Consider the following 72,089-nt stretch of genomic DNA (forward strand, 5'->3'; position numbering starts at 1 on the left):
TAGACTTAGCCTTGAATCACTTTTACATTCGTCTCTTTCTTTTATCCGCCTGGTTCTTAACCATCCGGCTTCTTTTTGCAAGCCATGCTGCGCGTCCAAGGGCTCGAAAAACCCCTCAAGGAGAAGTCCAAAGAGGTAAAAGCTGCTAAGGCTCAGGCCGAGTCCGCCTTGGATAGGGCTCAATTTGATATTGCTCAGAATGAATTTCTGACGCTTGATATGATGTATTCGCAGTCGGAGGCCAATCTGCAGGTGAAGAAGGATCTGGACTCGGCCCGCCTTCAGGTCTCCAACCTCAAGAAGGAGATCAAATCCCTTAAGGCGGAGCTCGAGCCCCTTCAGGACGCCAAGGATGAGGCCGAGAGGGCCCAGGATAGGGTGAGCCGCCTGGAGCAGCGTCTCACCAACCAGGAGCACCAGCTGAGGGCCAAGTTTGAGTCCCGTGCCGAGCAAGATAGATCTGAACTGGTCAAACAAATGATCAGGGACAATGAGATCATCATGCAGGACACTTGGGCGGCCGTTCAGCCAGGCTCGGACTATCAGATTTGGAAGTCCAAGTTTGATGAGCTCAGCAAAGCTCTCGACGATCGCCTCCTTGAGGAGATGGAAGAAGCTTCCAAGGCTGATGCTGAGGCCGAGGCTGCTGAAGGCTCTGGGTCCGACTCTTCTGAGGAGTCGTCCTCTGGGGAGGAGGAGGGAGATCAGGCGGAGGAGCGAGAGAAAGATGATGAAGAGCAGCCGAAGGATAACAGGTCGGCTGCCAATGAAGAGGCTCTCCCCTGATCACTTAAGCTTTTTATTTTCTGTTTCTGCGGCCGAATGGCCATGTACTTGCTTTTCCGGCCTGTGTGCCGAGTATTTATGTATTTTTACCGACCGAGGGGTCGGGTAATTTGACAATTCCTCTGGCTCTGCCAGATAACAATTTCAACCAATCGTCTGGTGGCGATTGGTCATTTTAATTTGAATCATTCGGCCATTTGGCTGAAGTTTTTCATATTCTGTCCTTTGAATTGTTAATTTTTGCATGTTTTTTGGCTAAGTATTATAACCTGTATACCATGCGAATGTTCTTGCCCCTGGACGGATGTCGTGTGGTTTCGGTTTATGAGATTGATTGACTTGGAAATTATTGATACTTAGAAGAGTATTCATGGTTTCTAGGTCAATCAATCACTATGGTGATTGCCCCAAACCACGCGGCAGACGTCCATCCAGAATTTGGCAAAAATAAGTGTTCATTCGGCCATTGGCTCGAACAGAACTCAAGTTTCCAACTTAGCTGTTATGCTAGGGAAAAATCCCCGCCTGTTCTGCCCCATAGGCAAAAACAGGCGCATCCGGCCATTGGCCTCATTGAGATTAAAGTGTTAAGTCTGGGACTTGACTGATTTTGGTTAAAGTAATTCGTCCGCCTGTCTTGCCCCATAGGTAAGGATCAGGCGACATCCGGCTGATAGCCTCAAATAAGTGCTAAGTAGTTAACCTAACGCATTTTTATAAAATTATTCCGCCTGTTTTGCCCCTGAGCTGAAACAGGCGCATCCGGCTTTATGCCTCGGTTAGCCTCTACTTATGAAACAGTGACCATTTCCGAACTGTACTAGAACAGATAGAAAATTCTGGCCTTTTAGATTTCACTTTCGATTAAAACAAACGACTGCGAGTGCTGCCTTAGCATTCGGTTGGGCCGCTTGTATATTCGTAGAGCAATGTGCCACCCAAATGGGAGATGCTTCTCCTCGACAAATTCACCCAAATGGGCGTCGTCGGTTATCTGACTCATGTTGGAGCAGACGGTCATACTCATGTTGGAGCAGACTGTGACCATTCGGTCTCTTTTTATTTTTATCTGGCCTTAGGCCTCGTAATTGATTAAGTAAATGTTGGTATAAACTTAATAAAATTTCGTAGGAACGACTGTTTAGAACAATTGGCTCCTTCAAAGGGTTTGGGGCGTCTGTTGTTGAGACAGACGCCTTTCAAACATATTGGCCGTCTGTAGCTGGTACAGACGGTGCTGAAAATAATAAAAGTTGAAAAAGGGAAGCATATTCTCATTAGCAAATCTTTGAGATAACAAAATTGAAGCATTTACATTCGTACTTAGAAGTAGTACTTTTTCAAGTTGTCTACATTCCAAGTTCTGGGCAGCTGCCTGCCGTCTGGTTCTTCCAGGCGGTAGGTGCCGTCTCTTATTTCCTCATAGATTCGGTAGGGGCCTTCCCAATTTGGGGTTAGCTTTCCTTGCTCATTCGCCCTACCGACTGCTTCCATTTTTCGTAGCACAAAGTCCCCCACTTTGAGAGGACGCTTGTGTACTCTTTTGTTGTAAGCCCGAGTCATTCTCAGACGGTATATCTCATGGCGCAAGGCAGCATTGCCCCTGCGCTCTGGTAGTGAGTCCAATGCTAGACGCATGGCCTCCCAGTTCACCTCCTCGTCATACAACATGATTCGAAGAGTCGGCTCATAGTGCTCAATGGGCAGGACAGCTTCTGCACCATACACCATAAGAAATGGGGTCTCTCCAGTGGCCCCTTTAGCAGTCGTCCTGATGGACCATAGGACGTGTGGTAATTCATCCGCCCAAAGGCCACCAGCCCGTTCAATTTTCTTTTTAATCCCGTCTGAGATTAACTTGTTAAAAGCCTCGACCTGGCCGTTTGCTTGAGGCCGGCCGACTGATGCGAAGAAGCTAGAGATCCCTTGGTCTCTCAGCCAAGTCTTGAGTTGAGGCGTTTCAAATTGAGGACCATTGTCAAAAACCATAGACATGGGCACCCCGAAACGAGTGATTATGTTCCTCCAGATGAAGGAAATGACATCTTTTGTCTTAATGTTTTTGACCGCCTCCGCCTCTACCCACTTAGTAAAGTAATCCACAGCCACCAATATGTAGCGCTTGCCGCCTGGTGCGGCTGTATATGGCCCCAGAATGTCCATGCCCCATTTGTCGAAGGGTATTGGGCTGTGGATGGCCGACAGGTCTGTAGCCGGACGATGAACGAGCTTGCCAAATTTTTGACATTTGTCACATTTTTTCACCAATTCCATTGCATCTGACTCCAGTGTAGGCCAGAAGTAAAGCCGCCTGGCTTTGGCAGCAAGGGATCTGCCCCCTATATGGGAGGCGCAGAATCCTGCATGCAACTCTTCGAGGACTTCCTTACCTTCTCAGGGGTAACACACTTCAACAGAGGCTTCAGAAAACCAGCCCTGAAGAGTTCTCCTTGTCGCAACTCGAAGTTAGCCGCTCGTTTTTTCAAAACAGCCGCCTCCTGTGGTGAGTCAGGGAGCTTGCCGTCTGTAAGGTAAGTCCGGATGCTGTCCATCCAGGTTGAGCTTCGATCAAGAACTCCAATCACTACAAAAAAACAAGACACATTTTGACACTTTTTTGTACATATATTGACCTTAAAAAGCGTCATAATTTTCTATTATGACGCTTTAAAAAGCGTCAAAATTTTTGAAGCCATAATATTTTGACGCTTTTTTGTGTCAATTTATAATTATAATATGTCGCTTTTGTGTGTCAATGTTAAATTATTATGACACTTTTTTGTATCATTACTAAAAAAATTATGACGTTTTTTTGAGTCATTACTATCAAATTATGACACTTTTGTGTGTCAAATTGGGGGCATGTTAATGCCCACAAAATTGTGACCTTTTTGTTAGTCATTGTTAAAAAAAAAATTGTCACTTTTGTGGGTCAAAATGATGATATATTATTTCCACCCATTTAAATACCCACCAATAACTTTGATGTATAAAAGCGTCACTATTTCCCCCCTTTTTGTTTTTTGGGGGACGAAAATTGGTAAAATTAAGTTAATAAATTAAGTACTTGTATAAAACTCTGAACAAAAAAAATTATAATAATAAATAAAATCATAAGTAATGAAAATGTATTTACAAAAAGTAAATTATATATATATATATATAAAAAGCACACATATATACATACATACATACATATATATATATATATATATATATATATATATATATATATATATATATATATATATATATATATATATATATATATATATATATATATATATATCTGTTAACATAATATCGTTATACATCCAAGTCAACTAAACAAGTCTAGCATTTGAATACATAGATATAGATATTTTCCTAAAAAAGATGTCCAAACTAATTACACACAACGCTATCAAAGCTACTAATTAAATACCCACACATATATACTAAGAGTGCTTGAAGCCATATCACGCTCTTCATTTACTTTTTACCATTGCTGCCTACATCATCAACAACCTGCGAAGAAAATTTGATATGTGAACAATTATTGTAGTAGTATAATTGCAAATTTAGAGAATTTAAACATAAAATATTCATCATGGAGAAACATAAACCAAGCATAACTGTCCAGCTATATGCTTAGCTAACAAGAATCTTTGTACTAATAGTCAATTTCTTCCATAGCACAAGTAATTAACTCATTGCTAGTAAAGGAAGTATATGTGCTCGGCCAATAACAAATGACGTTCCTATTCAAATGCTAAGCTAGGGATAAAGATAACAACCTGCAATTTTTCTGCTCATTATGGTCCAAGTATACAGATATAGAAATAAAATATATCAAAAATTCTAAGATATATATCATTATATGTATAATGAATATGCATAAGTTTATATTCATCGCTAATTAACAAGTACAAACATAAAATACTAGAGAGTAGTTGAATCACATTATATACATATCCAACGCAATAATGTGATCAAAAAACAAATAAATTTACATATTTATTTTTATGGGTAATTCTAAATGGTGCTATCTAATTTTTTAATTTTCTATATATGGTGGATATTTTTTTTTACTGTATTCTTTATCGCTAATCTAGCTATGTAAAATGATTAACTTTCAAACATTTACCTAAAACGTACTAACTTGCTTCTGACTAACACCACTGCCCCCTAATCAAACCTAAAACTAGCAATCCAGCAATGAACACACGGTCACCACCAGTCAGCAAGGGAAAAAAGCAGCAGCAGCAGGGGAAAGGGGAAGGCAGGGGAAAGGGGAAGGCTGACAACACTTCTCCACCGAGGGCAGCAGTAAAGGTTCACTAAATAAAGTAGCAGCAAAAGCAAGGGAAAGGGGAAGGCTCACAACAAATTCTACATACGATTTCATATCAATATTACCAAAACAGCAAGACCCTACAGATTTTACCACCAGTACCCACAAACCCATGCTCTACAACTTCTTGTTGAATAACCTTGAGGTCTATGCAACTGTAGTAGTTGCTTTCCAAGTTCATTAATGTGCACTACTTTTAATTTGGAGGGCTTCATGAGAATTTCTAAGGTTTTTTTTTTTTATTTCTTTTTTTAGTTTGTTTTATTTCAGACAATACGTATAAATAAAGATGTTCTAAGTTCAACTAAGTTAAAATAAGTGCTAGTTAGTTCAGATAATGAAGGTTTAAATTAATTTAGATAAAACAAGTTCTGACACACTCACATATAGCTATAGAAGCTATGCTACTCTGAAAATTATTTATGATAACATAAGCTTAGATGACTTAAGTTCAGATCATATAATTTCAACCAAATACAGTTGAACCAAATAGAGTTTAATTACATCAATCAAACACATTTTTACCTTTCTTTTATTATGTCTATACAGATTCCCAACCCCAAGGAATGATCAAAGTGTACCGATTAATTAATGCTACTTGCTACATGTTAATGTTTGTTAATACTGTGGCACGGTGGCAGCTTATACTCAAGCTTAGTTAATTGTTTTTTGTACTGAGTTGTATAGAGAGTTTGGATCATTGTTTTGTCAGAATTATGACTAGCATTAAGTCATCTGTTTATCCTGATATTAATTAAAATTCTAATTATCTCTATGTAAGCATCAGTAAATGTCCTAAATGACATCTCAAACACAAAATTTGTTCATCAGCTGGGCTAGTAATTATAGATGACTAGATGTTATAAATGGCTAATGACCACCAGTAGCCTTTTTTTTTTTTTTTTACTATATTTGGGTGCTTTAGCTTAACAGGAATGATAATCCCTTTCAAAAAAAAAAAAAAGCTTGACAGGAATGATAGGATTTTCCCAGAACTGGTACATTCTTTTTCAGTGCTTATGGATCAAGTGGTTAATATTGCTCAAATACACAATTGGTTCTTCAGCTAGGCAACAACAAAATCAATACAACAACTAGGAAACAACAAACTCAAGACAGCAACCCGGCAACAATAAGATTATTGTAATTTAACATTCACTGGTAATGCATGTAATTGATTTCATTTTTTTTTTTCAAAAATAAGATATGTACTTGCCTCTCCCTTATCTCTTTCAATATACCAAGCATGGTTTGAGTTGCTTAATTCAACTAGTAATACTCTTATTAAGGATATTGTAAGGGAATTTAAAGACAAGTAAAGTTGATTTTAATGAATAATTTCCACAGCATGTAATTCTAAGTAATTCCTCTTACATTATTCATGCATGCAATTTTAATCTTGCTACAGATAATGAAAGGAAATTTTTTAAAAAAGGAAGTGGATGAAAAAAGAAATAGTTTAATCCATACATGAGAATCAAGCAGTTGTATTGCATTATCTATAACTTGTAATGAAACATTTCCACTGCGTGTTTCCTTTAAAACCTGTGCTATCATAGAACCAACTGCATCAAATTTTGTTCCCAATATTTGATTTTGTTCTGCAAGATCCTCATTTTGCTTCTTCATATCTAACAGTGCAACCTTCAACTTCTCCACTTCCATATCTCTATTGTTGACATGGTTAGACCCTTCTTTCCTTAAATGTCCTTCCACTCCAAAGATGTCGCTTTGCTTCACACTAAAGCCATAATTTAGAGGACGCTTAGGGATTTGGCCTTGATACATAAGTTGATTGAAAACTTCATTTTCAATATCAACCTTGGGAATGGAAGAAGAGGAGCTATCAAAGCTTTCTTGCACCTTCTTGATTGCATCCTCCTGTTACATGATAAGAAAACTATAAGACTTGGCAAAGAGCTAATAAATTAGTGGTTAAACTAATTTTCATTGGTATATATACCACAAACTGACGAGATGTTGTGCCCTCTTTGAAACTTCCATCTCCTTCGCTATAAACACTTTTAAAAAAGTCCAATTCACTGAAATCTCCTTTTCATTTTTTCTGCAATGTGAGAAACACACAAATATCTGCCATTTAACTTTTGCTATTTTAAGTCTTTTAAATTACCGAAGTTACATTTTCTTCCAAATCTTGTAAGATAGTCAAACAGAAAAAAAAACTAAATACAGTTATTAGGACTAAATAAAATGAAGGATAATAATACCAGAATAGCTCTGCGATTTGCAAAGCTTTTAGCACCGCTCTTGAGCACGAGAACTTGCGACGCACGAGCAGCTTTTCCGAGTTCAGACATTTTCTGTTTAATTAAAATCATGGTTAGCATGACATAGAAATAAAGTTACATCACACTAAAACCACTATAATCACAATATAACGAGTCTGCTTGTGTGATTAGGTAGTGAGTTGGTCTGATGAAAGCTAGCCTCTGTTCATTTATTATCTCCTACCAAAATGTTAATAAAAACTTCACAAGATACAAAAAGGTTATACAAAGCTAATCTATAAACAAAAAATTCCCGTAAAAATCAGAATGCAAACCTTGGCGTCTGATGAAAGCCAATAATCAACCAGAAAACTCCAATTTTGAGTTGTGATTCCATCAGGTATACTAGCATAATTTTGTTCACGCGTTTTTTCCACAGGATCGAAATAATCCTTCTTCAATGCATATCTATGATTCTTCCATGCTTTGCCAATACGCTTCAAAATAGCATTCCTCATTTCCTTTCCTTCGGGTAATAGAAAATGTGCCTTAAAGTAAATGTACAAATAAAGTTACATTAAGATTAATCTATATAGCATATATAACTTATAGCATGTCATACTACATGTGAGATATTATTGTGGCAGTCATAATTATATCATATGTCATATATCAGAGAGCCATCGCATATGTCAGGCATGTAATAGATTATAGGTGTGTAGTAATGAAAGAAAGATTAAATATTCATAGTGAACGATTAAATGGCGTACCCGAACAAGGTTAACAATATTGCCTCTCATATTCGAGCTCAACTTATGCCAATTTAAAATTCCCACAGGACAAAATTCTTCTCGTTTAGCAATGTCTCCTAAGAAACTCACAAGGATGGAGCCACCTTTGTGAAGAGGTTGGTTGAATTCATTAAATTGGATGAAGTACTTAAATCCTGGTGCATCATTCCACACATCTCGAGGCTGAACAGAACCCTTCACAAGGTGTCGTGTTCCATCGACATCTTTGAAAACAATGAAATTAGGTATGTGTTAAACAATAAAAAAAATATATATATCCGGAAGCATGATTCACCAATGATTGTAGCAACAATAGAGCAACTACATATTTTAACAGAGCAGCCAAATTAATAAGTACAGGACAAGGGGTTAAGTGGGATCCTTACAACAGCTTAGGGGCTAATTGACTTTAGTAGCTAATGTCAAAAGCTGGAAAAAAAAGGCTTGAAAAAAGAAAGACAAAAAATAAAGAGAAAGGGGAAAACAATACAAATAACAAAGAGTGGGAAAAAGAAAAGAGAAAACCGAAAAGGGAAAAAAGGAAGCATATAATATTACATATGCATTTACACTTACCAAATGCCACAACCTCTTCTTCCTCATCAAAATTGACATGCTCTGGCCAATTTTTCACAATACTTCGGCGTCTAAATTTCGTTCTTTTCACACCACTGTCCATTCCACCTGACTCAGTGAACTCTTCTTCACTCTCTGACTGAGATTCAGGTTCGTCAGAGTCAAAATTTGACCTTCTGTTGCTTTCAGCATGAATATATGCATGAGACCTCTCCTTTTGGAGTTCCTCTGAACCAGTTGTATTCATTTGAGGTTGTGTCAAGGGTTCACCTCCAAAAAAGGAAGACGTCATAGGATGCTTCTTTTGAGTTTGTTGCATAGCTTCCAGGGGTGAAACAACTCTTCTTTCTAATTGGGATTTATCTCCTGTCAAAGGACAGACAATAGGTTGTTGTGTAGCTCCCACAAGCAGTGCACCAGTTTTAGCTCCAGTAAAAGGTTGTTTACTCGGATGTTCTGTAGCTTTTTGAGGTTGCTTAGACGCTTTAGTCGGCTGAGTTGTTTCTTTGTGAGGGAATTGTGTTGTATCTTGTGAGGGCAGTGCACCAGTTTTAGCTCTAGTAAAAGGTGGATTAGTTGGATGCTCTGTAGCCTTTTGATGTTGCTTTGATGCTTTAGTAGGTTGAGTTGTTCCTTTGTGAGGCTGTAGTGTTTCTTTATGAGGGAGTTGTGATGTTTGTGGTGTTACAGATTGTAACATAGGAAACGATCTAGGTTGTGATGGGGTTAAAGGAGGTCTTGATGATATCTTATGTTGGGAGTTTGATGGCATTATAGTTGGCATACCTGTTTTTGATGCAGCTACAGATGAAGATGATGTAGATATGGGTTTTGATGCATTGATAGAAGATTTGATTGGTTGCGATATGTGCCCAAAAGTATGTGATCTTCCAAGTGTCGGAGGGCTAAATGGTCCCCATTGGGTGGATGGGTTAGAAGACTCAGATAAGTGTGATTGTGACACTGCAATATGGCTGGACTTAGATTGTAAGGATGTCAAAGTGGGTTTCTTATTTGAAGAAAATTGTGCCTCGCCAGGAGTTAAAGCAGTTCTTTTACTTCTGTAACTCATTCTGAGACACCTATTAACAGAAACAAATACAACTAGTCAGCTACTATGTTAGTTGTTGATATTCACATCAAGAGCTTTTAAATAGAAAATAAAAAATTAGTACTTATTATTCAGTGCTAATTAATAATAATAATTTATCCAAAATACTATTAGTTTGATAATATGTATATCTGCATTTAGAAATCAGGCTAGTTATAAAAATCTGAAAGGTTATTTAAGACCAAATTTCGTTATTAAGTTATCTGACTCATAATTGAACAATGGTTTCATACTTTCATGTGATGCCATATGCAATAGAATCAGGAATTTCTTACAAATCCTTCTGTTTATCAAATTATTGCCGATGGTTACTAATATTAAATTTTCAGTTATTCTGTAAACAGTAAAAAAGAAGTTTCATTAAATGATTGATTACATTATGATTATTTATCTAACGTAAAAATTATCAAGCAAGTGCATATAATTTTTCAATGAAGTAAGCTTGACAAGTTGGAAATATTGAAAAGGGGAAAGTATTTACCTAATTCAACCTCTTTGTTCTCTCTCTTTTTGACAGGAAGTTCTACACCTGAACAATGAGAATATATGAGATTGATAGGAAAGAAAAAAAAATAGAGTGTTAATTAAGAGAAAACCCAAATCATAAGAAAAACCACTATAATTGTCAAATGGTATGAGAAAATTGATTGTAATTCACAAATAGAATTAACAAAAAGTAAAGGGATAAATTCAGCAAAAGGAAGCATTAATTAATGACAAATATAAACTCATAATTAAATTCAGCAATTACAAATCCAAATTAAATAATAAAATAGGAAACTAATCATTCATTGTCGTTATCTACTTCGGGTAACTCATCCCCTAAATCAAACAAGTCTCTAGGCTTAGTCTTTACAACATGAAACCATCCTTTTCGTATCTCATCCTCAATGTAGAAAACTTGTTTTGCTTGAGATGAGAAAATAAAAGGATCATCTTGCAAATTTCTTCCTGTATGCATCAGTTTAGAGAAATTAACACATATAGAGCCATTTTGATCTGATTTAACACCCCTATGTATATCTACCCAAACACAATGAAACAATACAACTTTGTATGTCCCATAATAGTCCAATTCATATATATCCTTCACTTTCCCATAGTATGCTTCTCCATCAGCTTCAACCATGATTCCAGAATTTTGGGTTGTCAAACGGCTATCACGGTCCATGATCTGAAATTTATACCCATTGATCATAAAGCCCTTCATTTTTTACCATAACAATTCAATCCACCTGCCAGAATTTTTCTAAGTTTCCCATCTTCGGTGGTTTCATCTATTGAGTGTACCTATCATGATAGAATATAAAGTCAAAAACAATCTGTTATATTTGTAAGAAAATTGAACACATTAGGATACATCACCTGACTTCGCAACCACTCTCCGAACTCGTTGATGATCCAATTACTTTCAACACTTTCAGTGATTGGGTTATGTGTATTCGTTTGTCGCTTTAGATATAAAAATTCTCTTCAAAGAAAGGAAAAAAAATTATGATGATATATTATAATAATTTGTTACTCATAAAATAGAATAATACTTGCTACTTACTCGAGAAGTTCTTGAATTTCATCAGAATGATGCAGTAAAACATAGCGATGAGCTTGTTTTAAGCTTTTGTCATCTAGACGAAAATTGACCTCTTTCCCAACTACTCGACCGCCAGAATTACATAAGTACATTCCAGAATTGGGACTATCATCATCAGTTCGTTTAGGTTTGTTAAAGACAGTCTTAACACCTTCAAGATATCTTGAACAAAACCTAATGGTCTCCTCTAAAAGGTAGCCTTCTGCAATTGAACCTTCAGGTTGGGCTTTATTAGCTACATGTGACTTTAGATGGGCCAAGTACCTTTTCAAAAAGTCAAATTATAATTACAATACAATACACTTATAGATTTCATAAATGAATTTAGATATGTCACATTTAAATAATCTAACCTCTCAATGGGATACATCCATCTATACTGCACTGGTCCACCAAGTTTAACCTCCTCCACTAAGTGAATTAGCAAATGAACCATGATTGTGAAAAAAGAAGGCAAAAACTCCATTTCCAACTCACAAAGGGTTAGTACAATTCCTTTTTGAAGAGCATCTAGATCGTCGGGATCGATAGCAGTGGAGCATAATTGCTTGAAAAAGTAAGACAATTTTGCAAGCAAATCAATTACTTTTGTTGCATTAGAAGCTCTTAATGCGACGGGAAGGATGTCTTGCATCAACACATGGTTGTCATGGCTCTTAAGGTTAATCAACCTTCTTTGCTTCATGTTCACACATCTAGAAAGGTTAGATCCATAGCCATCGGGGACTCTGAGTTTTTGTAAAACTTTTAAGAACCTCTCTTTCTCCTCTACAGACATAGAATAAGAAGTTGAAGGCATATGATTATCTTGAACCCAAAGATGTGGCTTTATGCCCCATCCTTGAAGGGCATCTCGATCATCCTTCTTATCTCTGCTTTTATCGGTATTTAAGAGAGTATTTAAAATATTGTCACACACATTTTTTTCTATGTGCATTACATCAAGATTATGCCTCAACAAATTATGCTCCCAATACTCCAAATCATAAAATATGCTTCTCTTGGTACCAATCACAACATCTTCTTCATTGTTTCCCTCATTGCCTCTCTTTCTTTTTGATGCCTTCCCATAAACATACCCAACGTTTTCTTGTAGCCCCAATATCTCAGTCCCACTAGGCCGAGGTGGAGCTTCACCATGCTCTTCGCTTCCGTCAAAACTGTCACTCTCAAATCTATATGGATGACATGATGGAAGCCATTTTCGATACCCACAATAACAAGTCTTACTCCCAAATTTTTTAGAAGGAGTCGAATCAATGCATATAGGGCATGCCATATAGCCTTTGGTGCTCAGACCGGAGAGCATTGCATAACCAGGAAAGTCATTAATAGTCCAAAGCAAAGCGGCTCGCAATTTAAATTTCTCTCCATCATAAGCATCAAAAGCATCAACCCCACTCCATAACAATTTCAATTCATGGACCAGTGGTTGCAAATACACATCGATGTCAATTCCGGGACTTGTTTTACCAGGAATGATAATAGACAACATGAGTGAAGATGGTTTCATACATAACCACGGTGGAAGATTATAGGGAATCAACACCACAGGCCATGTACTATAAGTCGTGTTCATCAAACGATATGGATTAAACCCATCACTTGCAAGTCCTAATCGAGCACTACGAGGATCTGAGGCAAAATCCTCATAACGTTGATCAAATGATTTCCAAGCTAATGCATCTGAAGGGTGCCTTAACATCTTCTTATCAACATCATTCAATTTATCATTATGAGTATAATGCCATCGCATATCTTCTGCTGTTTTTGAGGACATGTAAATTCTCTTCAGTCTAGGGATAAGAGGAAAGTAACGCATTACCTTAGCTGGCTCACCACTCCTAGAATTAGTCTTATCTTGATCTCTGACATTATCATTTGTACCCTTATTTTTCTTCCATCTTGATGTACCACAAACATGACACTTGTCTTCCTTTGAAAAATCACCCCAATACAACATATAGTTATTTGGACAAGCATCAATCTTCTCATACCCAAGGCCAAGGTCTTTTATTATTCTCTTACTTTGATAATAAGACGAAGGGAAATCCAAAATTTAGGGAAATGCGTCTATGAGAAGCTCGAGTAGCATATTAAAGGATTCAGCAGACCAATGGCTCATACATTTTATGTGAAAAAGGTGTAAAAGAAAAGATAGTTTGGAATATTTAGTACACCCGTCATACAATTTCTCATCAGAAACATCAAGTAATTTCTTATACTTAGCTTCATCTTCCGTTGTTGAAAATTTTAAATCAATATCCTCTTCATAGAAGACAGGTTCTTCAAGATACTTGTTATTTTCATTATTTTCATGTGGTTCAAAGGTTTGGTCATTTGAGGGTTTTTCAAAACTAAAAGCAGATCTCAATAGGCCTCCCATATCATCTCGACCTTCAAACCTTGTTTGATCTAGAGGGGATCCTTGGCTAGTACTCCCTCCATCACACCCAATCATACGCTGAAGCAAATCCCCTTGACCATGAAAAATCCATTTCTTATATGATTTATAAAACCCATTAAACAAGATATGTCTTTCTACATCATTTACACAAAGCCATTTATCCACTTTACATGTCTTACATGGACACCGAATCTTTCCTTCTACCTGAGCTACCTTAGCAAAGTTAATGAATTGCATACAACCTTTGACATACTGAGTGTGGCATCGTGGAAGTTCTATCCAACTTGTATCCATATCTATACATAATTAATACTTTAATAAGGGAACTATAATTTAATACCAAAAAATAGAAAATTTTAAAACATACGTCACATAATAAATATCAATTTTTTCACAAACTAAAATACACAACATAGCAGATTGTGGTAGCATACTTTTAGTTCATATGTTCTAATCATAAAACTGAGGAAAGGTCAATCATTATAGCCATGCAACAAGAATAAAAGTTATAGGTATAGGATTTAATATATGAAATATAACCTATCGATGCAATTTTCATTGAAAACTATTTAAAACTCACTATATAATAATAAAAAAAAATCACCCACAAATATATAATTAAATCAACAAAAGCAAGGATGATGAACTATTGAAGATACCAAAAAGTTATAAATCACTAAGTTGCTTTGTAAAAGTCATTACAAACCATACAAACAAAATTACAGCATGCTTACTCAATAATCACAATCTTAAAGCTTGATCTCAAACTAAACCGTCATAACTTGAGCTAGTAGCATATAAGATGTGAGTAATACCTTGGTATAGCTGTCTTCAAGAGTCTGCTAAACTAAGCAAGCAGTGACCAAAAGAATCCAAAAGGATGAATGCTGAAAAAAAAAAATACAGGCGATATCCCTACATTAGATGATGTATTACATAATATAACAAATTATGTTCGAATGACAAAAAAAAAAAATTAAAAAAAAACACCAAAAAAAAAACACCCAAAAAAAAACCAAAAAAAAACCCCAAAAAAAAAAACAAAACAAAAAACAAAATAAAGGAGAAAAGAAAACTCAAAAGACACTTCAATTCAAAACAGTGATAACAAAAACAAATATGCAAATTCAATACTCAAATGCAAAGTTTATACGGGGGATAACAATAGAAAAATACACATCAGTAGTGGAATCAAATTGGGAGAGTTTGAAGTTGTTACAAATATACTCATTGAATGAATTTACTAGGCATTTGATATATTTGAAAAACATGAGATGCTGGTTCAGGTGGCTTTTGTGTGGGCTGCGTAGGCTTTTCGCAATTCAGTGGTGTTTGGTGAGACTTGAAGTAATGAAGTACTAGGAGCTATGGGTTTTGTGAAACTTGTTCTCGATTTTAAAAAATATAATTCGAGAGTTTGCTTTGTTCCTGGCTTCCGGCTACCAAAGCTATGATTTTTAGAAGTTATTGACTTCCTCATGCTGCTGGTATTATAAAAATCAATACTGACGCTGCAATGTTAGAGGAGAATGGTGTGGGGTAAGGGGCATTTTTTAGGGATGCTGCAGATTGTGTTCTTACAGTGGTGGTGCGTAAGGAAGTCTGCAGAAGTTCAATTGAGGTTGCTGAAGCTTTCGCTGGTATATTGGGGTTACAATTTGCCTTAACTCTTGGTTATCAAAAGGTGGAACTAGAATGTGATGCTAATAATTTATCAGGTGCAATTAATTTGAAGTGCTTTGGGAGGTCTGTTTTTGATCTACTTGTGGAAGATATATGTAGCTTGGGGGACAATCTTGATAGTTTTTCTTGCCATCATGAGAAAAGGAAGGGTAATACAATAGCACATTTATCTGATATATTCCTTCAAATGGGGTGGAGCAATTGTTTGTAAATTCCTTTCCGCAAGGGGTCCTGTCCTTGGCGGAGCTTGATGTAATCTGATTTGTGGTTAATATATATTATGCTCCCTTTCCCGTCTTTAAAAAAAAGGTTGTAGGGAAAACAAATACTTATCATGCCAGAAATTTTAATAAAACAAAGAGATAGGTGACATCACAAGATCCATCCTCAAACTACATCTTGCTCAAGCAGCTTATCCCCCCTCTCTATTTTTATAGTAATCCCATTTAGCCGAAGAAGGTAATAGACCATCACCTATTATGAATCATCAAATTAATATTCAGTAACTATGGATCTAGAAATAGCTTAAGCTCAAAACTCACAGCCAACTATAGACATTTAGAGATACACAACCGAAATTTTCATCCAGAACGATATTATATTTAGGCAAAGCTTATGTATTTTACCTCCAATTCTTGCAGCCGTTTCTCCTGCGCGCTTTTTAGCTTTTGATTTTCCACTTCTTTGCACTTCAAGTACCACAGCTTTTCCTCTGATGACCTGTGCGTTAATGAGGTCAACAAATCTGCTGGTTAAATGTAGTTGTGCATTTTGTTTCAATTTAAAAAAAATAATCTCAAGTTTGAATGCAATGTATATGTAAACATTTAATTAAACGACTGATTGAACACAAGTCATAACATAAGGAATGCAACAAAACAACATTTCCCCACATAAAGTCCTTTCTCCGTCTTACATGAAATTTTACTACGACATTCCTTCCTACCAAAACTCAGGCATAATGCTCTTAGTAATAGAACCAATAACTCAAGTGAGTACAAGCCTACAAGGTCAGGCCTTCAGAATACACTAACACCTAATGCAAACGGTTAAGAATCATCAAAACCGAAAAAGGAGCAAAGCAATATATGAAAAGCCTAGTGATTTTTCAGTAGCTCAAGTATCAAAACTCAAACACCATTAAAATTGAGGACAAAAATTATCTTACCATGATACTCAAACCACCTTAAGAAGCGCTAATGACATATTTTGTTTGTAATAACTTGAGGCAATGAGTTTTTCTACACGAATTTTCGTAACCACCCAACACCACTTCTAAATTGGTCATAAATGATACAAAATTATGATGACGATTATATACATGGGGTCTTGAGGGATGCACAAGCATTACCATAGACATTGATATGAGCCTTTCCTTACAAAATAACATAAAAATTCATTCTCAATATGGCCTATCAATGGATCACGTGGAAACTAGACAGAGAGTTCACACTAACACTATATAAATTCTCAAACAGTCCACAGGCTCAAACAGCACTACAGTCACAAAGCTAAATTGCAATTGGCAGTTAACAGAATACTATGACACTACTAATCAAGACAAACACACACCATAACATAGGATAGAACTTCCAATTCTTTACCAATAAAAAAGTTAGAATATAATTCGAGTAACAATTATAGGGTTTAGAATCATGTATTTCTTTGTTGTATAAAATGTATACTAGCCTTTCAGACTATATAAGTCTTAGCTTCCACAGAATAAGCATTGTTAGGTAATTTGTTTATTTGTTAAAAGGCCCTTAAGATTTAAAGCTTCCAAGGCCAACAAAATATTTAGGCATGTAATATTTCCACCAAGTTGAATATCAAAGCTTCAGCATTTACACTTCTACATCAACAGCAGGAAAAGTCCTTACTCTAAATTTCAAAACAGAATAAATTTCAGTCAAGAGAGGAGGAAAAATGCTAAGAAAAAGGGGGAAAATAGAGTGATAATCCGTTAAAAAAACAACCTTAGCTTGTTCTGATCCTTGGATAAGTAAGCAATAATAATACTTCGTTATTTCCAATCAAACAAAACAATGAGAATTGTGGCAAACAAGAACAAAGCGAAGTGTAGCCTGTAAGTGTGAATTTCTTTACCAATAAAAGAGTTAGAATATAATTAACCAATTCAATCACTCAATTAATTCGTTAATTCAACCAATTGTTCAACTATAATTGGAGATTATAATAATCATGCATGCAGCTATCAACATACATAATAATTAAAGAAAAAAATTGAGGGGGGAAAAAAAAAACTTACGAGATCTTTGGGTTGAATCTTGATAATTTTTCTCCAACAAACAATAGCAACGATGAATCCAAAGTCACAATACAAATTAACCCCAAAACTCAATTAAGATAACGTTGTTGGCAAATTATGAAGAGCATTAATTTAATCAGAAATTCACATCTGCATATCATACGCTTCAAATATACAGAAAAAAAAATAAAGAGGTAAGTCAGAAGTGGGTTGAGATGATTATATGCTAACCGAAAACAAGGAATTAGGGACTTTTTTTGTGAAGATTCAAAGTTTTTAGGCAAAATTCAGAGCAGCGAGTAAGGTCGGTGGTTATGTTGGACCTGATAGTGAGGACGACGTGGGTACAGTATCCCACTACCCCGGGATATTAGAATTTTAATTTTGGGTGAAATTTTAATTTCAGCGGGTTATGTTAATAATAGTTGGGTGACACGTTTCACTCTATTCACTATAATGACGTTTTTGAGGGTCACAATGTATTTTGGCTCTTAAAAACGTCAAAATATATAAATTATGTATTCGTGGATTGAGGAAAATTATGACCCATTACAAAAGCGTCAAGGCTAAAGCGTCAAAATTTACTCTATTTTCTTGTAGTGAATGGGGTCTTCCTCAGAGATACTCCTTTTTTCCATGACCTCCCAGAAGATTGACCGAGGCGTTTCACAAGAGGCGGATGATGCCAGTTTGGACAGGGCATCCGCCTGATTGTTGGAAGACCTGGGCACTTGACTTAGAGTAAATTCTTCAAGTGTCCCAACTTCAGCCTTGACCGCCTGCAAATATTTTATCATGGCCGGATGAGTGGCCTCGTACGTTCCATTGACTTGGAGTACGACCAATTGAGAGTCTGAGCAGGCGTCAATTTTCTTTGCCCCTGCTGCCTTACAGTACCGAATGCCAGCAAGCAGGGCTTCATATTCGGCCTCATTATTAGAGACCTGGAACTTGAACTGTAGTGCATATTCAAATTTATCCCCCTCAGGAGACTGACAGATAATCCCTGCACCACAGCCGTTCGCAGTGGAGCTCCCGTCCACATACACTTTCCAAACCTGACTAGTATCATCCGGAGCAATCAGCCTTGTCATTTCCACAATAAAATCGGCGAATGCTTGCCCCTTTATTGCTTTCCTGGGTTCGTAAGTGATTTCCAATCCTTGCATTTCAATCGCCCATTTGAGCATTCGTCCAGAAGACTCCAAGGTTGTCAGAGGCCGCTTGATCGGCTGGTCAGTATAGACCACTACCGCATGTGCCAAGAAGTAAGGTTTCAATTTCTTGATGGCCATGTAGAGAGCGAGACCAAACTTTTCAACCATGGGGTACCGAAGCTCAGCGTTCCTGAGAACATGGCTGATGAAATAGACTGGGAGCTGAGTGCCGTCTCTTTCAGCTAAGAGAACAGCGCTGAGGGCATGATCGGAGACGGCCAGATACATGAAGAGCGTCTCTTTGGGCAAGGGGCTAACAAGCCTCGGCAAAGAGTGAAAATGAGTTTTTAACTTTTGAAAGGCCGCCTCTGCATCACCACCCCATTCAAAATTAGTCTTCTTCCTGATTGCTTGGAAAAAGTAGAGACACTTATCGCCTGACCGACTGAGGAATCTCCCCAAGGCCGCCAGACAACCTGTAAGCTTTTGAACCTCTTTCACAGTACGGGGCGACTGCATGTCGATGACTGCCTGTATTTTCTTAGGATTGGCCTCTATTCCCCTTTGATCAATCAGGAATCCGAGAAACTTCCCAGACTCAACACCAAAGACACACTTTTTTGGATTTCGCATGACCTTGTGCCGCCTGAGTGTGGCGAATGTTTCTCGGAGATCAGCAAGGTGATCCGCTTGTAGTTTGGATTTGACTATCATGTCATCAATGTATGCTTCTACATTCCTCCCAATCTGATTAATGAAGACCGTATTAATCATTCGTTGGAAAGTAGCAGGCGCATTCTTCAAACCAAACGGCATCACGGTATAACAGAACAACCCCTGATCAGTGACAAAAGCCGTCTTTTCTTGATCTTTTTTCCATAGGGGAATCTAGTGGAAGCCTGAATAGGCGTCCATAAAACTCATCAGGGCATGTCCGGCTGTTGAATCGACCAGACTGTCGATCTTTGGCAATGGATAACTATCCTTCGGACATGCCTTGTTCAGGTCGGTGTAGTCAACACACATCCGCCAAGTACCATTCGGCTTTTTTACTAACACAACGTTAGCTACCCAATCAGGGAAGTTGCATGGCCGAATGAACTTGGCGTCCAGCAGCTTTTTAACTTCAGCTGCTGCCGCCTGACTTCTTTCTTCGCCGTGATTTCTCTTCTTTTGCCGAATGGGCTTCTTTTTGGGATCCACGGCGAGTTTGTGGACAGCGAGATCCGGGCTTATGCCAGGCATCTCTTCCACTTCAAAGGCAAAGATGTCTTTGAATTCTTTCAGAAGCTGGTGCAAACTGTCACCTAGCTTAGCAAATGCAACCGTCCCTACTTTAACAGTCCGCTCTGGCCGAGCGTCGTCCAGAGGGATATCAATGTGTTCACCAGTCGGCTGGGGACGGAGATCATCCGGCCGTTCCCCGGTCAGTGATTGTTATTGCCTCTCTTTTTTTACCACCACTAGTTGATCAACTTTTCTCTTTTTCTCAACTGGTGGGGCCGCTTGGTCTTCCCTGTTATCATCAAGGTCGACTGTTTGTTTGCCCCGGAAGGTTGCAGCGACCGCGGGCTTGACATCCGAGAGATAGCACTCCCGGGCTGTTTTTTGGTCCCCGTTAAGGGAACCGACTGTGCCATCATCCCTCTCATACTTAACGAGCATGAGGGCAGGAATGATGACGGCCTTGCACTCGTTAAGAGTGGGTCGACCAAAGATGAGGTTGTAGGCAGTAAGCTCTTCAACCACGAGGAAACGGATGGTCATATGCCGACCGTTTCCCTTTTGCCCCAACCGGATGGGAAAATCTATCCGTCCAACTGGGTGCACGAGTCCTCCCCCAAACCCTACAAGGGTGTGAGAAACCTCCATCATGCTGTCTAGCTTGTACTTGAGATTGGACAAGCATTTGAGGCTGATGAGGTCAGAGGAGCTGCCTGTGTCGATCAAGATTCGACCAACCAGTTGGTTGGCCACTTTACATTCAATGACCACAGGGTCATCATGTGGCCGACGGACTTTGCCTCTGTCCTTTTCGGTGATGATGACCTCGGGGAAGGCGGATGTGGCTGCCGCCTCTCCCTCTTCAACAGAATGGATCATCTTTTTCAGATGATCCTTGGTGCCCCGAATGGTCGGGCCACCCCCGGCGAATCCGCCTGCTATGGTATATACCGGATCTTCATCGGTGTCGGTACTAACAATCGACTAGGGAGCCTTCTTTTTGGACTGCCCCTGATTCGCCTTTGAAGTCACTTTGGACTTCACATAGGACTTCAGCTGTCCTTTGTCAGCCAGACGGTCAAGCTCTCGTTTGAGGCTGAAACAGTCATTGGTGTCATGGCCGATGTCTTCATGGAAATGGCAATGTTTATTTTTGTTCCGATTTTCAACGGAACCTCTCATTGGAGTCGGCTTCTCAAGAGTTAGCCGGTCCTTTATTTCCATCAAGATGGAGCAGCAGTCCTTGTGGAATTCGTACCTTGGGACGTACGGTTTCCACTCTTTCTTCTTCTTCTGGGCCGGCTGATCAGAGTTATCAACGGCCCAGACTTGCTTTTTCTTTTTGCTCTCTTCTGGCTTGGGAGCCGGCTGAGCAGGCCGACTCTCCTTCTGTCGGTCGAACTTCTTAGAGTCCGACTGCCTGTTGGAGGAGCAGAGCTCGGTCGCCTGTATATAGGCTTCCGCCTCTCGCAGCGCTCCCTGCAGAGTGAAGATTTGTTTTCGGACGAGTTCATACTTGAAAGTAGAACCGTCCTTCAGACCCTTGAAAAAGTCTGTGAAGGCGACCTCGTCAGATAGCCCATGGATCTGGATTCGTACCAGATTGAACCGCCTGACGTAAGAACGCAAGCCTTCTCTATCTCCCTGCTATACATTGCCAAGATCAAGGCTTGTTTTCTTGGCAGGGATGTTCATAGAGAAGTTGGAAGCAAACAAGAACGCAAGCGTCTTGAAGCTATTGATGCAACCAGTCGGCAAGTTGCCGAACCACTGCTGGGCTATGCCCTTCAGGGTGGCTGGAAAGCAGCGACACCATGCGGCATCATCCAGCCCTTGTAAATACATGAGGTGGGTGTATGGTAGCAGGTGGTCTTCGGGGTTGGTGGTCCCATCATAGGTTCCTACCAACACATTTTTAACCTTGGCCGGCTGTTCGGCGTCGGTTATTTCCTTAGAGAAAGCAGAGGGTTGGTCTCCAAGGTGCTGCAGCCTAAGCTGCCAGTCCATGGGCTGATAGCCGCATGCCGCCTGTCCTCCAAAGAAAGCAGGCTGGATGTAAGGTTGAGTAGGCGTTTGGTACAATGGCTGAGCCATGTACTGAGCCGGCTGGATGACATGAGGTCCAACTTGAACCAGGGGGTTGCTTATTGGAGTCTCATGCACAGATTGTGAATACCTCAACGAGGTATGCTGGGAGCTGTCGTGATAAGTCGACGTTGAGGCCGACTCTGAAAGCTCATTCCTCTTCTGCTCGATGTAATGTCGAGCATCAGAGAATTTTTTCTTGTTACCATTCGGCTGAACATGCCGAATGGCTTTTCTTGCAACCGTTTCTGGGAAACGGAGTCTTGAAAGGTCAAACTGAGGCCGAGCCGTGTCCTTGGGATGAGGAGTCGGCTGTCGGTCCCTGATCGATTTGTGCTTGCCCGTCTAGGCTGACTTCTTGGCCGACTGCTCCTTGGCAGGAGTAGCCGACTTCCTGTTGGTGAGTTGTTTTATCTCACCACGGAGAGTGCTCACAAGCTTCATGAGCTCGTCTCTGGTTACTGGGTCTGACCCTTCCGCATGGGTAGAATCAGACGGCTTCTTTGAATGTCCGGCTGGTTTGCTCGGAGCATTCTGAAAGTGAGGGCGCTCCCGCTTTTCCTTGCTTCGGATGCGCCTGGAGATGAGGGACCCATCTCTGGCAGTATAGGTTTCAACATCACCGTCGTCACCTGAATCATGGTCCGACTGGACCAATACTTCGTCCAGGGACCGATTGGTCTCTGGTGGCTGTTTGGTCTCCGGTGGCCGATTGGTTTCCGGAGGCCGATTGGTTACAGAAATTGGTACAGTTTCCAAAGAGGCCATCTTAGAGGTACTCTCCCCACAGACGGCGCCAAATGTTTCGGGGTTTTTTGAGTCCCTTGGGAGAGTTACAACACTAAGACTGGATGCTCGCTTGGATGCCTGTACCTGCAAAACAACGGAACACCGAATGGTCGGTGGTCCGTCTCCGAAGCTTAAGTTAGTCTAAGTCCGAAGAATAAGGTGCGGAATGTAAAGGATATCTACTCGGATTCCGAGCTCGGGTGTACTGTTCTCTTGAGAGCGACAGTTCTGACAATGATTAGTAATCACTGAATATTCCTCGGAAGGAGTGTACAGGGTTCTTTGTGTACGTATAACGTATTGAATGTCCAGAAGTTTCACGTAGCCATAAATGAGGAGGTCATCTCCTATTTATAGGCTTCTCGAAAAACGTGCACTCCCTAGGGTTTCGTGCCCTATGGAATATTCACGCAGCTTTTGCAGACCTCGGGATTTGGGCCTGAAAGCCGCCAATCCCAGGTCCTTTTATCCGTCTTCCATGTGTCGTTCTCTGAGAGGTCCAAGGTGGCGCCCCTTTCAGTGACACGTGGCGGACTCTGATTGGGCCAACTGGCCTAGGGTATTTTTACCCAAATCAAAAGTCAAACACATTCAATTAAAGCTTTTTGAAGCAAATGAAAGTCAAATGCATTCAACAAAGCTATTGAAATGAAATGAAAGTCAAATGCATTCAACACAGCTATTTGAATCAAATGAAAGTCAAACACATTCAAACAAAGCATTTTGCAGCAAATAAAAGAGAAATGCATTCAACAAAGCTATTTGAAACAAATGATAGTGAAACACATTCAAATAAAGCTTTTTGACTCAAATGAAAGTCAATGCATTCAACAAAGCTATTTGAATCAAATCAAAGTCAAACACATTCAAACAAAGTTTTTGAAGCAAATGAAAGTCAAATGCATTCAACAAAGCTGTTTGAATCAAATGAAAGTCAAACACTTTCAAAAAAAGCTTTTTGAATCAAATGAAAGTCAAATGCATTCAACAAAGCTATTGGAATCAAATGAAAGTCAAATACATTTAAACAATGCTTTTTGAAGCAAATGAAAGTCAAATGCATTCAACAAAGCCATTTCAATCAATTGAAAGTCAAACACATTCAAACAAAGCTTTTTGTAGCAAATGAAAGTCAAATGTATTAAACAAAGCTATTTGAATCAAATAAATGTCAAACTCATTCAAACAAAGCTTTTTGTTTCAAATGAATGTCAAATGCATTTAATAAAGTTATTTAAATCAAATGAAAGTCAAACACATTCAAATAACGGCTTTTGAAGTAAATGAAAGTCAAATGCATTCAACAAAGCTATTTGAAACAAATGATAGTCAAACACATTCAAACAAAGCTTTTTGACTCAAATGAAAGTCAATGCATTCAACAAAGCTATTTGAATCAAATCAAATTCAAACATATTCAAACAAAGCTTTTTGAAGCAAATGAAATTCAAATGCATTCAACAAAGCTTTTTGAATCAAATGAAAGTCAAACACTTTCAAACAAAGCTTTTTGAATCAAATGAAAGTCAAATGCATTCAACAAAGCTATTAGAATCAAATGAATGTCAAACACATTTAAACAAAGCTTTTTGAAACAAATGAAATACAAATGCATTCAACAAAGCCATTTCAATCAATTGAATGTCAAACACATTCAAACAAAGCTTTTTGAAGCAAATGAAAATAAAATGCATTCAACAAAGCTGTTTGAATCAAATGAAAGTCAAACATATTCAAACAAAGCTTTTTGAAACAAATGAAAGTCAAATGCATTCAGCAAAGCCATTTCAATCAAAAGAAACACATTTAAACAAAGCTTTTTGAATCAAATGAAAGTCAAAAGCATTCAACAAAGCTGTTTAAATCTAATGGAGGTCAAACACATTCCATTAAAGCTTTTTGAAGCAAATGAAAGTTAAATGTATTCAACAAAGCTATTTAAATCCAACGAAAGTCAAACACATTCAATTAAAGCTTTTTGAAGTAAATGACCGTCAAATGCATTCAATAAAGGTATTTGAATCAAATGAAAGTCAAACACATTCAAATAAAGCTTTTTATATCAAATGAAAGTCAAATGCATTAGACAAAGCTGTTTGAATTAAATGAAAGTCAAACACATTTAAACAAAGCTTTTTGAATCAAATGAAAGTCAAATGCATTCAACAAAGCTATTTAAATCTAATGAAAGTCAAACACATTCAAACAAAGTTTTTTGACTCAAATGAAAGTCAAATGCATTCAACAAAGCTATTTGAATCAAATGAATTCATTCACATTTAAACAAAGGTATTTAAATAAAAAGAAAGTCAAATGCATTCAACAAAGCTTTTTGACTCAAATGAAAGTCAAATGTATTAAACAAAGCCATTTCAATCAAATGAAAGTCAAATACATTTAGACAAAGGTTTTTGAATCAAATGAACGTCAAATGCATTCAACAAAGCTATTTAAATCAAATGAAAGTCAAACCATTCAATTAAAGCTTTTTGAATCAAATGATAGTCAAATGCATTTAACAAAGCTATTTAAATCAACTGAAAGTCTAATACTTTTAAACAATGCTTTTTGAATCAAATGAAAATCAAATGCATTCAACAAAGCGTATTTAAATCAAATGAAACTCAAACACATTCAAATAAAGCTTTTTGTATCAAATGAAAGTCAAATGCATTCAACAAAGCTATTTGAATTAAAAGAATGTCAAACACATTCAAACAAAGCTTTTGGACTCAAATGAGAGTCAAATGCATTCAACAATGCAATTGGAATCAAATGAAAGTCAAACACATTCAAACAAAGCTTTTTGAAGCAAGTGAAAGTCAAATGCATTCAACAAAGCCATTTCAATCAAATGAAAGTCAAATACATTTAAACAATGCTTTTTTAATCAAATGAAAGTCAGATGCATTCAACAAAGCTATTTAAATCAAATAAAGTCAAAGACATTCAATTAAAGCTTTTTGAAGCAAATGAAAGTCAAATGCATTCAAGAAAGCTTTTTAAATTAAATGAAAGTCAAGCACATTCAAATAAAGCTTTTTGACTCAAAAGAAAGTCAAATGCATTCAACAAAGCTATTTGAATCAAATGAAAGTCAAATACATTCAATTAAAGCTTTTTGAAGCATATGAAAGTCAAATGCATTCAACAAAGCTGTTTGAATCAAATGAAAGTCAAACACATTCAAACAAAGCTTTATGAAGCAAATGAAAGTCAAATGCATTCAATAAAGCCATTTCAATCAAATGAAAGTCAAACACATTTCAACAAAGCTTTTTGAATCAAATGAAAGTTAAATGCATTCAACATAGCTATTTAAATCAAATGAAAGTGAAATACATTTAAACAATGCTTTTTGTATCAAATGAAAGTCAAATGTATTCAGCATACCTATTTAAATCAAATGAAAGTCAAAGACATTCAATTAAAGCTTTTTGATGCAAATGTAAGTCAAATGCGTTCAAGAAATCTTTATGAATTAAATGAAAGTCAAACACATTCAAATAAAGCTTTTAGACTCAAATGAAAGTCAAATGCATTTAAAAATGCTATTTGAATTAGAAGAAAGTTAAACACATTTAACCAAAGCTTTTTGACTCGAATGAAAGTCAAATGCATTCAACAAAGCTATTGGAATCAAATGAAATTCAAACACATTCTATCAAAGCTTTTTGAAGCAAATGAAAGTCAAATGCATTCAACAAAGCCATTTCAAACAATTGAAAGTAAAACACATTCAAATAAAGCTTTTTGATGCAAATGAAAGCTAAATACAGTCAACAAATCTGTTTGAATCAAATGAAAGTCAAACACATTCAAACAAAGCTTTTTGAAGCAAATGAAAGTCAAATGCATTTAACAAAACTATTTGAATCAAATGAAAGTCAAACACGTTCAAACAAAGCTTTTTGAAGCAAATGAAAGTCAAATGCATTTAACAAAGCCATTTCAATCAAAAGAAAGTCAAAAACATTTAAACAAAGGTTTTTAAAGCAAATAAAAGTCAAATGCATTCAACAAAGCTATTTGACTTAAAAGAAAGTCAAACACATTCAAACAAAGCTTTTTGACTCAAATGAAAGTCAAATGCATTCAACAAAGCTATTTAAATCAAATGAATTTAAACACATTAAAACAAAAGGTATTTAAAACAAAAGAAAGTCAAACACATTCAAACAAAGCATTTTGAAACAAATGAAAGTCAAATGCATTCAACAAAGCTATTTGAATTAAATGAATATCAATCACATTTAAACAAAGCATTTTGTAGCAAATGAAAGTCAAATGCATTCAACAAAGCTATTGGAATCAAATGAAAGTCAAACGCATTCAAACAAAGCTTTTTGAAGCAAATGAAAGTCAAATGCATTCAACAAAGCCATTTCAATCAATTGAAAGTCAAACACATTCAAACAAAGCTTTTTGAAGCAAATGAAAGTCAAATGCATTCAACAAAGCCATTTCAATCAAATGAAAGTCAAACATATTCAAACAAAGCTTTTTGAAGCAAATGAAAGGCAAATGCACTCAACAAAGCTATTTGAATCAAATGAAAGACAAACACATTCAAAAAAAAGCTTTTTAAAGCAAATGAAAGTCAAATGCATTCAACAAAGCTATTTGAATCAAATGAGAGTCACATACATTCAAACAAAGCTGTTTTGAGTCAAATGAGAGTCAAACACATTCTAACAAACATTTTTGACTCAAATGAAAGTCAAATGCATTTAACAAAGCTATTTAAATCAAATGAAAGTAAAACACATTCAATAAAAGCTTTTTAAAGCAAATGAAATGCAAATGCATTCAAAAGCTATTTGAATGAAATGAAAGTGAAACACATTCAAACAAAGCTTTTTGAAGCAAACGAAAGTCAAATGCATTCAACATAGCTATCTGAATCAAATGAAAGTCAAACACATTCAAATAAATCTTTTTGAAGCAAATGAAAGTCAAATGCATTTAACAAACCTATTTGATTCAAATGAAAGTCAAACACGTTCAAACAAAGCGTTTTGAAGCAAATGAAAGTCAAATGCATTTAACATAGCCATTTCAATCAAAAGAAAGTCAAACACATTCAAACAAAAGTTTTTGAAGGAAATTAAAGTCAAATGCATTCAACAAAGCTATTTGAATTAAAAGAAAGTTAAACACATTCAAACAAAGCTTTTTGACTCAAATGAAAGTCTAATGCATTCAACAAAGCTATTTGAATCAAATGAATTCAAACACATTCAAACAAAGATATTTAAATCAAAAGAAAGTCAAACACATTGAAACAAAGCATTTTCAAGCAAATGAAAGTCAAATACATTCAACAAAGCTATTTGAGTGAAATGAAATTCAAACACATTCAAACAAAGCATTTTGAAGCAAATAAAAGTCAATTGCATTCAACAAAGTTAATTGAATCAAATGAAAGTCAAATACATTCAAACAAAGATTTTTATAGCAAATGAAACTGAAATGAATTCAACAAATCCTTTCAATCAAATGAAAGTCAAACACATTTAAACAAAGCTTATTTAAGCAAATGAACGTCAAATGCATTTAACAAAGCTATTTGAATCAAATGAATGTCAAACACATTCTAACAAAGCTTTTTGAATCAAATGAAACTCAAATGCATTCAACAAAGCTATTTGAATCAAATGTATTCAAACAGATTCAAACAAAGGTTTTTAAATTAAATGAAAGTCAAACACATTCAAACAAAGCAATTTGAAGCAAATGAAAGTCAAATGCATTCCACAAAGCTATTTGAATCAAATGAAAGTCAAACACATTCAAACAAAGCTTTTTAAAGCAAGTGAAAGTCAAATAAATTCAACAAATCAAAGTCAAATGCTTTCAACAAAGCTGTTTGAAGTAAAAGAAAGTCAAATGCAATCCACAAAGCTATTTGAATCAAATGAAAGTAAAAAACAGTCAAACAAAGCTCTTTAAAGCAAATGAGAGTCAAATGCATTTAACAAAGCTATTTGAATCAGATCAAAGTCAAACACATTCAAACAAAGCTTTTTGAAGCAAACGAAATTCAATTGCATTCCACAAAGCTATTTGAATCAAATGAAAGTCAAACACATTTAAACAAACCTATTTTAGGCCGATGAAAGTCAAATGCATTCAACAAATCTATGTGAATCAAATGAAAAGCAAAAACATTCAAACAAAGGTTTTTGAAGCAAATGACAGTCAAATGAATTTAACAAAGCTATTTGAATCAACTGAAAGTAAAACACATTCAAACAAAGCTTTTTGGAGCAAATTAAAGTCAAATGCATTCCACAAAGCTATTTGAATCAAATGACAGTCAAACACATTGAAACAAAGCATTCTGAAGCAAATGAAAGCATAACACATTCAACAAAGCTACATGACTCAAATGAAAGTCAAACACATTCAAACAAAGCTATTTGAAGCAAAGGAAAGTCAAATGCATTCCACAAAGCTATTTGAATCAAATGATAGTCAAACACATTGAAACAAAGCTTTTAGAAGCTAATGAAATTCAAATGCATTATAAAAAGCTATTTGAATCAAATGAAAGTCAAACACATTCAACCAAAGCTTTTTGAAGTAAATGAAAGTCAATTGCATTCAACAAAGCTATTTGAATCAAATGAAAGTCAAACACATTCAAACAAAGCTTTTTGACTCAAATGAAAGTCAAATGCATTCTACAAAGCTATTTGAATCAAATGAAAGTCAAACTTAATAAAACAAAGCTTTTTGAAGTAAATGAAAGTCAAATGCATTCAACAAAGGTATTTGAATCAATTGAAAGTCAAACACATTCAAACAAAGCTTTTTGACTCAAATGAAAGTGAAATGCATTCAACAAAGCTATTTGAATCGAATGAAAATCAAACACATTCAAACAAAGCTATTTGAAGCAAATGAAAGTCAAATGCAATCCACAAAGCTATTTGAATCAAATGAAAGTCAAAAACTATCAAACAAAGCTTTTTGAAGCAAATGAAAGTAAAAAACAGAGAAACAAAGCTTTTTGAAGCAAATGAAAGTCAAATGCGTTTAACAAAGATATTTGAATCAAATAAAAGTCAAACACATTCAAACAAAGCTTTTTGAAGCAAATGAAAGTCAAATGCATTCCACAAAGCTATTTCAATCAAATGAAAATCAAACACATTCAAACAAACCTTTTTTAAGCAAATGAAAGTTAAATGCATTCAACAAAGCTATTTGAATCAAATGAAAGTCCAACTATTCAAACAAAGCTTTTTAAAGCAAATGAAAGTCCAATGCATTCAACAAAGCTATTTGAATCAAATGAAAGTCAAACACATTCAAACAAAGCTTTTTGAAGCAAATTAAAGTCAAATGCATTCCACAAAGCTATTTGAATCGAATGAAAGTCAAACACATTGAAACAAAGCTTTTTAAAGCAAATGAAAGTTAAATGCATTCCACAAAGGTATTTGACTCAAATGAAAGTCAAATACATTCAAACAATGCTTTTTGAAGCAAATGAAATTCAAATGCATTATAAAAAGCTATTTGAATCAAATGAAAGTCAAACACATTCAACCAAAGCTTTTTGAAGTAAATGAAAGTCAATTGCATCCAACAAAGCTGATTGAATCAAATGAAAGTCAAATACATTCAAACAAAGCTTTTTCACCCAAATGAAAGTTAAATGCATTCTACAAAGCTATTTGAATCAAATGAAAGTCAAACACAATAAAACAAAGCTTTTTGAAGCAAATGAAAGTCTAATGCATTCAACAAAGGTATTTGAATCAAATGAAAGTCAAACACATTCAAACAAAGCTTTTTCACTCAAATGAAAGTGAAATGCATTTAACAAAGCTATTTGAATCGAATGAAAGTCAAACACATTCAAACAAAGCTATTTGAAGCAAATGAAAGTCAAATGCAATTCACAAAGCTATTTGAATCAAATGAAAGTCAAAAACTGTCAAACAAAGCTTTTTAAAGCAAATGAAAGTCAAATGCATTCAACAAAGCTATTTGAATCAAATGAAAGTCAAACACATTCAAACAAAGGTTTTTGAAGCAAATTAAAGTCAAATGCATTCCACAAAGCTATTTGAATCAAATGAAAGTCAAACACATTGAAACAAAGATTTTTGAAGCAAATGAAAGTCAAATGCATTCCACAAAGCTATTTGAATCAAATGAAAGTCAAATACATTCAAACAAAGCTTTTTGAAGCAAATGAAAGTCAAATGCATTCAATAAAGCTATTTGAATCGGATTAGAGTCAAACACATTTTTCCAAAGCTTTTTGACTCAAATGAAAGTCAAATGCATTCAACAAAGCTATTGAATCAAGTGAAAACTCAAACGCATTCAAACAAAACTTTTTGAATCAAATGAGAGTCAAATGCATTCAACAAAGCTATTTAAATCAAATGAATTCAAACACTTTTAAACAAAGGTTTTGAAATCAAATGAAAGTCTAACACATTTAAACAAAGCTTTTTGAAGTAAATGAAAGTCAAATGCATTCAACAAAGCTATTTGAATCAAATGAAAGTCAAACACATTCAAACAAAGCTTTTTGTAGCAAATAAAAGTCAAATGCATTCAACAAAGCCATTCAATCAAGTAAAAGTCAAACACATTAAAACAAAGCTTTTTGAAGCAAATGAAAGTCAAATGCATTCAACAAAGTTATTTGAATCAAATGAAATTCAAACACATTCAAACAAAGCTTGTTGACTTAAATGAAAGTGAAATGCATTCAACAAAGCTATTTAAATCAAATGAAAGTCAAACACAATAAGACAAAGGTTTTTCACTCAAATGAAAGTGTAATGCATTTAACAAAGCTATATTATTCAAATGAAAGTCAAACACATTCAAACAAAGCTTTTTAAATAAAATGAAAGTCAAAAGCATTTAACAAAGCAATTTGAATCAAATGAAAGTCAAACACATTCAAACAAAGCTTTTTGAAGCAAATGAAAGTCAAATGTAATCAACAAATCTATTTGAATCAAATTAATTGAAACACATTCAAACAAAGCTTTTTGAAGCAAATGAAAGTCAAACACATTCAAACAATGCTTTTTGAAGCAAATGAAAGTCAAATGCATTCAACAAAGCTATTTGAATCAAATGAAAGTCAAACACATCCAAACAAAGCTTTTTGAAGCAAATGGAATTCACTTGCATTCAACAAAGCCATTTTAATCAAAGAAAGTCAAACATATTCAAACAAAGCTTTCTGAAGCAAATGAAAGTCAAATGCATTCAACATAGCTATTTGAATCAAATGAAGTTAAAAACATTCAAACAAAAGCTTTTTGACTCAAATGAAAGTCAAATGCATTCAACAAATCTATTTGAATCAAATGAAAGTCAATCATATTCAAATTAAGCTTTTTGAAGCAAAGAGAAAGTCAAATGCAATCCACAAAGCTATTTGAATCAAATAAAAGTAAAAAACAGTCAAACAAAGCTTTTTGAAGGAAATGAAAGTCAAATGCATTTAACAAAGCTATTTGAATCAAATGAAAGTCAAACACATTCTAACAAAGCTTTTTGAAGCAAATGAAAGTCAAATGCATTCAACAAAGCTATTTAAATCAAATGAAAGTCAAACACATTCAAACAAAGCTTTTTGAAGCAAATGGAAGTCACTTGCATTCAACAAAGCCATTTTAATCAAAGAAAGTCAAACATATTCAAACAAAGCTTTCTGAAGCAAATGAAAGTCAAATGCATTCAACAAAGCTATTTGAATCAAATGAAGTCAAAAACATTCAAACAAATGCTGTTTGACTCAAATGAAAGTCAAATGCATTCAACAAATCTATTTGAATCAAATAAAAGTCAAACATATTCAAACAAAGCTATTTGAAGCAAAAAGAAAGTCAAATGCAATCCACAAAGCTATTTGAATCAAATAAAAGTCAATAACAGTCAAACAAAGCTTTTTGAAGCAAATGAAAGTCAAATGCATTTAACAAAGCTACTTGAATCAAATGAAAGTCAAACACATTCTAACAAAGCTTTTTGAAGCAAATGAAAGTCAAATGCATTCCACAAAGCTATTTGAATCAAATGAAAGTCAAACTCATAAAATTAAACCTATTTTAGGCTAATGAAAGTCAAATGCATTCAACAAATCTATGTGAATCAAATGAAAGACAAAAACATTCAAACAAAGCTTTTTGAAGCAAATGACAGTCAAATGAATTTAACAAAGCTATTTGAATCAAATGAAAGTCAAACACATTCAAACAAAGCTTTTTGGAGCAAATTAAAGTCAAATGCGTTCCACAAAGCTATTTGAATCAAATGACAGTCAAACACACTGAAACAAAGCATTCTGAAGCAAATGAAAGTCAAATGCATTCAACAAAGCTGTTTGAATCAAATGAAAGTGAAACACATTCAAAAAAAACTTTTTGAAACATATGAAAGTCAATTGTATACAACAAAGCCATTTCAATCAAATGAAAGTTAAACACATTCAAGCAAAGCTTTTTGAATTAAATGAATGTCAATTGCATTCAACAAAGCCATTTCAATCAAATGAAAGTCAAACACATTCTAACAAAGCTTTCTTAAGCAAATGAAAGTCAAATGCATTTAACAAACCTATTAGAATAAAATGAATGTCAAATACATTCAATCAAAGTTTTTTGAAGCAAATGAAAGTCAAATACATTCAACAGAGCTACTTAAATAAAATGAAATCAAACACATTCAAATAAAGCTTTTTGAAGCAAATAAAAGTCAAATGCATTCAACAAAGCTATTTGGATTAAATGAAAGTCAAACACATTCAAACAAACCTTTTTGAAGAAAATGAAAGTCAAATGCATTCAACAAAGCTATTTAAATCAAATGAAAGTCAAACATATTCAAACAAAGCTTTCTAAAGCAAATGAAAGTAAAATGCATTTAACAAAGCTATTTGAATCAAATGAAAGTAAAAGACATTCAACCAAAGCTTTTTGAAGCAAATGAAAGTCAAATGCATTCAACAAAGCTATTTGAATCAAATGAAAGTAAAACACATTTAAACAAAGCTTTTTGACTCAAATGAAAGTCAAATGCATTCTACAAAGCTATTTGAATCAAATGAAAGTGAAACACATTTAAACAAAGCTTTTTGACTCAAATGAAAGTCAAATGCATTCTACAAAGCTATTTTAATCAAATAAAAGTCAAACACATTCAAACAAAACTTTTTGAAGCAAATGAAAGTCAAATGCATTCAACAAATCTATTTTAATAAATAAAAAGTCCTACACCTTCAAACAAAGCTTTTTGACTCAAATGAAAGTCAAATGCGTTCAACAAAGCTATTTGAATCAATTGAATGTCAAACACATTCAATCAAAGCTTTTTGAAGCAAATGAAAGTGAAATGCATTCCACAAAGCTGTTTAAATAAACTGAAATCAAACACATTCAAATAAAGCTTTTTGAAGCAAATAAAAGTCAAATGCATTCAACAAAGCTATTTGGATCAAATGAAAGTCAAACACATTCAAACAAACCTTTTTGAAGAAAATGAAAGTCAAATGCATTCAACAAAGCTATTTAAATCAAATGAAAGTCAAACATATTTAAACAAAGCTTTCTGAAGCAAATGAAAGTAAAATGCATTTAACAAAGCTATTTGAATCAAATGAAAGTAAAAGACATTCAACGAAAGCTTTTTGAAGCAAATGAAAGTCAAATGCATTCAACAAAGCTATTTGAATCAAATGAAAGTAAAACACATTTAAACAAAGCTTTTTGACTCAAATGAAAGTCAAATGCATTCTACAAAGCTATTTGAATCAAATGAAAGTAAAACACATTTAAACAAAGCTTTTTGACTCAAATGAAAGTCAAATGCATTCTACAAAGCTATTTTAATCAAATAAAAGTCAAACACATTCAAACAAAACTTTTTGAAGCAAATGATAGTCAAATACATTCAACAAAGCTATTTTAATAAATAAAAAGTCAAACACCTTCAAACAAAGCTTTTTGACTCAAATGAAAGTCAAATGCGTTCAACAAAGCTATTTGAATCAAATGAAAGTCAAACACATTCAAACAAACCTATTTGAAGCAAATAAAAGTCAAATGAAATCCACAAAGCTATTTGAATCAAATGAAAGTCAAAAACAGTCAAACAAAGCTTTTTGAAGCAAATGAAAGTCAAATGTACTTAACAAAGGTTTTTAAATCAAATGAAAGTCAAACACATTCAAACAAAGCTTTTTGAAGCAAATGAAAGTCAAAGGCATTCCACAAAGCTATTTGAATCAAATGAAAGTCAAACACATACAAACAAACCTTTTTTAAGCCAATGAAAGTCAAATGCATTCAACAAAGCTATGTGAAACAAATGAAAGTCAAACACATTCAACCAAAGCTTTTTGAAGCAAATGAAAGTCAAATGCATTCAACAAAGCTATTTGAATCAAATGTAAGTCAAACACATTCAATCAAAGCTTTTTGACTCAAATGAAAGTCAAATGCATTCTACAAAGTTATTTGATTCAAATGAAAGTCAAACACATTCAAACAAAGCTTTTTGAGTTAAATGAAAGTCAATTGCATTCAATAAAGCTATTTGAATCAAATGAAAGTCAAACATATTCAAACAAAGCTATTTGAAATAAATGAGAGTCAAATGCAATCCACAAAGCTATTTGAATCAAATGAAAGTCAAAAACAGTCAAACAAAGCTTATTGAAGCAAATGAAAGTCAAATTCATTTAACAAAGCTATTTGAATCAAATGAAAGTCAAAAACAGTCAAACAAAGCTTTTTGGAGCAAATGCAAGTCAAATTCATTTAGCAAAGTTATTAGAGTCAAATGAAAGTCAAACACATTGAAGCAAAGCTGTCTTAAGAAAATGAAAGTCAAATGAAAGTGAAACACATTCAAACAAATCTTTTTAAAGCAAATGAAAGTCAATTGCATTCCACAAAGCAATTTGAATCAAATGAAAGTCAAACACATTCAAACAAAGCTTTTTAAAACAAATAAGAGTCAATTGCGGTCAATAAAGCAATTTGAATCAAATGAAAGTCAAACACATTCAACAAAGATTTTTGAAGCAAGTAAAGTCAAATGCATTCCACAAAGCTATTTGAATCAAATGAAATTCAAAATATTCAAACAAAGCTTTCTTAAAAATTAAAATTCAAATGCATTTAACAAAGCTATTTGAATCAAATGAAAGTCAAACACATTCAACCAAAGCTTTTTGAAGCAAATGAAAGTCAAATGCATTCAACAAAACCATTTCTATCAAATGAAAGTCAAACACATTAAAATAAAGTTTTTTGACTCAAATGAAAGTAAAATACATTCTACAAAGCTAATTGAATCAAATGAAAGTGAAACACATTCAAACAAAACTTTTTGAAACAAATGAAAGTCAAATGCATTCAACAAAGCTATTTGAATCAATTGAAAGTAAAACTCATTCAAACAAAGCTTTTTGACTCAAAGGAAAGTCAAATGCATTCAACAATGCTATTTGAATCAAATGAAAGTCAAACATATTCAAACAAAGCTATTTGAAGCAAATGAATGTCAAATGCAATCCACAAAGCTATTTGACACAAATGAAAGTAAAAAAAAAGTCAAACAAAGCTTTTTGAAGCAAATGAAAGTCAAATTCATTTAACAAAGCTATTTGAATCAAATGAAAGTCAAACACATTCAGACAAAGCTTTTTGAAGCAAATGAAAGTCAAATGCATTCCAGAAAGCTATTTGAATCAAATGAAATTCAAACACATTCAAACAAACCTTTTTTAAGCAATGAAAGTCAAATGCACTCAACAAAGCTATGTGAATCAAATGAAAGTCAAACACATTCAAACAAAGCATTTGAAGCAAATGAAAGTCAAATGCGTTTAACAAAGCTATTTGTATCAAATGATTGTGAAACACAATTAAACAAAGCTTTTTGAAGCAAATTAAAGTGAAATGCATTCCACAATGCTATTTGAATCAAATAAAAGTCAAACACATTGAAACAAAGCTTTCTGAAGCAAATGAAAGTCAAATGCCTTCAACAAAGCTATTTGAATCAAATGAAAGTCAAACACATTCAAACAAAGCTTTTTGACTCAAATGTAATTCAAATGCATTTAACAAAGCTATTTGAATAAAATGAAAGTCAAACACGTTCAAACAAAGCTATTTGAAGCAAATGAAAGTCAAATGCAATCCAAAAAGCTATTTGAATCAAATTAAAGTAAAAAACAGTCAAACAAAGCTTTTTGAAACAAATGACAGTCAAATGCATTTAACAAAGCTATTTGAATTAAATGAAAGTCAAACACATTCAAACAAACCTTTTCTAAACCAATGAAAGTCAAATGCATTCAACAAAGCTATATGAATCAAATGAATATCAAATAAATTCAATCAAAGCTTTTTGAAGCAAAGGAAAGTCAAATGCATTCAACAAAGCTGTTAGAATCAAATGAAAGTGAAACATATTCAAATAAAGATTTTTAAACCAAATGAAAGTCAATTGCATTCAACAAAGCAATATGAATCAAATGAAAGTCAAAGACATTCAAACAAAGCTTTTTAAATCCAATGAGAGTCAAATGCATTCAACAAAGCTATTTGAATCAAATGAAGTCTAACACAATCAAACAAAGGTGATTAAATCAAATGAAAGTCAAACACATTCAAACAAAGCTTTTTGAAAAAAATGAAAGTCAAATGCATTCAACAAAGATATTTGAATCAAATGAAAGTCAAACATATTCAAACAAAGCTTTTTAAAGCAAATGAAAGTCAAATGCATTCAACAAGGCTGTAAGAATCAAATGAAAGTCTACATTCAAACAAAGCTTTTTGAAGCAAATGGAAGTCAATTGCATTCAGCAAAGCCATTTCAATCAAATGAATGTCAAACATATTCAAACAAAGCATTCTGAAGCAAATGAAAGTCAAATGCATGTAACAAAGCTATTTGAATCAAATGAAAGTCAAACACATTCAAACAAAGCTTTCCGAAGCAAATTAAAGTCAAATGCATTTTACAAAGCTATTTGAATCAAATGAATGTCAAACACATTCAATCAAAGCTTTTTGAAGCAAAGGAAGGTCAAATGCATTCAATAAAGTTGTTAGAATCAAATGAAAGTGAAACACATTCAAACAAAGCTTTTTAAAGCAAATGAAAGTCAATTACATTCAACAAAGCAATTTAAATCAAATGAAAGTCAAACACATTCAAACAAAGCTTTTTAAATTAAATGGGAGTCAAATGCATTCAACAAAGCTATTCGAATCAAATAAAGTCAAACACATTCAAACAATGGTTTTTAAATCAAATGAAAGTCAAACACATTCAAACAAAGCTTTTTGAATCAAATGAAAGTCAAATGCATTCCACAAAACTATTTGAATGAAATGATAGTCAAACACATTCAAACAAAGCTTTTTGAATCAAATGAAAGTCAAATGCATTCAACAAAGCAAATTGAATAAAATGAATTCAAACACATTCAAACAAAGATTTTTGAATCAAATGAAAGTCAATTGCATTAAACAAAGCCATTTCAATCAAATGAAAGTCAAACACATTCAAACAAAGCTTTTTGATGCAAATGAAAGTGAAATGCATTCAACAAATCTATTTGAATGAAATGAAAGTCAAACACATTCAAACAAAGGTTTTTAAATCAAATAAAAGTCAAACACATTCAAACAAAGCTTTTTGAAGCAAATGAAAGTCAAATGCATTCCACAAAGCTATTTGAATCAAATAAAAGTCAAACACATTCAAACAAATCTTTTTGAAGCAAATGAAAGTCAAATGCATTCAACAAAGCTATTCGAATCAAAAGAAAGTCAAACACATTCAAACAAAGCTTGTTGAAGCAAATGAAAGTCAATTGCATTAAACAAAGCCATTTCAATCAAATGAAAGTCAAACACATTCAAACAAAGCTTTTTGAAGCAAATGAAAGTCAAATGCATTCAACAAAGCTATTTGAATGAAATGAAAGTCAAACACATTCAAACAAAGGTTTTTAAATCAAATAAAAGTCAAACACATTCAAACAAAGAATTTTAAAGCAAATGAAAGTCAATTGCGTTCAACAAAGCTATTTGAATCAAACGAAAGTCAAACACATTCAAACAAAGCTTTTTGAAGCAAATGAAAGTCAAATGCATTCAACAAAGCTATTTGAATCAAATGAAAGTCAAACACATTCAAGCATAGCTTTTTGAAGCAAATGAAAGTCAATTGCATTCAACAAAGCTATTTGAATCAAATGAAAGTCAAACACATTCAAACTAAGCATTTTGAAGTAAATGAAAGTCAATTGCATTCAACAAAGCTGTTTGAATCAAATGAAAGTCAAACACACTCAAACAAAGCACTTTGAAGCAAATGAAAGTCAAATGCATTCAATAAAGCTTTTTGAAGGAAATGAAAGTCAAATGCGTTCAAGAAAGCTTTGTGAATCAAATGAAAGTCAAACACATTCAAACAAAGCTTTTTGAAGCAAATGAAAGTCAAATGCATTCAACAAATCTATTTGAATGAAATGAAAGTCAAACACATTCAAACAAAGGTTTTTAAATCAAATAAAAGTGAAACACATTCAAACAAAGCTTTTTGAAGCAAATGAAATTAAATTGCATTCCACAAAGCTATTTGAATGAAATGAAAGTCAAACACAATCAAACAAAGCTTTTTGAATCAAATGAGAGTCAAATGCATTCAACAAAGCTATTAGAATCAAATAAATTCAAACACATTCAAACAAAGCTTTTTGAATCAAATGAAAGTCAATTGCGTTAAACAAAGCCATTTCAATCAAATGAAAGTCAAACACATTCAAACAAAGCTTTTTGAAGCAAATGAAAGTCAAATGCATTCAACAAAGCTATTTGAATGAAATGAAAGTCAAACACATTCAAACAAAGGTTTTTAAATCAAATAAAAGTCAAACACATTCAAACAAAGCTTTTTGAAGCAAATGAAAGTCAAATGCATTCCATAAAGCTATTTGAATCAAATGAAAGTCTAACACATTCAAACAAAGTTTTTTGAAGCAAATGAAAGTCAAATGCATTCAACAAAGCTATTCAAATAAAATGAAAGTCAAACTCATTCAAACAAAGCTTTTTGAAGCAAATGGAAGTCAATTGCATTCAACAGCAGGCAGGCAACTCCAACCTCAGACAACCAGCTTTCCAGCAACAACAAGCATCTAATCCTCCACCTGGTTTTCATCAACAACCGCAATATCAGCTGCGACCTCAAAATCAGCAAGTTTCCCAGCCACAATCTGGTAGCATGTCTCTGGAAGAAATCGTGAAGGCAATGGCTGATAACACTTTGAATTTTCAGCTAGAAACAAGAAGCGGACTAAAGAACTTGGAGAACCAAGTTTCTCAGTTAGCTAACACAGTGGGAAAGCTGCAAGCTCAGAACTCTAACAAGCTTCCGAGTCAACCAGAGAGAAATCCGAAGGAGAATGCAAGCGCCATATCACTTAAATGTGGCAAGCAGCTAGAGGTTCCAGAAAAAAGCAAGAGTGAAGTACTAGAGGAACAGGAGACTGTTATTTCGGAAAAAAATGAGCAGCCCTCTAAGGTAAGTGATGTTGTTTCATCCAACACTGACCATTTTTCTTCTTCTGTTCCTTTCCCTAGCAGGTTAACTTCTAAGTATAAGAAGAAAGAGATGGAAAAGGAGGTACTAGATGTATTTCGCAAGGTAGAGGTGAACATACCTTTATTGGAAGCCATTAGACAAGTGCCGCGTTATGCAAAGTTTCTGAAGGATTTGTGCACTAACAAGCGGAAATTTAATGGAGATGAAAAGGTCAGTGTAAGTGAGAACGTATCTGTAGTCTTACAGAGGAAAATTCCTCCCAAGTGCAAGGATCAGGTATTTTTACTATACCTTGTAGAATAGGTAACACGAGATATGAGAGGTGCATGTTAGACTTAGGTGCTTCTATCAATGTGATGCCTTTATCTATTTATAAGCATTGAACTTAGGACCTTTAAAAGATACTCGTGTGATTATTCAACTTGCTGACCGTTCTAATACTTATCCTTTAGGAGTGATTGAGGATGTCTTAGTACAAGTAAATGAACTTGTGTTTCCTGCTGATTTTTATGTGTTAGATATGCCAAATGATGAATCCTCTAATGCAACGCCAATCTTATTAGGGAGACCTTTTCTAAAAACATCTAGAACCAAGATTGATGTTCATAGTGGGATTTTGACCATGGAATTTGATGCCATGAGATACCCCTCTGATTGTGAATCTGTTTCTAGTATAGATGTTATTGATACACTAACTGAGCAAGTATTTTTTCTCTCTGGTTATGATGCATTAGATGTTGTTTTGACTGAACCTGTGGAAAAAGTGCAATACACTAACCTGCAGGAACGTTTTGAGCTTGAAAATGATGTCAAGGAAGCTTTCTCCTCCTTGGAAGTGCTTCCAAATAAGCAAGGAAGGTATGCAGATAAATTTATGAAATTGTCTGTCACATCTAATAGACTTTTACCTTCTGTTGTACAGCCACCTGAAGTGGAGTTAAAACCTCTGCTTGACCACTTGAAGTATGCATTTTTGGGAGAGAATGACACTCTTCCAGTCATAATCGCGAGTAACCTAACTCCGACTCAAGAGCAAAAGCTGGTGCAAGTTCTCAAGGAGCACAAAACAGCTTTAGGGTGGACAGTTGCAAATATTAAAGCGATTAGCCCTTCTATGTGCCAACATAGAATTTTATTAGAAGAGGGAGCTAAACCTGTGAGACAAGTGCAGCGACGACTTAATCCATCTATGATGGAAGTAGTAAAGAAAGAAGTATTGAAGCTTCTTGAAGTGGGGGTGATATATCCTATATCAGATAGCCCTTGGGTCAGTCCCTTGCAAGTGGTCCTGAAAAAGTCAAGAGTTACAGTGGTGGAGAATGATAAGGGAGAAATGGTTCCCACTCGACTGCAAAATGGGTGGAGAGTTTGTGTAGATTACAGGAAACTTAATTCTATGACTCGAAAAGATCATTTTCCCTTACCCTTTATTGATCAAATGGTAGAACGTCTTGCTGGTCATGCTTATTACTGTTTTCTTGACGGATATTCAGGTTATGTGCAGGTTCCTATAGCTCCGGAGGATCAAGAAAAAACGACGTTCACATGCCCGTATGGCACATTTGCGTATCGTTGTATGCCATTTGGATTGTGCAATGCTCCGGCGACTTTTCAGAGATGTATGGTAAGCATCTTTTCAGATTATCTTGAAAATTTTATAGAAGTTTTCATGGATGATTTCACTGTACATGGAGATTCTTTTGATAGTTGCTTAGAACATCTCACTTTAGTTCTTAAACATTGTCTTGAAACTAACCTTGTGCTTAATTCTGAAAAATGTCATTTCATGGTTCAACAAGGTATAGTTTTAGGCCATATTGTGTCTTCTGAAGGAATAAAAGTCGGTAAAGCTAAAATAGACCTTATTTCTTCTCTGCCTTACCCCCGCCTGTGTGCGGGAAGTTCGTTCTTTTCTTGGTCATGCAGGTTTCTATCGCAGGTTTATTGAAGGATTCTCTAAGATTGCGCAACCACTATGCAGACTACTCCAAAAGGATGTGGAGTTCCATTTTGACGAGGCTTGTAAGCTAGCATTTGACAAGCTAAAAGAGAAGTTGGTCACTGCTCCTGTTCTACAACCACCTAACTAGGAGTTACCGTTCGAGCTGATGTGCGATGCTTCTAATTATGCTGTAGGGGCAGTGCTAGGTCAGCAAGTTGGAAAAGTTCCCCATGCCATCTACTATGCTTCGAAGACTTTGGATGCGGCTCAAGATAATTATACTACAACTGAGAAAGAACTTTTAGCTGTAGTTTTTGCTTTAGACAAATTCAGGTCTTATTTATTGGGTACTAAAATTGTTGTGTTTACAGATCATGCAGCGCTAAAATATTTATGGTCAAAGGATGTATCAAAACCTAGGCTAATACGTTGGATTTTATTGCTTCAGCAATTTAATGTTGAAATAAAAGATAAAAAAGGTTCTGACAATAGTGTTGCTGATCATCTGAGCAGGTTAATTGTTGTAGCAGATGAAGGTAAAGCCCCAATTAATGAAGAGTTCCCCGACAAGCAACTTCATGCTTTGATCTCAGGAACTCCGTGGTATGCTGATTTAGTGAATTTTCTTGTATCCGGGAAGTTTCCAGTCAGCTACACTAAAGCACAAAAGGACCGGATGCGAAGCATAGCAAAATACTACATATGGGATGACCCGTATCTCTGGAAGTATTGTGCTGATCAGTTGATCAGAAGGTGCGTACCTGACTTTGAGTTTCTTTCGATACTAACTTTCTGTCATTCTTATGCATGTGGAGGACATTTCGGGCCTAAGAGAACTGCACGCAAGGTTTTAGAGAGTGGATTCTACTGGCCATCCATATTCAAAGATGCATATGAAATTTGTAAGACTTGTGATAATTGTCAAAGAACGGGTACACTAGGTCCTAGGAATGAAATGCCCCAAACCCCCATTTTAATATGTAAAATTTTCGACGTTTGGGGTATGGATTTCATGGGACCCTTTCCTTCTTCTTTTGGCTTTCAATATATCTTGCTTGCTGTTGATTATGTCTCAAAATGGGTAGAAGCTATAGCCACCCGTACTGATGATTCTAAAGTGGTTGCAGAATTTTTGAAATCGACTATATTTGCTAGATACGGATTTCCAAGGGCCATCATCAATGATAAGGGGACACACTTTTGCAATAAGACGGTAGGGGCTCTCTTAAAGAAGTATAATGTGTTTCATCGAATATCTACTGCATACCACCCACAATCAAATGGACAGGCTGAAGTTTCTAATAGAGAGATCAAGTCCATCCTTGAAAAGACCGTAAATCCAAATAGGAAAGATTGGAGCCTCCGCCTTAATGATGCTTTGTGGGCATACAGGACAGCATATAAGACGCCCATTGGGATGTCTCCGTATAGGCTTGTGTTTTGGTAAACCCTGCCACCTTCCTGTGGAGTTGGAACACAAAGCCTTCTGGGCCGTGAAGCAATGTAATATGGAAATGAATGCAGCGGGTGAGTAACGAAAACTTCAGTTACAAGAGTTAGAAGAGATCCGGAATGATGCTTTTGAAAATGCAAGGATATATAAAGAGAAGACTAAGGCATTTCATGATAAAAGCATCTCACGGAAGACATTCACAGTTGGGCAGAAAGTTCTTCTCTACCATTCTCGGCTCAAACTATTTCCTGGAAAACTCCGTTCTCGATGGGTGGGACCATTTGTTGTCACAAAGGTGTATGAGCATGGTGCAGTGGAGATTCGTAGTGAAGATACGGGGAAAGAATTCAAGGTGAACGGTAATCAGTTGAAGCCTTACTATGAGGGTTATCAGGTCCAGAACATGGAAGTAATGGAGCTTGAAACCCCTGGTTATGATGCCTAGTATGCTCAGAAACCGTCGAGCTAACGACGATAAATATAGTGCTCTTGGGAGGTAGCCCAAGTTTAGGAAGATAATTTGATGTTTTATTTTATCATTTTTTTTAATACTGTTATTTGTCTGTTTTCAAAAAAAAAAAAAAAAAAAAAAAAAAAAAAAAAAAAAAAAAAAAAAGAGAGAAGTACAACTTCTGGACACTGAAGTTGCTTGTTTTAGTGTGATTTGTTTCGGAGCACAGCCAGGTGTAAAGTTGCAGCACCAATCTTTCTATACAGGAATCCATCAGGCTAGCTACACATATCAGCAGCAGCCTGGAAGCATCCAACACGAGGCTCGCTGCATTAGACAGAACCATTTTCTCTCCAATAATAGCAAGACATGAGCAAATTTAAGCTTGGGGGATGCTAACAGGGCAGTCAGTGTTCACATTCAACTAACTAACTTCACCCGGTGAGCTCGTTTCCTTCTCCTTCTATTTTCTCCCTTTTATTTTGCTATTACTGGTTTTCATTCAGTTACACATTGAGGGCAATGTGTGAATTAAGCTTGGGGGGAGTGAGTTATGTTTGGTATGGTATTGAGTCTAGCAGTCTGTGTCGATAGTGCTTTGCTTATGATCTTAACAATATTCACTCTACTATGCTTAACTTTGGCTTATAGGCTTGTATATATGCAGATTGTTTTGAAAAAAAAACATGGCTCTTTGAACAATTATAAGCTGATGGAAGTCAACGTTGTAGTGTTGTAATAAGAATGAAATGATTTAGGCATAAAGGCATTTGCACCAAAATAGCCAAAAAGCTTGCATGATCCACTAATCAAACAATTTGAGCCTTATTGACCTATTTTTCTGGTTATCTAATTCAAGTACCATTGATTTGAAAAAATTAACCCAGATGTTTACCTTCTCTTGGATTAGTAGAGCAATGCATGTGTAAAGTGGATTATCAGTGTGGCAGTGTTTTATTTTAATTAATGTTTCATATTAAAGGCTTTGCGTACCAATGTATGGGTTCTAAAAAGAATAAAAAATAAAAAATAAAAAGATCAGAACCCATAAATGTACGTGTGGTGTTTTATGTATCGTAGTTGAGTAACTCGAGTTAGTAAATCCGTAGGGGTTTCTTCAAACCTAGTGCCTTGGGCCAACTGGACCGGGAGTCATTGGTTGAAAGCTCGTTACATGGGTTTCTTGACAGATACATAGCATTTAGAGTCATGAAACAAAATAAAAGGAGGGAAAGTCAAGAAGCTCCAAAAGTTATAAGAGGTGTGATTTTATAGTTTATGTATTAATTCTTGAGGCTCTACTAGTCATAGAGTTTTTTTTATCATCACATTCCTTAAAATATGACACACCTTTATCTACCTTAACCCCTGCATCCTTTTATAAGTCCTAATGATCTTTCAAACTACTTCACCACATTGTTGATGCAAAGTAGGCTGTGATTGGTCTAAGAGCTGGTATTTGATTTCTAATCTCATAAATAAGTTTCCTTTTGCATATACTACTTGACTTGAGGCTGTTATTGAGCAATATAGAGTACTTGTTACAGCATGTTAGCCTGTCATATTATATATTGTTATATCAAGAGTTCTAACTCCTTTGCGATTTCATGTCTTTGCTTGAGGACAAACAAAATTATAAGCTTGGGGGAGTTTGATAGGGTCATAAAAGTATGATATTACATTTATTAAGCTCTTGATATTATAATTAAATTTTCACTGTTTAAGGGTGTTTTATTTAATATTCTTCCATAGACACGAGTTACTACTATTTTATTTATTTGTTTATAGGAAAGAGAATTTTGACATCAAAATGGATTCAATTGCTGCTCGGGATTCAAGGAAACGAAACCCCACAAATTGGGATTACTCATATTTGTATCAAGCCCAAAGTTAATGATGTAAGTGAAGCCCATCAAGAGAGACTTGATGTCCAGCAGCCCTGAAAGAAGCAGAGAAACCCCAAAAGAGTCAAACACGTTCATCTTCTCTCGGAAGCTGCTATAGGAAATCTTGACCGATTCTCGCGGGTAATAGATCATCAAACAATAGATGATAGGGATGAAATCAGATAATTATGGGGGCAAAAAATTCGGATTGGTAAGGGATCGAAGGCTCATACGGATATATATGGGACTGGCGAATTGGAGAAGGGAGGTGGTTTTTAATCGGGGTCTAAGTTTTGTGGGTAGCAATACATCGGCGAGGAGACAACCAGTACCTACTGCAATTGAAGGACTGAAACAAGGGTGAAGAACAATTAATAGCAGTAAATTTGTTCTCTTCGTGGAATTAGCTAAGTGAATCTAATTGTCACTTTGTCAGTACCTTGTCTACTTTTAGTGGTATTACAACTTTGCTCTAATAATTAAATTGACAAGTTAAATTTTGCTTATTACTATTTATATGCACTAGTTTTGTAGTTGGTATTGGAGTTTGGATAATTAGTTTTGTTTGATAAGTTTCATTATTGATTAAGCTTTGTTAATTAGCTATATTATGTATTTCATGATTTCTCCTTTTCTATTCTATATTATTAGTATGTCAGGCTAGATTAAACAAGGGTAGGGAGATAAATTATGCATTGGATTATTGTATTGTGAGAATAGAATTGTTATAATTATTGGGTATTATGTTTATGTCTTGATTGGATTGATAATTTGGTTTATTGATATGAACTAGTCGAATTATATTTTAGACCGGCCATCTTTTGTATAGTTTACTAGTTTGATTGCTAAAGTATTAACTTGTGATACGTAATTGTCTTTGTTAGTTTCCTTTAGTAGCAATAAGGTGTGTGATTGGTGACTAAAACCTTTTATAATACCTAAGATTATCAACCCTTTGAGTTGCACAAATCCGAGCTTGTGAGATTTGTGGTTTAAGTTAACTATCTCCTTGTTTTAATGCTGCTAATTAATCGAGTCTAGAGAGCTTGTTCTAGATTGTTAGTTAGTTAAACAATAACCCAAGAGCTTGTTTGGTTTATTTGCACTTGAGGGAGGTTTTGAATGCTTATTTGTGTTCATCGGTTAACATTAAGACATATGCATGATTTATTTGATTCGGTGATCAATTAATAGTCCAATACTAATATATATCTTCCGATCCCTATTTTATTATCCTTGATTTTTATTGTATTTCAATTTTAGTAGAATATTTATTATATTTTGTACTTTATTCGTCCTATAGTTCGTAGTAGTTTATTTGTTAGACCGTAGTATTATTTCTTCAAAACAGGGGATTCTAACATACAAAAGTTATAGTTTAATAACCCAATTCTCTGTGGGATCGACCCTAGCTTACCCTACTACATTTTAGGAGGTTAGAGTTAGGTTTATTTTTGGTAGACAAAGCTATTTGAATCAAATGAAAGTCAAACACATTCAAACAAACCTTTTATAAGCCAATGAAAGTCAAATACATTAAACAAAGCTATGCGAATAGAATGAAAGTCAAACACATTAAAACAAAGCTTTTTGAAGCAAAGGAAAGTCAAATGCATTCAACAAAGCTATTTGAATCAAATGAAAGTCAAACATATTCAAACAAAGCTTTTTGAAGCAAATAAAAGTCAAATGCATTCCACAAACCTATTTGAATCAAATGAAAGTCAAACACATTGAAACAAAGCTTTCTGAAGCAAATGAAAGTCAAATGCAGTAAACAAAGCTGTTTGAATCAAATGAAAGTGAAACACATTCAAACTAAACTTTTTGAAGCAAATGAAAGTCAATTGCATTCAACAAAGCCATTTCAATCAAATGAAAGTCAAACACATTCAAACAAAGCTTTTTGAGGCAAATGAATGTCAAATGCATTCAACAAAGCCATTTCAACCAAATGAAAGTAAAACACATTCAAACAAAGCTTTCTGAAGCAAATGAAAGTCAAATGCATTTAACAAAGCTATTTGAATCAAATGAATGTCAAACACATTCAATTAAAGCTTTTTGAAGCAAATGAAAGTCAAATGCATTCAACAAAGCTGTTATAATCAAATGAAAGTGAAACACATTCAAACAAAGCTTTTTCAAGCAAATGAAAGTCAATTGCATTCAACACAGCAATTTGAATCAAATGAAAGTCAAACACATTCAAACAAAGCTTTTTAAATCAAATGAGAGTTAAATGCATTCCACAAAGCTATTTGAATCAAATGAAGACAAACTCATTCAAACAAAAGGTTTTTTAATCAAATAAAAGTTAATAACATTCAAACAAAGCTTTTTGAAGCAAATGAAAGTCAAATGCATTCCACAAAGCTATTTGAATCAAATGAAAGTCAAACACATTCAAACAAAGCTTTTTGAAGCAAATGAAAGTCAAATGCATTCAACAAAGCTATTTGAATCAAATGAAAGTTAAACACATTCAAACAAAGCTTTTTGAAGCAAATGGAAGTCAATTGCATTAAACAAAGCCATTTCAATCAAATGAAAGTCAAACACATTCAAACAAAGCTTTTTGAGGCAAATGAATTTCAATTGCATTCAACAAAGCCATTTCAATCAAATGAAAGTCAAACACAGTCAAACAAAGCTTTCTAAAGCAAATGAAAGTCAAATGCATTGAACAAAGCTATTTGAATCAAATGAATGTCAAACACATTCAATCAAAGCTTTTTGAAGCAAATTAAAGTCAAATGCATTCAACAAAGCTATTAGAATCAAATGAAAGTGAAACACATTCAAACAAAGCTTTTTGAATCAAAAGAGAGTCAAATGCATTCAACAAAGCTATTTGAATCCAATGAATTCAAACACATTCAAACCAAGCATTTTGAATGAAATGAAAGTCAATTGCATTAAACAAAGCCATTTTAATCAAATGAAAGTCAAACACATTCAAACAAAGCTTTTTGAAGCAAATGAAAGTCCAAAGCAATCAACAAAGCTATTTGAATGAAATGAAAGTCAAACACATTCAAAAAAAGGTTTTTAAATCAAATAAAATTCAAACACATTCAAACAAAGCTTTTTGAAGCAAATGAAAGTCAAATGCATTCAACAAAGCTATTTGAGTCAAATAAAAGTCAAACAAATTCAAACAAAGCTTTTTGAAGCAAATGAAAGTCAAATGCATCCTACAAAGCTATTTGAATCAAATGAAAGTCAAACACATTCAAACAAAACTTTTTGAAGCAAATGAAAGTCAAATGCATTCACCAAATCTATTTGAATCAATTGAAAGTCAAGCACATTCAGACAAAGCTTTTTGACGCAAATGAAAGTCAAATGCATTCAACAAAGCTATTTGAATCAAATGAAAGTCAAACACATTCAAACAAAGCTATTTGAAGCAAATGAAAGTGAAATGCAATCCACAAAGCTATCTGAATCAAATTAAAGTCAAACATATTCAAACAAAGCATTTTGAAGCAAATTAAAGTCAATTGCATTCAACAAAGCTTTTTGAATCAAATGAAAGTCAAACACATTCAAATAAAGCTTTTTGAAGCAAATAAAAGTCAAATGCATTCAACAAAGCTATTTGATTGAAATGAAAGCCAAACACATTCAAACAATGGTTTTTAAATCAAATGAATGTCAAACACATTCTAACAAAGCATTTTGAAGCAAATGAAAGTCAATTGCCTATAACAAAGCTGTTTGAATCAAATGAAAGTCAAACACATTCAAACAAAGCTTTTTGAAGCAAATGAAAGTCAATAAAATTCAACAAAGCTATTTGAATTTAATAAAAGTCAAACACTTTCAAACACAGCTATTTTGAGGCAAATGAAAGTCTAATGCATTTAACAAAGCTATTTGAATCAAATGAAAGTCAAACACATTCAAACAAAGCATTTTAAAGCAAATGAAAGTCAAATGCATTTAACAAAGCTATTTGAATCATAAGAAAGTCAAACACAATCAAACAAAGCTTTTTGAAGCAAATGAAAATCAATTAAATTCAACAAAGCTGTTTGAATCAAATTTAAGTCAAACACATTCAAACAAAGCATTTTGAAGCAATTGACAGTCAATTAACTTCAACAAAGTTGTTTGAATCAAATTAAAGTCAAACACATTCAAACAAAGCATTTTGAAGCAAATGAAAGTCAATTGAATTCAACCAAGATTTTTGAATCAAATGAAAGTTAAACACATTCAAACAAAGCTTTTTAAAGCAAATGAACGTCAAATGCTTTAAACAAAGCTATTTAAATCAAATGAAAGTCAAACACATTCAAGCAAAGCTTTTTGAAGCAAATGTAAGTCAGTAGCATTCAACAAAGGTATTTGAATCAAATGAAAGTCTAACACATTCAAACAAAGCTTTTTGAAGCAAATGAAACTCAAATGCATTCAACAAAGCTTTTTCAATTAAATGAAAGTCAAACACATTCAAATAAAGCTTTTCGAAGCAAATGAAAGTCAATTCAATTCAACAAAGCTGTTTGAATCAAATGAAAGTCAAACACATTCAAACAAAGGTTTTTAAATCAAATGAAAGTCAAACACATTTAAACAAAGTATTTTGAAGCAAATGAAAGTCAATTGCATTCAACAAAGCTGTTTGAATCAAATGAAAGTCAAACACACTCAAGCAAAGAATTTTGAAGCAAATGAAAGTAAATTGCATTCAACAAATTATTTTAACTCAAATGAAAGTCAAACACATTCAAACAAAGCTTTTTAAAGCAAATGAAAGTCAAATGCGTTCTACAAAGCCACTTGAATCAAATGAAAGTCAAACACATTCAAACAAAGCTTTTTGAATCAAATGAAAGTCAAATGATTTCAACAAAGCTATTTGAATCAAATGAAGTCAAACGCATTCAAGCAAAGCTTTTTGAAGCGAATGAAAGTCAAATGCATTCAACAAAGCTATTTGAATCGAATGAAAGTCAAACACATTCAAACAAAGCTTTTTGAAGGAAATGAAAGTCAAATGCATTCAACAAAGCCTTTTCAATCAATTGAAAGTCAAACACATTTAAACAAAGCATTTTGAAGCAAATGAAAGTCAATTGCATTCAACAGAGCTGTTTGAATCAAATGAAAGTCAAACACACTCAAACAAAGCATTTTGAAGCAAATGAAAGTCAATTGCATTCAACAAAGCTTTTTGAATCAAATGAAAGTCAAACACACTCAAACAAAGCATTTTGAAGCAAATGAAAGTCAATTGCATTAAACAAAGCTATTTGAATCAAATGAAAGACAAACACTTTCAAACAAAGCTTTTTGAAGCAAATGAAAGTCAAACGCATTCAACAAAGCTATTTGAATCATAAGAAAGTCAAACACGTTCAAACAAAGCTTTTTGAAGTAAATGAAAGTCAATTAAATTCAACAAAGCTGTTTGAATCAAATTAAAGTCAAGCACATTCAAACAAAGCATTTTAAAGCAAATGAAAGTCAATTGCATTCAACAAAGCTTTTTGAATCAAATGAAAGTCAAACACATTCAAACAATGCTTTTTGAAGCAAATGAAAGTTAAATGCATTCAACAAAGCCATTTCAATCAAATGAAAGTCAAACACATTCAAGCAAAGCTTTTTGAAGCAAAAGAAAGTCAAATGCTTTAAACAAAGCCATTTGAATCAAATGAAAGCCAAACTCATTCAAGCAAAGCTTTTGAAGCAAATCAAAGTCAATTGCATTCAACAAAGCTATTTAAATCAAATGAAAGTCAAACACATTCAGCCAAAGCTTTTTGAAGCAAATGAAAGTTAAATGCATTCAACAAAGATATTTGAATCAAACGAAAGTCAAACACATTCAAACAAAGCTTTTTGAAGCAAATGAAAGTCAACTAAATTCAACAAAGATGTTTGAATCAAATTAAAGTCAATCACATTCAAACAAAGTTTTTTGAAGCAAATGAAAGTCAATTGCATTAAACAAAGCTATTTTAATCAAATGAAAATCAAACACATTCAAACAAAGCTTTTTAATGCAAATGTAAGTCAATTGCATTCAACAAAGCTGTTTGAATCAAATGAAAGTTAAACACACTCAAACAAAGAATTTTGAAGTGAATGAAAGTCAATTGCATTCAACAAAGCTTTTTAAATCAAATGAAAGTCAAAGACATTCAAACAAAGCTTTTTGAAGCAAATGAAAGTCAATTGCTTTAAACAAATCTATTTGAATTAAATGAAAGTCAAACACATTCAAGCAAAGCTTTTTGAAGCAAATGAAAGTCAAATGCATTCAACAAAGCAAATTGAATAAAATGAATTCAAACACATTCAAACAAAGATTTTTAAATCAAATGAAAGTCAATTGCATTAAACAAAGCCATTTGAATCAAATGAAAGTCAAACACTTTCAAACAAAGCTTTTTGAAGCAAATGAAAGTCAAACGCATTCAACAAAGATATTTGAATCATAAGAAAGTCAAACACATTCTAACAAAGCATTTTAAAGCAAATGAAAGTCAATTGCAATCAACAAAGCTGTTTGAATCAAATGAAAGTCAAACACACTGAAACAAAGCATTTTGAAGCAAATAAAAGTCAATTGCATTCAACAAAGCTTTTTAAATCAAATTAAAGTCAAACACATTCAAACAAAGCTTTTTGAAGCAAATGAAAGTCAAACACATTCAAACAAAGCATTTTGAAGCAAATAAAAGTCAATTGCATTCAACAAAGCTTTTTAAATCAAATTAAAGTCAAACACATTCAAACAAAGCGTTTTGAAGCAAATATAAGTCAATTGCATTCAAAAAAGCTATTTGAATAATAAGAAAGTCAAACACATTCAAACAAAGCATTTTGAAACAAATGAAAGTCGATTGCATTCAACAAAGCTGTTTGAGTCAAATGAAAGTCAAACACACTCAAAAAAACATTTTGAAGCAAATAATAGTCAATTGCATTCAACAAAGCTTTTTAAATCAAATTAAAGTCAAACACATTCAAACAAAGCTTTTTGAAGCAAATGAAAGTCAAATGCATTCAATAAAGCTATTTGAATCAAATGAAAGTCAAACACATTCAAACAAAGCTTTTTGAAGTAAATGAAAGTCAATTGCATTAAACAAAGCCATTTAAATCTAATGAAAGTCAAATACATTCAAACAAAGCGTTTTGAATCAAATATAGGTCAATTGCATTCAAAAAAGCTGTTTGAATCAAGTAAAAGTTAAACACATTCAAACAAAGCATTTTAAAGCAAATGAAAGTCAATTGCATTCAACAAAGCTATTTGAATCAAACGAAAGTCAAACACATTCAAACAAAGCTTTTTGAAGCAAATGAAAGTCAACTAAATTCAACAAAGCTGTTTGAATCAAATTAAAGTCAAACACATTCAAACAAAGTTTTTTGAAGGAAATGAAAGTCAATTGCATTAAACAAAGCTATTTCAATCAAATGAAAGTCACACACATTCAAACAAAGCTTTTTGATGCAAATGTAAGTCAATTACATTCAACAAAGCTGTTTGAATCAAATGAAAGTTAAACGCACTCAAACAAAGAGTTTTGAAGCAAATGAAAGTCAATTGCATTCAACAAAGCTTTTTAAATCAAATGAAAGTCAAAGACATTCAAACAAAGCTTTTTGAAGGAAATGATAGTCAAATGCTTTAAACAAATCTATTTGAATCAAATGAAAGTCAAACACATTCAAGGAAAGCTTTTTGAAGCAAATGAAAGTCAATTGCATTAAACAAAGCTATTTGAATCAAATGAAAGTCAAACACTTTCAAACAAAGCTTTTTGAAGCCAATGAAAGTCAATTGCATTAAACAAAGCCATTTCTATCAAATGAAAGTCAACCACATTCAAACAAACTTTTTTAAGCTAATGAAATTCAAATGCATTCAACAAAGCTATTTGAATGAAATGAAAGTCAAACACATTCAAACAAAGGTTTTTAAATCAAATGAAAGTCAAACACATTCTAACAAAGCATTGTGAAGCAATTGAAAGTCAATTGCATTCAACAAAGCAGTTTGAATAAAATGAAAGTCAAACACAATCAAACAAAACATTTTGAAACAAATGAAAATCAATTGCATTCAACAAAGCTTTTTGAATTAAATGAAAGTCAAACACATTCAAAACAAAGGTTATTGAAGCAATTGAAAGTCAAATGCATTCAACAAAGCTATTTGAATCAAATGAAAGTCAAACACATTCAAACAAAGCTTTTTGAAGCAAATGAAAGTCAATTAAATTCAACAAAGCTGTTTGAATCAAATTAAAGTCAAACACATTCAAACAAAGCATTTTGAAGCAAATGAAAGTCAAATTGTGTTCAAACAAAGCATTTTGAAGCAAATGAAAATCAATTGCATTCAACAAAGCTGTTTGAATCAATTGAAAGTAAAACACACTCAAAGAAAGCATTTTGAAGCAATTAAAACTCAATAGCATTCAACAAAGCTTTTTGAATCAAATGAAAGTTAAACACATTCAAACAAAGCTTTTAAAAGCTAATGAAAGTCAAATGCATTCTTTAAAGCACTTTGAATCAAATGAAAGTCTAACACATTTAAACAAAGCTTTTTGAAGCAAATGAAAGTTAATTGCATTAAACAAAGCCATTTCAATCAAATGAAAGTCAACACATTCAAACAAAGCAATTTGAATGAAATGAAAGTCAATTGCATTCAACAAAGCTATTTGAATGAAATGAAAGTCAAACACATTCAAACAAAACTTTTTCAAGCAAATGAAAGTCAAATGCATTTAAAAAAGCTATTTGAATCATAAGAAAGTCAAACACATTCAAACAAAGCTTTTTCAAGCAAGTGAAAGTCAATTAAATTCAACAAAGCAGTTTGAATCAAATTAAAGTCAAACACGTTCAAACAAAGCTATTTGAATGAAATGAAAGTCAAATACATTTAAACAAAGCTTTTTGAATCAAATGAAAGTCAAATGCATTCAACAACGCTATTTGAATCAAATTAAAGTCAAACACATTCAAGCAAAGCTTTTTGAAGCAAATGAAAGTCAATTGCATTCAATTTGAATCAAATGAAAGCCTAACACATTCAAAAAAGCTTTTTGAAGCAAATGAATGTCAATTGCATTCAACAAAGCTGTGTGAATCAAAAGAAAGTCAACACATTCAAACAAAGGTTTTTAAATCAATTGAAAGTCAAACAAATTCAAACAAAGCATTTTGAAGCAAATGAAAGTCAATTGCATTCAACAAAGCTGTTTGAATCAAATGAAAGTTAAACACAATCAAACAAAGCTTTTTAAAGTAAATGAAAATCGAATGCATTCAACAAAGCTATTTGAATCAAATGAAAGTCAAACACATTCAAATAAAGCTTTTTGAAGCAAATGAAAGTCAATTGCATCAAACAAAGCTATTTCAATCAAATGAAAGTCAAACACATTCAAACAAAGCTTTTTGAAGCAAATGAAAGTCAAATGCATTCAACAAAACTATTTGAATGAAATGAAAGTCAAACCCATTCAAACAAAGGTTTTTCAATCAAATGAAAGTCAATTGCATTCAACAAAGCTGTTTGAATAAAATGATAATCAAAGACATTTAAACAAAGCATTTTGAAGCAAATGAAAGTCAATTGCATTCAACAAAGCTTTTTGAAAAAAAAGAAAGTGAAACACACTCAAACAAAGCTTTTTGAAACAAATTAAAGTCAATTGCGTTCATCAAAGCTATTTAAATCAAATGAAAGTCAAACACATTCAAACAAAGCTTTTTCAAGCAAATGAAAGTCAAATGCTTTCAACACAGCTATTTGAATCAAATGAAAGTCAAATGCTTTCAACAAAGCTATTTGAATCAAATGAAAGTCAAACACATTCAAACAATGCTTTATGATGCAAATGAAAGTCAAATGCTTTCAACAAAGCTAATCAAATCAAATGAAAGTCAAACGCGTTCAAGCAAAGCTTTTTGAAGCGAATGAAAGTCAATTGCATTTGACAAAGCTATTTGAATTAAATGAAAGTCAAACACATTCAAACAAAGCATTTTGAAGCAAATGAAAGTCAAATGCATTTAACAAAGCTATTTGAATCAAAAAAAAAGTCCAACACATTCAAACAAAGCTTTGTGAAGCAAATGAAAGTCAATTGCATTCAACAAAGCTATTTGAATCAAACGAAAGTCAAACACATTTAAACAAAGGTTTTTGTAGAAAATGAAAGTCAAATGCATTTGACAAAGCTATTTGAATCAAATGAAATTCAGACACATTCAAACAAAGCTTTTTGTAGCAAATGAAAGTCAAATGCATTCAACTAAGCTATTTGAATCAAATGCAAGTCAAACAAATTCGAACAAAGCTTTTTGAAGCAAATGAAAGTCAAATGCATTGAACAAAGCTATTTGAATCATGAAAGTCAAACACATTCAAACAAATCTTTTTGAAGAAAAAGAAAGTCAAATGCATTCAAAAGAGCTACTTCAATCAAATGAAAGGAAAACTCATTCAAACAAAGTTTTTTGAAGCAAATGAAAGTAAAATGCATTCAACAAAGCTATTTAAATCAAACGAAAGTCAAACACATTCACACAAAGCTTTTTGAAGAAAATGAAAGTAAAATGCATTCAACAAAGCTATTTGAATCAAATGAATTCAAACACATTCAAACCAAGGTTTTTAATCCAAATGAAAGTCAAACATATTCAAACAAAGCATTTTAAAGCAAATGAAAGTCAATTGCATTTCAACAAATCTGTTTGAATCAAATGAAAGTCAAACACATTCAAACAAAGCTTTTTTAAGCAAATAAAAGTCAAATGCATTCAACAAAGCAATTTGAATCAAATGAATGTAAAACACATTCAAACAAAGCTTTTTGATCAATTGAATGTCACATGCATTCAACAAGGGTATTTCAATCAAATGAAAGTCAAACACATTCAAAGAAAGCTTTTTAATCAAATGAAATTCAAATGCATTGGACAAAGTATTTGAATCAAATAAATTCAAACACATTTAAACAAAGGTTTTTTAATCAAATAAAAGTCAAACACATTCAAACAAAGCATTTTGAAGCAAATGAAAGTCAATTGCATTCAACAAAGCCATATGAATCAAATGAAAGTCAAACACATTCAAACAAAGCTATTTGAATCAGATGAAAGTCAAATGCATTCAACAAAGTTATTTGAATCAAATGAAATTCAAACACATTCAAACAAAGGTTTTTAAATATAATGAAAGTCAAACTCATTCAAACAAAGCATTTTGAAGGAAATAAAAGTCAATTGCATTCAACATAGCTATATGAATCAAGTGAAAGTCAAACACATTCAAACAAAGATTTATAAATCAAATGAAAGTCAAATGCATTCAACAAAGCTATTTGAATCAAATGAAAGTTAAACACATTCAAACAAATCTTTTTGAAGCAAATGAAAGTCAAGTGCATTCAACAAAGCTATATCAATCAAATGAAAGTCAAACACATTCAAACAAAGCTTTTTGATGCAAATGAAAGTCAAATGCATTAAACAAAGTTATTTAAATCAAATGAAAGTCAAACACATTCAAACAAAGCTTTTTGTTTCAAATGAAAGTCAAATGCATTCAACAAATCTATTTTAATCAAATCAAAGTCAAACACATTCAAACAAAACTTTTTTAATCAAATGAAAGTCAAAGAAATTCAACAAAGCTATTTGAATCAAATGAATTCAAACACATTCAAAACAAAGGTTTTTAAATCAAATGAAAGTCAAACATATTCAAATAAAGCATTTTAAAGCAAATGAAAGTCAATTGCATTCAACAAATCTATTTGAATCAAATGAAAGTCAAACACATTCAAACAAAGCTTTTTTAAGCAAATAAAAGTCAAATGCATTCAACAAAGCAATTTGAATCAAATGAATGTAAAACACATTCAAACAAAGCTTTTTGATCAGTTGAATATCAAATGCATTCAATAAAGCTGTTTCAATCAAATGAAAGTCAAACAAATTCAAACAAAGCTTTTTAATCAAATGAAAGTCAAATGCATTTAACAAAGTATTTGAATCAAATAAATTCAAACACATTTAAACAATGGTTTTTTAATCAAATAAAAGTCAAACACATTTAAACAAAGCATTTTGAAGCAAATGAAAGTCAATTGCATTCAACAAAGCCATATGAATCAAATGAAAGTCAAACACATTCAAACAAAGCTATTTGAATCAAATAAAAGTCAAATGCATTCAACAAAGCTATTTGAATCAGATGAAAGTCAAACACTTTCAAACAAAGCTTTTTGAAGCAAATGAAAGTCCAATGCATTCAACAAAGCTATTTGAAGCAAATGAAAGTCAAACGCATTCAACAAAGCTATTTGAATCAAATGAAAGTCTAACACATTCAAACAAAGCCTTTTGAATCAAATGAAAGTCAAATGCATTCAATAAAGGTATTTGAATCAAATGAATTCTAGGAAATTCAAATAAAGGTTTTTAAATCAAATGAAAGTCAAACATATTCAAACGAAGCATTTTAAAGCAAATGAAAGTTACTTGCATTCAACAAAACCATTTGAATCAAATGAAAGTCAAACACATTAAAACAAAACTTTTTGAAGCAAATGAAAGTCAAATGCATTAAAAGAAACTGTTTGAATCAAATGAAAGTCAAACACTTTCAAACAAAGATTTTTGAATCAAATGAAAGTGAAATGCACTTAACAAAGCTATTTGAATCAAATGATTTCAAACACATTCTAACAAAGGTTTTTATATCAAATAAAATTAAAACACATTCAAACAAAGCATTTTAAAGCAAACGAAAGTCAATTGCATTCAACAAAGCGGTATGAATAAAATGAAAGTCAAACACATTCAACCAAAGCTTTATGAAGCAAATGAAAGTCAAATGCATTTAACAAAGCTATTTGAATCAAATGAAAGTCAAACACATTCAAATAAAGATTTTTGACTCAAATGAAAGTCAAAAGCATTCAACAAAGTTATTTGAATCAAATGAAAGTCATACACATTCAAACAAAGCATTTTGAAGCAAATGAAAGTCAATTGTATTTAACAAAGATATTTGAATCAAATGAAAGTCAAACACATACAAACAAAGCTTATTGAAGCAAATGAAAGTAAAATGCATTTAACAAAGATATTTGAATCAAATGAAAGTCAAACACATTCAAACGAAGCTTTTTGAAGCAAATATAAGTCAAACGCATTCACCAAAGCTGTTTGAATCAAATAAAAGTCATACACTTTCAAACAAAGCTTTTTGAATTAAAGGAAAGTCAAATGCATTCAACACAGCTATTTGAATCAAATGTATTCAAACACATTCAAAAACGGTTTTAAAATCAAATGAAAGTGAAACACATTCAAACAAAGCATTTTGAAGCAAATGAAAGTCAAATACATTCAACATAGCTATTTGAATCAAATGAAAGTCAAACACATTCAAAAAAAGCTTTTTGAATCAAATGAAAGTCAAATGCATTCAACAAAGCTATTTGAATCAAATGAATGCAAACACATTCAAACAAAGGTTTTTAAATCAAAAGAAAATCAAACACATTCGAACGAACCATTTTGAAGCAAATGAAAGTCAAACGCATTTAACAAAGCTATTTAAATCTAATGAAAGTCAAACACATTCAAACAAAGCCTTTTGAAACAAATGAAAGTCAAATGCATTCAACAAAGGTATTTGAATCAAATGAATTCAAACAAATTCAAACAAAGGTTTTTAAATCAAATGAAAGTCAAACATATTCAAACGAAGCATTTTGAAGCAAATGAAAGTCACTTGCATTCAAAAAAGCCATTTGAATCAAATGAAAATCAAACACATTAAAACAAAACTTTTTGAAGCAAATGAAAGTCAAATGCATTAAACAAAACTGTTTGAATCAAACAAAAGTCAAACACATTCGAAAAAAGCTTTTTGAAGCAAATGAAAGTCAGATGCATTCACCAAAGCAGTTTGAATCAAATGAAAGTAAAACACTTTCAAACAAAGCTTTTTGATTTAATTGAAAGTCAAAAGCGTTCAACAAAGCCATTTGAATCAAATGTATTCAAACACATTCAAACAAAGGTTTTTAAATCAAATGAAAGTTAAACACATACAAACAAAGCATTTTGAAGCAAATGAAAGTGAAATGCATTCAACATAGCTATTTGAATCAAATGAAAGTAAAACACATTCAAACAATGCTTTTTGAATCAAATGAAAGTCAAATGCATTAAACAATGCTATTTGAATCTAATTAATTCAAACTCATTCAAACAAAGGTTTTTAAATCAAATAAAAGTCAAACTCATTAAAACAAAGCATTTTAAAGCAAATGAATGTCAATTGCATTTAACAAAGCTATATGAATCAAATGAAAGTCAAACACATTCAAACAAAGCTTTTTGAAGCAAATGAAGTCAAATGTGTTCAACAAAGCTATTTGAATCAAATGAAAGTCAAACACATTCAAACAAAGCATTTTAAAGCAAATGAAAGTCAATTGTATTCAAGAAAGCATTTTGAATAAAATGAAAGTCAAAAACATTCAACCAAAGCTTTATGAAGCAAATGAAAGTCAAAAGCATTCAACAAAGCTATTTGAATCAAATGAAAGTCAAACACATTCAAACAAAGCTTTTTGAAGCAAATAAAAGTTAATTGCATTCAACAAAGCTATTTGAAGTAAATGAAAGTCAAACACATTCAAAAAAAGCTTTTTGAAGCAAATGAAAGGCAAATGCATTCAACAAAGCTATTTGAATCAAATGAAAGTGAAACACATTCAAATAAAGATTTTTGACTCAAATGATAGTCAAATGCATTAAAAAAAGTTATTTGAATCAAATGAAATTCAAATACGTTCAAAAAACATTTTGATGCAAATGAAAGTCAATTTCATTCAACAAAGCATTTTAAATCAAATGAAAATCAAACACATTCAAACAAAGCATATTGAAGCAAATGAAAGTTAAATGCATTTAACAAAGCTATTTGAATCAAATGAAAGTTAAACACATTCAAACAAAGCTTTTTGAAGTAAATTAAAGTCAAATGCATTCACCATATCTATTTGAATCAAATGTAAGTCAAACACATTCAAATAAAGATTTTTGAATCAAATGAAAGTCAAATACATTCAACAAAGCTGTTTGAATCAAATGAAAGTTAAACACTTTCAAACAAAGCCGTTTGAATCAAATGAACGTCAAAATACATTCAACAAAGCTATTTGAATCAAATGATTTCAAAGACATTCAGACAAAGGTTTTTAAATCAAATAAAAGTCAAACACATTCAAACAATGCTTTTTGACTCAATTGAAAGTCAAATGCATTCAACAAAGCTATTTGAATCAAATGAAAATCAAACACATTCAAAGAAAGCTTTTTGAAGCAAATGAAAGTCAAATGCATTCACCAAAGCTGTTTGAATCTATTGAAAGTCAAAGGCATTCAACAAAGCTATTTAAACCAAATGATTTCAAACACATTCAAACAAAGGTTTTTAAATCAAATAAAACTCAAACAAATTCAAACTAAGCATTTTAAAGCAAATGAAAGTCAATTGCATTCAACAAAGCTGTATGAATAAAATGAATGTAAAACACATTCAAACAAAGATTTTTAAAGGAAATGAAAGTCAAATGCATTCAACAAAGCAATTTGAATCAAATAAAAGTCAAACACATTCAAATAAAGATTTTTGACTCAAATGAAAGTTAAATGCATTCCACAAAGTTATTTGAATCAAATGAAAGTCAAACACATTCAAACAAAGCATTTTGAAGCAAATGAAAGTTAATTGCATTTAACAAAGCTATTTGAATCAAATGAAAGTCAAACACTTTCAAATAAAGATTTTTGAATCAAATGAAAGTATAATGCATTCAAATAAGCTGTTTGAATCAAATAAAAGTCAAACACATTCAATTAAAGCATTTTGAAGCAAATGAAAGTCAAGTGCATTCAACAAAGCTATTTAAAAGAAATAATAGTCAGACACATTCAAACAAACCTTTTTGAAGCGAATGAAAGTCAAATGCCGTTCACAAAGCTATTTGAATCAAATGAAAGTCAATCACATTCAAACAAAACTTTCTGAAGCAAATGAAAGTCAAACACATTCAAACAAAGCATTTTGAAGCAAATGAAAGTCAAATGCATCCAACCGATCTATTTAAATCAAATGAAAGTCGAACACATTCAAACAAAGCTTTTTGAAGCATATGAAATTCAAATGCATTCAACAAAGCTATTTCAATCAAATGAAAGTCAAACACATTCAATTAAAGCTTTTTGAAGCAAATGAAAGTCAAATGCGTTCAAAAAAGTTCTTTGAATGAAATGAAAGTCAAACACATTCAAACAAAGCATTTTGAAGCGAATGAAAGACAATTGGATTCAACAAAGCATTTTAAATTAAATGAAAGTTAACCACATACAAACAAAGCTTATTAAAGCAAATGAAAGTCAAATGCATTTAACAAAGCTGTTTGAATCAGGTGAAAGTCAAACACATTCAAACAAATCTTTTTGAAGCAAATGAAAGTTAAATGCATTCACCCAAACTGTTTGAATCAATTAAAAGTCAAACACATTCAAACAAAGCTTTTTGAATTAAATGAAAGTCAAATGCATTTAACAAAGCCATTTAATCGAATGAATTAAAAGACATTCAAAACAAAGCATTTTGAAGAAAATGAAAGTCAAGTGCATTCAACAAAGCTAATTGAATAAAATTAAAGTCCAACACATTCAAACAAAGCATTTTGAAGCAAATGAAAGTTAAATGCATTCACCCAAACTGTTTGAATCAATTAAAAGTCAAACACATTCAAACAAAGCTTTTTGAATTAAATGAAAGTCAAATGCATTTAACAAAGCCATTTAATCGAATGAATTAAAAGACATTCAAAACAAAGCATTTTGAAGAAAATGAAAGTCAAGTGCATTCAACAAAGCTAATTGAATAAAATTAAAGTCCAACACATTCAAACAAAGCATTTTGAAGCAAATGAAAGTTAAATGCATTCACCCAAACTGTTTGAATCAATTAAAAGTCAAACACATTCAAACAAAGCTTTTTGAATTAAATGAAAGTCAAATGCATTTAACAAAGCCATTTAATCGAATGAATTAAAAGACATTCAAAACAAAGCATTTTGAAGAAAATGAAAGTCAAGTGCATTCAACAAAGCTAATTGAATAAAATTAAAGTCCAACACATTCAAACAAAGCATTTTGAAGCAAATGAAAGTCAAATGCATTCAACATAGCTATTTGAATCAAATGAAAGTCAAACACATTCAAACAAAGCTTTTTACATCAAATGAAAGTCTAATGCTTTCAACAAAGCTATTTGAATCCAATGAATTCAAACTCATTCAAACAAAGGTTTTTAAATCAAATAAAAGTAAAACACATTCAAACAAAGCATTTTAAAGAGAATGAAAGTCAATTGCATTCAACAAAGCTATGTGAATCAAATGAAAGTCAAACACATTCAAACAAATCTTTTTGAATTAAATGAAAGTCAAATGCATTCAACAGAGCTATTTGAATCAAATGAAAGTCAAACACATTCAAATAAAGATTTTTGACTCAAATGAAAGTCAAATGCATTCAACAAAGTTATTAGAATCAAATGAAAGTCAAACATATTCAAACAAAGCATTTTGAAGCAAATGAAAGTCTATTGCATTCAACAAAGCATTTTAAATCAAATGAAAGTCAAACACATTCAAACAAAGCTATTTGAATCAAATGATTTCAAAGACATTCAGACAAAGGTTTTTAAATCAAATAAAAGTCAAACACATTCAAACAATGCTTTTTGACTCAATTGAAAGTCAAATGCATTCAACAAAGCTATTTGAATCAAATGAAAATCAAACACATTCAAAGAAAGCTTTTTGAAGCAAATGAAAGTCAAATGCATTCACCAAAGCTGTTTGAATCAAATAAAAGTCAAAGGCATTCAACAAAGCTATTTAAACCAAATGATTTCAAACACATTCAAACAAAGGTTTTTAAATCAAATAAAAGTCAAACAAATTCAAACTAAGCATTTTAAAGCAAATGAAAGTCAATTGCATTCAACAAAGCTGTATGAATAAAATGAATGTAAAACACATTCAAACAAAGATTTTTGAAGAAAATGAAAGTCAAATGCATTCAACAAAGCAATTTGAATCAAATAAAAGTCAAACACATTCAAATAAAGATTTTTGACTCAAATGAAAGTTAAATACATTCAACAAAGTTATTTGAATCAAATGAAAGTCAAACACATTCAAACAAAGCATTTTGAAGCAAATGAAAGTTAATTGCATTTAACAAAGCTATTTGAATCAAATGACATTCAAATAAAGATTTTTGAATCAAATGAAAGTATAATGCATTCAAATAAGCTGTTTGAATCAAATAAAAGTCAAACACATTCAATTAAAGCATTTTGAAGCAAATGAAAGTCAAATGCATTCAACAAAGCTATTTAAAAGAAATAATAGTCAGACACATTCAAACAAACCTTTTTTAAGCGAATGAAAGTCAAATGTCGTTCACAAAGCTATTTGAATCAAATGAAAGTCAATCACATTCAAACAAAACTTTCTGAAGCAAATGAAAGTCAAACACATTCAAACAAAGCATTTTGAAGCATATGAAATTCAAATGCATTCAACAAAGCTATTTCAATCAAATGAAAGTCCAACACATTCAATTAAAGCTTTTTGAAGCAAATGAAAGTCAAATGCGTTCAAAAAAGTTCTTTGAATGAAATGAAAGTCAAACACATTCAAACAAAGCATTTTGAAGCGAATGAAAGACAATTGGATTCAACAAAGCATTTTAAATTAAATGAAAGTTAACCACATACAAACAAAGCTTATTAAAGCAAATGAAAGTCAAATGCATTTAACAAAGTTATTTGAATCAGGTGAAAGTCAAACACATTCAAACAAATCTTTTTGAAGCAAATGAAAGTTAAATGCATTCAACAAAAATATTTAAATCAAATGAAAGTCAAACACATTCAAACAAAACTTTTTGAATTAAATGAAAGTCAAATGCATTTAACAACGCCATTTAATCGAATGTATTAAAATACATTCAAAACAAAGCATTTTGAAGCAAATGAAAGTCAAGTGCATTCAACAAAGCTAATTGAATAAAATTAAAGTCAAACACATTCAAACAAAGCATTTTGAAGCAAATGAAAGTCAAATGCATTCAACATAGCTATTTGAATCAAATGAAAGTTAAACACATTCAAACAAAGCTTTTTACATCAAATTAAAGTCCAATGCTTTCAACAAAGCTATTTGAATCCAATGAATTCAAACTCATTCAAACAAAGGTTTTTTAATCAAATAAAAGTAAAACACATTCAAACAAAGCATTTTAAAGAGAATGAAAGTCAATTGCATTCAACAAAGCTATGTGAATCAAATGAAAGTCAAACACATTCAAACAAATCTTTTTGAATTAAATGAAAGTCAAATGCATTCAACAGAGCTATTTGAATCAAATGAAAGTCAAACACATTCAAATAAAGATTTTTGACTCAAATGAAAGTCAAATGCATTCAACAAAGTTATTAGAATCAAATGAAAGTCAAACATATTCAAACAAAGCATTTTGAAGCAAATGAAAGTCTATTGCATTCAACAAAGCATTTTAAATCAAATGAAAGTCAAACACATTCAAACAAAGCTTTTTGAATTAAATGAAAGTCAAATGCATTCAACAGAGCTATTTGAATCAAATGAAACTCAAACACATTCAAATAAAGATTTTTGAATCAAATGAAAGTCAAATGCATTCAACAAAGCTGTTTGAATCAAATGAAAGTCAAACACATTCAATTAAAGCTTTTTGAAGCACATGAAAGGCAAATGCATTCAACAAAGCTATTGGAAAGAAATGAAAGTCAAACACATTCAAACAAAGCTTTTTGAAGCGAATGAAAGTCAAATGCATTCAATTAAAGTTATTTGAATCAAATGAAAGTCAAACACATTCAAACAAAACTTTTTAAAGCAAATGAAAGTCATACACATTCAAACAAAGCTTTTGAATCAATTGAAAATCAATCACATTCAAACAAACCTTTTTAAAGCAAATGAAAGTCAAATGCATTCAACAAAACTGTTTGAATCAAATGAAAGTCAAACACATTCAAACAAAGCTTTTTGAAGCAAATGAAAGTCAAACACATTCAAACAAAGCATTTTGAAGCAAATGAAAGTCAAATGCATCCAACAGAGCTATTTGAAAGAAATGAAAGTCAAACACATTCAAACAAAGCTTTTTGAAGCGAATGAAAATAAAATGCATTTCACAAAGCTATTTGAATCAAATGAAAGATAAACACATTCAAACAAAACTTTTTGAAGCAAATGAAAGTCAATTGCATTCAACAAAGCTATTTGAATCAAATGAAAGTCAAACACATTCAAACAAAGCTTTTTGAAGCAAACGAAAGTCAAATGCATTCAACAAAGTTATTTGAATCAAATGAAAGTCAAACACATTCAAACAAAGCTTTTTGAAGCAAATGAAAGTCAAATGTAATTAACAATGTTATTTGAATCAAATGAAAGTCAAGAACATTCAAACAAAGCTTTTTGAAGCAAATGAAAGTCAAATGCATTCAACAAAGCTGTTTGAATCAAATGAAAGTCAAACACATTCAAACAAAGCTTTCTGAAGCAAATGAAAGTCAAATGCATTCAACAAAGCCATTTCAATCAAATGAAAGTCAAACACATTCAAACAAAGCATTTTGAATTAAATGAAAGTCAAATGCATTTAACAAAGCTATTTGAATCAAATTAAAGTCAAATACATTCAAACAAAGCTTTTTAATGCAAATGAAAGTCAAATGTATTCACCAAAGTTGTTTGAATCAAATGAAAGTCAAACACTTTCAACCAAAGCTTTTTGAATTAAATGAAAGTCAAATGCATTCAACAAAGCCATTTAATTAAACGCATTCAAACACATTCAAACAAAGCATTTTGTAGCAAATGACAGTCAAATGCATTCAACATAGCTATTTGAAACAAATGAAAGTCAAACACATTCAAACAAAGCTTTTTAAATCAAATTAAAGTCCAATGCATTCAATAAAGCTATTTGAATCTAATGAATTCAAACTTATTCAAACAAAGGTTTTTAAATCAAATGAAAGTCAAATACATTTAAACAAAGTATTTTGAAGGAAATGAAAGTCAATTGCATTCAACCAAGCATTTTGAATCAAATGAAAGTCAAACATATTCAAATAAAGCTTTTTGAAGCAAATGAAAGTCAAATGCATTCAACAAAGCTATTTGAATCAAATGAAAGTCAAACACATTCAACCAAAGCTTTTTAAAGCAAATGAAAGTCAAATGCATTTAACAAAGCTATTTGAATAAAATGAAAGTCAAAGACATTAAAACAAAGCTTTTTGAAGCAAATGAAAGTCAAATGCATTCAACAAAGTTGTTTGAATCAAATGAAAGTCAAACACATTCAAACAAAGCTTTCTAAAGCAAATGAAAGTCAAATGCATTTAACAAAGCCATTTAAATCAAATGAAAGTCACACACATTCGAACAAAGCTTTTTGAATCAAATGAAAGTCAAATGCATTGTTTTTTAACTCAAATAAAAGTCAAAGGCATTCAACAAAGCTATTTGAATCAAATGAAAGTTAAACACATTCAAACAAAGATTTCTGAAACAAATGAAAGTCAAATGCATTCAACAAAGCCATTTCAATCAAATGAAAGTCCAACACATTAAAAAAAAAAGCTTTTTGAAGCAAATGAAAGTCAAATGCATTTAACAAAGCCATTTCAACTAAATGAAAGCCAAACACATTCAAACAAAACATTTTAAAGCAAATGAAAGTCAAATGCATTCAACAAAGCTGTTTGAAGCAAATGAAAGTCAAATGCATTCAACAAAGCTATTTGAATCAAATGAAAGTCAAACACAATCAAACAAAGCTTTTTGACTCAAGAGAAAGTCAAATGTATTCAACAAAGCTATTAGAATCTAATGAAAGTCAAACACAATCAAACAAAGCTTTTTGACTCAAAAGAAAGTCAAATGCATTCAACAAAGCTATTTGAATCAAATGAAAGTTAAACACATTGAAACAAAGCTTTTTGAAGCAAATAAAAGTCAAATGCGTTCGACAAAGCTATTTGAATGAAATAAAAGTCAAACACATTCAAACAAAGGTTTTTTACTCAAGTGAAAGTCAAATGCATTCAACAAAGCTATTTGAATCAAACGAAAGTTAAACACATTCAAACAAAGCTTTTTGACTCAAAAGAAAGTCAAATGCATTCAACAAAGCTATTTGAATAAAATGAAAGTCAAACACATTCGAACAAAGCTTTTTGAAGCAAACAAAAGTCAAATGCATTCAACAAAGCTATTTGAATGAAATGAAAGTCAAACACATTCAAATAAAGATTTTTTACTCAAATGAAAGTCAAATGCATTCAACAAAGTTATTAGAATCAAATGAATTCAAACATATTCAAACAAAGCATTTTGAAGCAAATGAAAGTCTATTGCATTCAACAAAGCATTTTAAATCAAATGAAAGTCAAACGCATTTAACAGAGCTATTTGAATCAAATGAAATCAAACACATTCAAATAAAGATTTTTGAATCAAATGAAAGTCAAATGCATTCAACAAAGCTGTTTGAATCAAATGAAAGTCAAACACATTCAATTAAAGCTTTTTGAAACACATGAAAGGCAAATGCATTCAACAAAGCTATTTGAAAGAAATCAAAGTCAAACACATTCAAACAAAGCTTTTTGAAGCGAATGAAAGTCAAATGCATTCAATTAAAGTTATTTGAATCAAATCAAAGTCAAACACATTCAAACAAAACTTTTTAAAGCAATGAAAGTCAAATGCATTCAACAAAGCTGTTTGAAACAAATGAAAGTCATACACATTCAAACAAAGCTTTCTGAAGCAAATGAAAGTCAAATGCCTTCAACAAAGCCATTTGAATCAAATGAAAGTCAAACACATCCAAACAAAGCTTTTTGAATGAAATGAAAGTCAAACACATTCAAACAAATCATTTAGAAGCAAATGAATATCAAATACATCCAACAGAGCTATTAAAATCAAATGAAAGTCGAACACATTAAAACAAAGCTTATTGAAGCATATGAAAGTCAAATGCATTCAACAAAGCTATTTAATTAAAATGAATGTCAAACACATTCAAACAAAGATTTTGGAAGCAAATGAAAGTCAAATGCCGTTCACAAAGCTATTTAAATCAATTGAAAGTCAATCACATTCAAACAAACCGTTTTGAAGCAAATGAAAGTCAAATGCATTCAACGAAACTGTTTAAATCAAATGAAAGTCAAACACATTCAAACAAAGCTTTCTGAAGCAAATGAAAGTCAAACACATTCAAACAAAGCATTTTGAAGCAAATGAAAGTCAAATGCATCCAACAGAGCTATTTGAAAGAAATGAAAGTCAAACACATTCAAACAAAGTTTTTTGAAGCGAATGAAAATAAATTGCATTTCACAAAGCTATTTGAATCAAATGAAAGTCAAACACATTCAAACAAAACTTTTTGAAGCAAATGAAAGTCAATTGCATTCAACAAAGCTATTTGAATCAAATGAAAGTCAAACACATCCAAACAAAGCTTTTTGACTCAAATGAAAGTCAAATGCATTCGACAAAGCTATTTGAATCAAATGAAAATCAAACACATTCAAACAAAGCTTTTTGAATCAAATGAAAGTCAAATGCATTCACTAATGCTTTTTGAATCAAATGAATTCAAACACACTCAACCAAAGGTTTTTAAATCAAATGAAAGTCAAACACATTGAAATAAAGCATTTTGAAGCAAATGAAAGTCAAATGCATTCAACAAAGCTATTTGAATCAAATAAAAGTCAAAACATTCAAACAAACCTTTTTGACTCAAATGAAAGTCAAATGCATTCAACAAAGCAATTTGAATCAAATGAAAGTCAAACACATTCAAACAAAGTAATTTGAAGCAAATAAAGGCCAATTGCATTAAACAAAGCTATTTGAATCAAATGAAAGTCAAACACATTCAAACAAAGCTTTTTGAAGCAAATGAAAGTCAAATACATTCAACAAAGCCATTCTAATCAAATAAAAGTCAAACACATTCAAACAAAGCTTTTTGAAGCAAATGAATGTCAAATGCGTTCAACAAAGTTATTTGAATAAACTGAAAGTCAAACACATTCAAATAAAGCATTTTGAAGCAAATGAAAGTCAATTGCATTCAACAAACTATTTGAATGAAATGAAAATCAAACACATTCAAACAAAGCTTTTTGAAGCAAATGAAAGTCAAACACATTCAAATAAAGGATTTTGAAGCAAATGAAGGTCAATTGCATTCAACAAAGCTATTTGAATCAAATGAAAGTCAAACACATTCAAAAAAAGCTTTTTGAAGCAAATGAAAGTTAAATGCATTCAACAAAGCAATTTCAATAAAATGAAATTCAAAAAACATTCAAACAAAGCTTTTTGAAGAAAATGAAAGTCAAATGCATTTCACAAAACCATTTCAATCAAATGAAAGTCAAACACATTAAAAAAAATCTTTTTGAAGCAAAGTAAAGTTAAATGCATTCAACAAAGCCATTTCAATCAAATGAAAGTCAAACACATTCAAACAAATCTTTTTTAAGCTAATGAAAGTCAAATGCATTCAACAAATCTATTTGAATCAAATGAAAGTCAAACACATTCAAACAAAGCTTTTTCAAGCAAATGAAAGTCAAAAGCATTCAACAAAGCCATTTCAATCAAATAAAATCCAAACACATTCAAACAATGCTTTTTGAAGCTAATGAAAGTCAAACGCATTCACCAAAGCTATTCAAATCTTTTTGACTCAAATGAAAGTCAACAAAGCCATTTCAATCAAATGAAAGTCAAACACATTCAAACAAAGCTTTTTGAAGCAAATGAAAGTCAAATGCATTCAACAAAGCTATTTGAAATAAATGAAAGTCAAACACATTCAAACAATGCTTTTTGAAGCAAATGAAAGTCAATTGCATTTAACAAAGACATTCAAACAAATAAAAGTTAAACACATTCAAACAAATCTTTTTGAAGCCAATGAAAGTCAAATGCATTCAACAAAGCAGTTTAAATAAAATGAAAGTCAAACACATTCAAATAAAGCATTTTGAAGCAAATGAAAGTCAATTGCATTCAAAAAAGCTATTGAATCAAATGAAAGTCAAACACATTCAAACAAAGCTTTTTGAAGCAAATGAAAGTTAAATGGCATTGAACAAATCAATTTCAATCAAATGAAATTTAAACACATTCACACAAAGTTTTTTAAAGCAAATGAAAGTCAAATGCATTAAACAAAGCCATTTCAATCAAATGAAAGTCAAAGACATCCAAACAAAGCTTTTTGAAACAAATGAAAGTCATATGCATTCAACATAGCAATTTAAATCAAATGAAAGTCAAACACATTCACACAAATCTTTTTGAAGCAAATGAAAGTCAAATGCACTTAAGAAAGCCATTTCAATCAAATAAAAAGTCAAACACATTGAAACAAATCTTTTTGAAGCAAATGAAAGTCAAATGCATTCAACGAAAATAATTAAATCAAATGAAAGTCAAACACATTCAAACAAAGC

General features: G+C 32.5%; 3 protein-coding genes across 3 annotated transcripts; all 3 read right to left on the minus strand.

Moving 5' to 3' along the window:
- Positions 1-5,474: 5,474 nt before the first annotated feature.
- LOC145591993 (uncharacterized) lies at positions 5,475-18,139 on the minus strand. The gene is made up of 10 exons (XM_081648465.1): positions 17,776-18,139; positions 16,133-16,226; positions 14,639-14,710; positions 10,307-10,354; positions 8,715-9,796; positions 8,118-8,362; positions 7,683-7,895; positions 7,348-7,440; positions 6,590-7,000; positions 5,475-5,528 (listed from the first exon to the last, which is right to left on the minus strand). Exons 5-10 carry the CDS (start codon positions 9,784-9,786, stop codon positions 5,475-5,477), a joined length of 2,088 nt encoding a protein of 695 aa, XP_081504591.1. The 5' UTR covers positions 9,787-9,796; positions 10,307-10,354; positions 14,639-14,710; positions 16,133-16,226; positions 17,776-18,139.
- Positions 10,410-11,874, minus strand: LOC145590623 (uncharacterized). The gene is made up of 3 exons (XM_081647042.1): positions 11,770-11,874; positions 11,191-11,680; positions 10,410-11,115 (listed from the first exon to the last, which is right to left on the minus strand). Exons 1-2 carry the CDS (start codon positions 11,850-11,852, stop codon positions 11,374-11,376), a joined length of 390 nt encoding a protein of 129 aa, XP_081503168.1. The 5' UTR covers positions 11,853-11,874; the 3' UTR covers positions 10,410-11,115; positions 11,191-11,373.
- On the minus strand, positions 11,900-14,117 carry LOC145591994 (uncharacterized). Its single transcript, XM_081648466.1, has 3 exons — positions 13,606-14,117; positions 12,003-13,443; positions 11,900-11,926 (listed from the first exon to the last, which is right to left on the minus strand). Exons 1-3 carry the CDS (start codon positions 14,115-14,117, stop codon positions 11,900-11,902), a joined length of 1,980 nt encoding a protein of 659 aa, XP_081504592.1.
- Positions 18,140-72,089: the final 53,950 nt, after the last annotated feature.

This window comes from Chenopodium album, chromosome 18 (genome assembly GCF_948465745.1).
Source record: "Chenopodium album chromosome 18, dcCheAlbu1.1, whole genome shotgun sequence".
In the NCBI taxonomy this organism is placed as follows: domain Eukaryota; kingdom Viridiplantae; phylum Streptophyta; class Magnoliopsida; order Caryophyllales; family Amaranthaceae; genus Chenopodium; species Chenopodium album.

Coding starts and splice junctions, on each gene's coding strand:
- LOC145591993 (XM_081648465.1), bottom strand. CDS start 9,786: ATGAGTTACAGAAGTAAAAGAACTGCTTTAACTCCTGGCGAGGCACAA. Junction 7,896..8,117: donor ATATTGTTAACCTTGTTCGG/GTACGCCATTTA, acceptor ATTTACTTTAAG/GCACATTTTCTATTACCCGA. Junction 5,529..6,589: donor TACAACTGCTTGATTCTCAT/GTATGGATTAAA, acceptor AATAATTTTCAG/AGTAGCATAGCTTCTATAGC.
- LOC145590623 (XM_081647042.1), bottom strand. CDS start 11,852: ATGGTTCATTTGCTAATTCACTTAGTGGAGGAGGTTAAACTTGGTGGA. Junction 11,681..11,769: donor TGGATGTATCCCATTGAGAG/GTTAGATTATTT, acceptor CTTTTTGAAAAG/GTACTTGGCCCATCTAAAGT.
- LOC145591994 (XM_081648466.1), bottom strand. CDS start 14,117: ATGGATACAAGTTGGATAGAACTTCCACGATGCCACACTCAGTATGTC. Junction 13,444..13,605: donor GATGTTTCTGATGAGAAATT/GTATGACGGGTG, acceptor TTATTATCAAAG/TAAGAGAATAATAAAAGACC. Junction 11,927..12,002: donor GAGCTTCTAATGCAACAAAA/GTAATTGATTTG, acceptor CCGACGATCTAG/ATGCTCTTCAAAAAGGAATT.